The following is a 72089-nucleotide window of genomic DNA, read 5'->3' as shown; positions in this document are numbered from 1 at the left end:
GTCCGGGACTTGAACCCAGGACCTCTCGCATATCACTCAATGAAACTCCCTAAGCGAGAATCATACCCCTAGACCATCAAGCCGCTGTTGCTTTAGTTGTGCAGCCAGTGTAAATGTTGGTTGCGTCTCACAGCCGATCGGCCATCCTTTCAGACCACTTCGATCCATCCAATCTCGTTTTCTGTTCGGGTGCACAGCAATATCAAGTTGTGCACCAACTATTTCCATTCACCAATATTAGTCTCCCTTTACCAAATTGCTTTCGAGTGCACGACTTGAGTTATCAAGTAAGACGTTTCAGAATTAGTTGCTCTTAAAATACATTGCTTGTGAGGATACTGACAGTCGTGTCGATTTATGGCACGCTCTGTTCCCTTTGCATTGCAACCAACACATAGAATTGAATCATAGAAAGCTGACAGCACGGAAAGAGGCCATTCGCGTCATCGAGTCCGTGCGAGATCTCTGCAAGAGCAATCCAGCTAGAAACACTCCCCCACCGTTCCCCGAAGCCCTGCATTTTTTTTCCTTTCAAGTACTTATCCAGCTCCCCTTTGAAGGCCATGATTGAATCTGCCTCCATCACACCCTCGGGCGGTGCATTGAGATCCGAACCTCTCGCTGTGTAAAAAAGTTTTTCCTCATGTCACCTTTGGTTATTTTGCCAATCACTTTAAATCTATGTCCTCTGGTTCTTGACCCTTCCGCCAATGGGAACAGTTTCTCTCCATCTTCCATGCCAAGATCCTTCATGATTTTGAATACCTCTATCAAATCTCTACAAAACCGTCTCTGTTCCAAGGAGAACAACCTCAGATTCTCCGGTCTATCCACGTAAGTCAAGTCCCTTATCCCTGGAATTATGATAGTATTTTTTTTCTGCACCCCCTCGAAGGCCTTCACATCTTTCCTGAAGTGCGGTGTCCAGAACCCCACACAAAATTTCAGTTGTGTTCGAACCAGTGTGTTATAAAGTTTCATCCTGACTTCTATACTTTTGTACTTTTGTACTCTATACATCTATTTATAAAGCCCAGGATGCCGTATGCTTTTTAACCGCTTTCTCAACCTGCCCTGCCACATTCAACGATTTGTACACATAAACTCCTCTTTGTTCCTCTACCGCTTTTACATTTGTGCCCTGGAGTTTATTTTGCCTCTCCTCGTTTTTCCGACCGAAATGTATCACTTCGCATTTTTTTTGCGTTAAATTTCATCTGCCCCGTCTCCGCCCATGCCACCTGCCTGTCTATATCCTTTGAAGTCTATCACTATCCTTATCACTGTTTACTACCCTTCCAAGTTTTGTTTCATCTGCAAATTTTGAAATTGTGCTCTGTGCACTCAAGTCCAAGTCATTAATATATATCAAGAAAAGCAGTGGTCCCAGCACTGATCCCTGGGGAACACCACTGTACACCTCTGGCCAGTTCGAAAAACAACAGTTCACCAGTAATCTGATTCCTGCTGTTCGTCAATTCAGCATTTATGTTGTTTCTGCCCCGTTTATTCCATGGGCCGCAATCTTGATGATAAGCCTACCATGCGGCACTTTAGCAAACACCTTTTGAAAGTCCTTATACACCACATCAACTACATTGCCCTCATCTAACCTCTCTGTTACCTCATCAAAAAACTCTAACAGGTCAGTTAACCACGATTTGCCTTTAACAAATCCGTGCTGTCTTTCCCTAATCAATCCACCATCGTCCAAGTGGCTGTTAATTCTGTCCCGGGTTATGGTTTCTAAACGTTTCCCCACCACTGAGCTTAAACTGACTGGCCTATAGTTGCTGGGTTTAATCGGACACCCTTTTTTGGACAAGGGTGTAACCTTTGCAATTCTCCAGTCCTCTGGCACCACACACATATCTAAGGATGTTGGTAGATTATGGCCAATACCTCCGCACTTTCCACCCTTACTTCCCTCAACAACCTAGCATGCATCCCATCCGGACGTGGTGTTTTATCTACTTTAAGTACAGCCAGCCGTTCAAGTGCCTCTTCTTTATAAATTTTTCGACCATCCAGTATCTCAACGATAACTTCCTTTGCTGAGACTCTGTCTTCTTGGTAAAGATAGATGCAAAATACTCATTTGTTACCTCGGCCATCCCCTCTGCCTCCATGAGTAGATCTCCTTTATTGTGCCTAATCGGCCTCACCCCTCCCCTTACTACCCGTTTCCTGTTTACATGCCTGTCGAAGTCTTTTGGATTCCCTTTTATGTTGGCCGTCAGTCAATAGTCATATTTCTCTTTGCCTCTCATTTCCTTTTTCACTTCCCCTCTGAACTCCCTAAATTCTGCCTGGTGAATTAACGCATAAAAAGTTCGCATTTCTTTCAGCCGGAAACAGAAAGTTACTGGTTGATCAATGGCGATTTGAACAAGTATTCGTCTTTTTTACAGAGTTTAATGAGTTTTGCGAAATTAATACAGTGAACTAATACAGTAAAGTTGAATTCCTGATCGGGAACCGCCTCAGACGGCTCATTATTGCCCATCCCTGGGAAACAAGATACCAGCGAAACTTTGACAACACATCTCAGGTCCCCCTACAAAGTCACAGCTTGCCAGCTGTTCCGAAATTTGGAGCCTGGACAGGGAGTTAAACGCTGGACCTTCAGCTCACTGCCCACTTTAAAAGTCTGATACTCTACCGACTGAGCTACCCAGGCTCGATACTACATAAGCTCCCATCGTTCATATTCATGGGAGATCTCTGAATTATCATTGCAGCCGTCGAACGAGGGTGAGGTCCGTTTGATAAAATTCTCAGGAACATGTTGAAGAGAATCCTTGTTTCTGTTGAACATGATGTAAGAAACATGGACAGTGAACTCGTGAGTTTACAATTCTTCTTGTTTGTGCGAAATGTCTTGTCATTCGTTAGCAGCAATTAAAAATAACACTTTACCCAGAGGCTCAAAGGCTGAACTTGTCCCACACGGGAGTTGGAAAAGGCCTCCCGACCTTTCAGCGTATTAACATCTGTAAGCTGAATAATTTCACCCGTGACACAGTGAAACCAGGCAGAATATTTATCTTCCAAATTTTCCCAACACGAAACTTGCAACCGATGAATATCGGCTGAAAGAAAAGAATTGTTTTTTGGTTCTTTACATTTAAAGATCTCGTACCGGCCCCTTTGCCATATGAGCTGCCGCTAAAAGCCTCCTCTCCCGCTATGAACAAGTAAACTGACATTTGCTATTGAAAGACGGTAGGCCAGATGAACCCAAATGCCCACATGGGAAAACTAAGAAGTCGATTGTTGACCTCCATACGTTTGTCCCACAAGGGCGTATTGTAAAAACGACTGGTTGTTAACAAGATGCGTTATTGAAGATACCATTTGTACCTTGAACTCCGATCAAAATGTTCGGAGTAAAAGGTTTGATTGTTTTAGGAGACGCTCGAACTCACAACCTGGTCATTTCTGGAGCCCATGCTGCTATAAATAAGTAACGCACGCTTAACAATTGTGCAACACGAGAGCAGCGAACAACCGACAGCATCAGCGCTCCTGCCAAACAGCTTTATTTGCGGTCTCTCAATTATCACTTCGAGATCTTTCTCAAACAGAAGCCTCCAATCAAGATGCGCTTCGTTAAATAACAATTCCTAAATCAAGAGAGTTTTGATCGATCATGACTAAAGTATGTACAATTTCCTCACCTGTTCCATTTCATCCCCTGGGGTGGAAACCATCAGCTCCTGGAGATTTGTATATCTTTCGCCTCCTCTTTTTCTCCATTGCCATTATTTCACTTGTACTGAATCCCCTTGATTTATTAACAGTTTTCCTCGTGTCTCTGGTATGTTAGCGTCATCCATTTCTGTGACGACCGATGCAAAGTAAAAATTTAGCAACTCTGCCATTTCCTGATTTTCAATTACAATATCACCTCCATCTGTCTTTAAGCGGCCCACATTACTCTCAGCCTCCCTTCTTTCTCTGAATATACTCGTAAAAACCTTGAGAGTTGTCCTCATTTTCCCTCACAAGTTTTTCTCTTTTTCCCTTTTTGTTCCTCTTACGATTTTTTTAGTTTCAGCACCACAATAAACAACACTCCGCTGTAAAGTTCGGCTCAATAGTTCTCCAATGTCAGAGCGAGAATTGTCTGAAGCCCTGATTTATTTCATGTCACAAATACAATCACACATAATCATCCATGTATCAACTCACTGAAGGATACACAAAGATAAACTCAGCGAGAAATGCAGTCAGTGTCGGGATGCACAGGTGAACGGACAAGCGAAATGGACAGAGACAAAACGGCCTGAACCCCCAACAGTGAAGTGTCGCTGATCGATATTAGTGAGGAGGTGGGGGCACTATGTTATCAATTGGCGCTGTGGCTTAGTTGGTTAAAGCATCTGTCTAGTAAACAGAAGAACCTGGGTTCAACTCCCAATAGTGCCTTGTGCAGTTCATTATTTTACCTAATTTATGGAAGAAAGCGACAAAATAACATTGTGGTGTTCGTATTTGTTCAGGTTTCAGGACGAAACGGATAACAGAATGACTGTTCAAAAACGCCCTTTCATTCCACAGACAGACCTCTCAGAGAATGTGTCTGTAACACGTTAATTTAAGGACACGTTCTTGTTTCTGGGCTCGTTGGGATCGGGGTATAATTCACGATTTGAGGTTCAAAGCCGGAAGACATCCTAATTTGGACCAAGACTTGTGATCTTGACCTGCGGGACAAACGTTTGCAAAGAGGAAAAGGAAGTCCTCAAATTGCTCGACCTGAATCTCCAAGCCCAGATGAAATAGATCCCAGGTTGTTAACAGAAGCAAGGAAGGAAATAGCGGAGGCTCAAACCATCATTTTCCAATCCACCCTGGCAAAAGGTGTCGTGCAGGAGGATTTGAGGATTGCTAACGTTGTACCATTGCTGAAAAAGGGGTAAAGGGATAGATCGAGTAAATACAGGCCAGTCGGCCTAAACTCGATGGGAAGTATGAATCGTCATTTAGAAAGGCACGGATTAATCAAGGACAGTCAGCGTGGATTTGTTAAGGGATGGTCGTTTGAATTGAATTATTTGAGGAGGTATCAAGGAGGATCGATGAGGGTAGCGCGATTGATGGAGTCAACATGGATTTTAACGATGCTTTGACAAAGTCCTAAAGGGCAGATTTGTCAAAAATGTAAAAGCCCATTGGATCCAAGGGACATTGGCAAGTTGAATCCAAAATTGGCTGAGTAGCAGGAAGCAAGCGGTTGTGGTCGACGGGTGCTTTTGTGACTGGAAGGCTGTTTCGAGTGGGGTTCCATGCGGCTTCGTACTAGGTCCCTGCTTTTCGTGGTACAGATCATTGATTTAGATTTAAATGTAGGGGGCATGATGAAGCAATTTGCAGATGATACAAGAGTTGGTCCTGTGGTTGATAGTGAGGAGGAAAGCTGTCAACTGCAGGAAGATATCCACAGAGCGGACAGGTGGATAGAAAAGTGGCAAATGCAATTCAATCTGAAGAAGTGTGAGGTAATGCATTTAGTTGAGGGGGGGGGGGCAAAAGGCAAAGGAGTGTACAATAAACATTGTAATTAATTTGCCATTTACACTCCCATTCTGCAAATTTACTCATGTCTTCCTTTATTATTCGCATTTTTCCTTTGTATTAACTTCAGCTCGCAATTAGGTGTCGTCCCTAAATTTTGAAATTGTACTTCCGATTCCAGTGTACAAATCATAAATGTAAATTGTGAACAGCAGTGGTCCCAGCACCGATAAATTTTGAAAAACAGTCGTCCCAGCACCGATAAATTCTGAAAAACAGTGGTACCAGCAGCGATAGATTTTGAGCAACAGTGGTCCCAGCACCGATAAATTGTGAACAACAGTGGTCCCAGCACTGATAAATTGTGAACAGTGGTCCCAGCACCGATAAATTGTGAACAGCAGTGGTCCCAGCATGTATAAATTATGAACAACTGTGGTTCCAGGAATTTTGAAATTGAACTGCAGTTGAAACTTTTGCATAAAAGGAAATAACGTCCCCAAATCGCTCGACCTGAATCTCCAGGTCCAGATGAAATATATCCCAGGATGTTAACAGAAGCAAGGAAGGAAATAGCGGAGGCTCTGACCATCATTTTCCAATCCACCCTGGCAAAAGGCGTCGTGCAGGAGGATTTGAGGATTGCTAACGTTGTACCATTGTTTAAAAAGGGAGAAAGGGAAAGATCGAGTAAATATAGGCCAGTCAGCATAAACTCGATGGGGAGTATGAATCGTCATTTCGAAAGGCACGGATTAATCAAGGACAGTCAGCGTGGATTTGTTAAGGGATGGTCGTTTGAATTGAATTATTTTAGGAGGTATCAAGGAGGATCGATGAGGGTATCGCGATTGATGTAGTCAACATGGATTTTAACGAGGCTTTTGACAAAGTCCTACAGGGCATATTTGTCAAAAATGTAAAAGCCCATTGGATGCAAGGGACATTGGCAAGTTGAATCCAAAATTGGCTGAGTAGCAGGAAGCAAGCGGATGTGGTCGACGGGTGCTTTTGTGACTGGAAGGCTGTTTCGAGTGGGGTTCCATGCGGCTTCGTACTAGGTTCCTGCTTTTCGTGGTACAGATCATTGATTTAGACTTAAATGTAGGGGGCATGATGAAGAAATTTGCAGCTAATATAAAAATTGTTCCTGTGGTTGATAGTGAGGAGGAAAGCTGTCGACTGCAGGAAGATATCCATAGAGCAGACAGGTGGAAAGAAAAGTGGCAAATGCAATTCAATCTGAAGAAGTGTGAGGTAATGCATTTAGTGGGGGGGGGGCAAAAAGGCAAGGGAGTATATAACAAATATTGCAATTAATTTGCCATTTACACGCCCATTCTGCAAATTTACTAATGTCTTCCTTTATTATTCGCATTTTTCTTTGTATTAACTACAGCTCGCAATTAGGTGTCGTCCCTAAATTTTGAAATTGTACTTCCGATTCCCGTGTCCAAATCATGAATGTAAATTTTGAACAAAAGTGGTCACAGCACCAATAAATTGTGAACAACAGTGGTCCCACCACTGATGAAGTGTTCACAACAGTGGTCCCATCACTGATATATTGTGAACAACAGTTGTGCCAGCATCGATAAATTGTGAACAACCGTGGTCCCAGCACCGATAAATTGTGAACAGCAGTGGTCCCAGCACCGATAAATTGTGAACAACTGTCGTCCCAGGAATTTTGATCTTGAACTGCAGTTGAAACTGTTGCACAAAAGAAAATAACGTCCCCAAATCGTCCCACGTGAATCTCAAATGCTTTGGGAAGAAGTTCAATCGAAACAATCAGGACTTTAAAGGCACCTCAACGACCTGAACTTTCGTTGAATGAATTGTGTTAGCCATTGCATTCGACCGTGAAATCGCTCTTGACTTTCATTTCACTGAAGCAGAGTGTGGCCGCTTTGTATCTGTGATCATGTCGGTGGCGTGTTTAGCTTTGATATTGATCGCTTCCAATTTGTAAGATTTCATCAATCGTCAGGAAAAAGAAACCGAGAATCGAATTGTCCCTCTAAGTGATGAGCTGAAGGGATTGGTGATCCAAGCAGATCTGGAAAATGCGTGGTGCAATCGGTCAGGAGTTCCAAATCCACCCTCCAGGCACTCGGCAATTATATTGAATGAACTTTCCTCTGGCCCAGTGTCGCCGCACTGAAATCGAGTATTTCTCCGGCATGTTTTTCTTCATAGTTGCTGGTGTAAGAGTGAAGACTGGCTGGTTGGATTTTCACTCCTACAAGCTTTAATCATTCATTTTTCACTGACTGTAGACAGTTGTTATATTGGCCGCTGCAATCTCAAAGTTTAGCCCAGTGAATTATTGGTTTAGCAGGTGATCTCTTCACCTGTTCTCGGCGGTGTTATCCGTTAGTGTGAAAGTTTGATTGTTCGAGCCCTTATTTTATTTTTCCTCAGGATTCATCGCCTCAAAGTTCCAGGGTTTCAACGCATGTTTTGGAATCAAGAAAATGTACCGGAATCATTGCCAGCTGAGCAGGGCTGATATTCTACCATTTACCCTGCGGTCGGGAATCAGGCACATGAATCATATAAAGGAATGGAACATTGGCTTCACGGTAATTACAATTCTCCTTGACAGACAAGCCCGCGAAAGGCCCGAAGGGAGGCCGCATTCGCAGCAGGAGAGCTGGTTCGCTGTGACATGGAGATTTCTGTAGTGAGTGAGACCAGACTGTTCCTATGTTCAGAGAATAAATTTCACACCCTTTATTTTGGAAAAGCAAAACGGTGGGGATTTTTGTCATAGCCCGATGCCTCTCCTGTTGCATCAGATGTTCCTCGTTGCGTTACTTTCATCTTGATCGGAGAACCAGTTCGGGCGTCCCTGTGATAAATAGCGACAATTGCCAGTTAATGTTAAATTTAACAACGACTCCACTGCGTTTTTAATCCCACTCTTAAGATGCAGTCTATAAAATGAAAAAAATTCATCACATTCAAAGCATAAAAATCTTATTAAAGTTTTGACTGTCTCTCGGTAACCACGTCAACATCTCCTTCAGTCTGAAATAGAAAGTTATCGATTGATTCATGGTGATTAAAACAGGGATTCAACTACGAACAGGATTTAATTAGCTTCATATAATTAATTTAATAAGTTCATAACTCTTTTTAAAGTTAATTCCCTAACTGAGAATCGAACCTCGCGGCGGTGAGAGTACCGAATTCTCACCACCAGGCCATTGGGGAGCTCCCAAGATTGCGCACGAGACAAAGTGGAACTGATGACATTATTTTTTCTTTCGCTCTTTCATGATTCATTCAGCTCTGTGTTTATTCTCAGGCCTCTTATCTCTCCTTCTTTTCAGCTTCTGACCGCGGATATTCCTGTGGCTAAATATCAATAATATAGAACATCTCACAGCCCCGGTATATTTGCTGTTTCTCTGTGCAGTTCTGTGCAAAATCAAACTGCACGCAAATACCGATAGTGCCTCTCTCTCACTCCCCACAGAAGCAGCAGGAGATGCCACTTTAAACTGCCAGTTGCTTCAAACGATTCATGATGGACCTGCGTGGCCTTGCAGTTTTCCAAGGAACTGTATTCAGTGCGTGAATTTTGGAAATAGGACCATGTCCATCAGCAGCTTGTGGGAGTATTTTACCTCACTTTCCATTTCATGTAAATGCCTACTTGCACTTGGTGATGTCATTGCCTGAACATCACCTCTGTCGCGATATTATTTCGAACAGAAAATGCCATTTTGTGCGAGCAGTTTGTCTGGCAGGAAAATGACCTGAATTACAAAGGGCCAAGTAGGAAAGGCTGCGTTGCTCTGCTTGTTCGCAGCAAAGAATTTTCAGCGTTTCCTTGGGGTTTAGTGTTTAGGATTCGGCGCTTTCATCATCACGGCAATGGTTCGATTGTCGGTCTCAACATCCGCATATTATACACTCTATCATAAGTGTACTGTACTCAAATTGCTGTTTTTTCATTGTGAGGGGAAGAAACATAAATGTGTGGACATTAATTACGAATTCATCAGCTGGGTTGCACCTTTTCTTTTCCTACCGTCTCAGTCTTTCCATCTTTACCCTTCTCTGCTGGTGTTGCAGGTTCCATCATTCTTCGCTGTTCACGATGCCTGAGAAGTCCATCAGGAGAAAACAGGCAAAGTCAAGAGACAGAGACAGGGAGAGATTAAAACACAGAAATAAATTGTATAAATGTCAAGTTCTGCGAACGAGCAGAACTTAGAATGGAGCTTGGGAGAGATTCCTTCACGTGTCTTGCAATTTTGCAAGAGATCATTGGGCTCCGAGTTAAAAGCGTCGTTGGCGATGGAGCACCTCTCTGAGGGAGCGAACAAGGTCCGTTCGTTCAAGTTCATATTCATTTGAACACTGAACAAACATTAAAAAGTAGCGCTGCGAACAGGATTCGAACCTGTGCAGGGAAACCCCATTGGATTTCAAGTCCAACGCCTTAACCACTCGGCCATCGCAGCTGCAAACATCGCTGATGCACAGCTATAAATCAGAATGCGTAGGGTTATCACACGAGATCTGTGACACTTTGTTCTCTCAGACAGGTTTCCAATTGGAAACTTACAGCTTGTTCATGTGCTGACTTTGCTGTCTCGGTGATAGAATTCTCATTTATCACGTGAGAAACCGGGGTTCGATTTCCGGTTCGTTTCAGATTATTTTCATTCTCCATTCATAAGATCGCGTGAATTGTGCGACATTCGCCCTCAGCTTAAATCTGCGCACCATTTCGAGACATTTTCCATTCTCCACGTGTGTTGCGTCGAAGCTGGGTGGGAAAATCACATTGCAAGTCTAACGCCTTAATCATTGGGTCATCGCTGCTGCAAGCGACAAATCCGACACGGCTGCAGAAGAGAATGAAGAAGGTTATGACAGGAGAATTCTGAGACTGTATGTTCTTTTAGACAGGTTTCGAACTGAGCGCATACCACCGGCTGCTGTGCGGACTTTGTTATTTCAGTGATCAAATTCTTGCTTTCTGCGCGGGAGACCCGAGTTCGACCACCGCTCAATCGAGGAGCATTTTTCATTCTCCATTCATGTGGTCCTGTGAATTGGGATACGTTTACATTAAACTGCAATTTGAACACCATCTTGTGACATTTTCCTTTCTCCATGTGTGTTGTCATCGACAGAACCTCTGCATTCTGTCCTCCATGCACTGGAATTAAGACAATCCTGCCGACTGCACAGCTGACAAGACGTGAGAAGCCAATTAGTGATTTTGAACTAAAAATGTTAACACCGCAGGGCTCGTCCGGGATCTCTCACATAACAATCAGCAAATCCCCAAAGCGAGATATCATACCCGAAGACCAACGAGCCACTGATAACAGAGGTGTGAAACCAATGCAGAATTCTGTGCCACCCACAGCCGATCGGCCACCATTCTGTCCATCCTACCACTTTTTCTATTCCGATGTACGGCAATGTGAAGACGTACATTAACTATTTCATATCAACAATATTAGCCTCTCTTTACCACATTCGTTTCGAATGTGCGAGTTGTATTATCAAGTGAGACTGCAGAATTAATTGATCTAAAGCTACATTGTTGTCTGTCTCGGCATCCGCAGATTATCCACTCTCCCACAAGTATAACAGTGACCACACTTCAAAAATACTTAATTGGCTGTAAAGCGCTTTGGGAAGTCTTGAGGTCGTGAAAAGCGCTTTCTAAATACAAGACTTTGTTTTTATACTGGGCTAAAAGTACTGATGTTTTCACTATGAGGACGAAGAGACATCAATATGTGGACATTGGCTACGAATTCATCATCTGGGTTGGTCCTTTACTTTTCCGACCATCTCAGTCTTTCGATCTTTACCGTTCTCTGCTGGTGTCGCAGGTTCGATGAGCTTTGGCCGTTCAACGAAGCCTGAGAAGTCCATCAGGGGAAAACAGAGAGGGACAGAGACAGGGAGAGATAGAGAGATCTAAGTATAGAAAAAAAGCTTGATTATCAAGTTAGCAGAATTTGAAACGAAGCTTGAGCGAGATGGAATCATACATTCATAGAATCGTTACTGCACAGAAGGAGGCCATTCGGCCCATTGAGCCTTCCCCGGCTCCCTTTAAGAGCAATCCAGTTCGTCCCATTCCCCGTTCTTTCCCTGTAGACCCGCTAATATGTTTCCTTCAAATACTTATCCAATTCCTTTTAGAGAGTCACGATTAAATCTGCTTCCACCACCCTTTCAGGCGATGCATTCCAGATTATAACTACTCGCTGATTTAAAACGTTTTTCCTCATATCGCCTTTGGTTCTTTTGTCAACCACCGTAAATCTGTGCCCTCTAGTTCTCGACCATTCCGCCAACGGGAGCAGTTTCTCAATATTTACTTTATCTGAACCCGTCATGATTTTGAACACTTCTATCAAATCTCCTCTCAACCTTCCTGCCCAAAGGAGAATAAGCCCAGCTTCTCCAGTCTATCCACGTAACTGAAGTCCCTCATCCCTGAAACCATTCCAGTAAATCTTTTCTGCGCCACCTCTAAGGCCTTCACATCCTTCCTAAAGTGCGGTGCCCAGAATTGGACACAATTCTCCAGTTGTGGATTATTGTGAAGTTTCCTTCACGCACCTTGAAGTTTTGCAAGAGACCACTGGGCTCCCAATTAAAAGGTCTGCCGCGGTGGCGGATCTGTCTGAGAGAAGGAAATGCGGCCCGTTATCTCCAGTTCATATTTATTTGAGCATTGAACAAAACTGTAAAAAATGGCCCCGTGAGCAGGATTCCAATGATTCACCGAAAGACCCCGTCGAGTTTTAGATGTAACGGCTTAACCACTCGGCCATCACAAGCAGTGAGTGCTCGTCATGCACGGCTGTAAATCAGAATGCGCAAGGTACTCAGAGGAGATTTGTGAAATTATATGTTGTTTCAAACAGGTTTCCAACTGGACACAGAGAGCCCGATGCCATGAAAACGTTGCTGTTTCACTGGTAGAATTTGCACTTACCACGCGAGGGAACAGGGTTCGTATTCCCGACCAATTCAGGCGCATTTTTATTCTGCACCTCTGAGATCGCCTGAATTGGGATAAATTCACCTTCAATTTCAATCTGCACACCGCCGTGAGGCATTTTACTCTCTCCGTGTGTGTTGCGTCGACAAGCCGGCTGCATTTTGGCCACTGGACCTCAAACATGCTCGAGGATTAAATCAATCCTGCTTTCTGCAACGCTGAAAAGATGTGAGAAAGAAATGAGTGAATCTTCACTGGAAATAGTGAAACAGGAGGGTTCTGGGATTTGAACTGGGGACCTCTCGCATATCAAACATTGAAACGCCCAAAATGAAAACCATAATCCGAGAACAAGGAGCCGTCAGTAACACAACCGGACAACCAGTTAAAATATCCCTGCGACCCACAACCGATCGCCCATTCATTCAGACCGCTTCTGTCCATCGAATCATAGAATGGTTACAGCACAGAAGGAGGCTGTTCGGCTCATCGAGCCCGTGGCGGCTTCATACAAGAGCAATCCAATTAGTCCCCTTTCCCGGTGCTCTGTATTTTTCCCCTTCAAATTCCTTTTTTAAGTCACGATTGAATCTGATTCCACCACCCTTTCAAGCAGCGCATTCCAGATCAGAACTTCTCGCCGCGTAATTAAGTTTTTCCTCATATCGCCTTTGGTTCTTTTGCAATCACTTCAAATCTGTGTCCTCTGGTTCCCGACCATTCCGCCAATTAAAACAGCTTCTCTTTATTTACTTTGTCTAAACCCTTCATGACTTTGAACACTTCCAGCAAATCTCTTCTGAACCTTCTCTGCTCGAAGGGGAACAACCCCAGCACGAGGCAAATGCGGTCAATCAGCTTGAATTAATTTGTTTGATCATTAAACAGACCTTTAAAGACTGGCCCTGTTTTGTGGCAGTGTGAGCTGGTGGTTTAAATCGCTGGTTTCAATGTCTGGTGCGTTTCTCGATTCGAATTTTACCATTGACAGAATTTCTGCAAATATCCATTTTGACCTGTTCACAGAAAACCCGATTACAGTGCGATGGAGCAGAGGATGCGAAAGAAGCTGAACGTGGAAGTGCAGATATTATTTTCATCACGGGGACAGGTCACGTTTCCACAGGTAAGGACCTCTCAACTTAAGATTCTTTCCAGCAGAGTGGGACAGGTGATCAGAGTGACCGGGCTCTAGCGGCGCAATCGGTCCTTATATGAGATACAGGCTCGGGAAATGCCGAGGTTTTTTAATTCGAGTCTCACCGAGATCAAACAATCCTTTTACTTGTGAACATTTCGAACGGAGTTGAAGGCACAATTGGTGTGTTCCAAAATTCATTTAATTATCTGAATTGCCATGTGGTTCCTCCGGTCCATTGTTGCAATAGCAGATGAGATGTTTAGTATTACTTGTTTACAGGAGGGAGGCTGCAGTTTTGTAGAAACAAACTATGATTTTGATCCATCTTCAAATCGTGGGATTTAACTGGAGCTTTAAACCAGCGCCAGAGGCCGCTCAGCCACGATACTTTCCATCTTACACTTCAGGAGCTAGTTTTACAGGAATAGAATTACTGCAAGCAAGAATTCTACCCCTGAAGCACCAATGCTGCCACGGCAGCAGGATGAATGTGTCCAGTTAGAAACGTGTCTGAAGGAACATGCAGTCTGAGAGAGCCGGAAGTCCAGCAGATTGACTTTCGGTCTGAGCAGGTGTTGAGTCTCCTTCTTGAGAGAGTTTCGCCAATCCAGCTCAGAGTGGTTTAAGAATCATAAATTCGGATGTGACTGGAGCCACTTGTGTAAGATGAAGTGTAGGGGGCAGTTTCACATCCTTGACAGACATTAATGATCCTGTTGCGGTTTTGCTGCAAAATTTCACTTCCCAGCTCCCGAACTAAAATCCAACCCCGTTGCAACTCGAAGCCACAACCTTTGAATGGCTTATCAAACAAAACAAGTAGAAGTCCAACACACTCGCCATTGCGTCACAGGGTCAGTTACGAAAAAACCCGAATTTAAAGAAAGACGTGTTTCTCCGGTCCAGGGGCAAAGTGACAATGGATGTTATTCAAAAAACTGTCCCCGCGAATCTGTCTTTACTTATTTTTTTGTAAAGCTTCGATTTTTAAAGTTATCAAAAGCCGAAATAAATAAAGTAAATTATAAGAATCGAATCCGTGATTAAGGCGTTACAATACACGCTAAGCAATTGAGTTAACCGGCCGTACTGACGGTCCATTAGACATTTTAATTAATTTCTGTACCTGTATGCTAGTTGGCAGCGCTTTCTGCACTTTGGACCCCTAAATCTCTCTGCTCCTCCACAGTTCCCAGTTTCCCACCATTTAGAAAACATTCTGATTTACCTTTCTTAGATTTAAAGTGGATGACCTCGCTCTCCCCCACATTGAACTATATTTGCCGCAGTTTTGCCCACTCACTAAATTTATCAATTCCCACTTTTCAACTTCCTGCTTCAATCTTCATGAATTATTGCGTCACCAGAAGGCTGCGTGTTCAAATCACGGGGTAACCGTTACTTTTCGAGCTGATCAGATTCTGGATCGTTCCGGAAAGAATATTTTATCTGCTTTTTCTCAATAAACAGAACCTTGCTCTAAAATCTGCTTCCCTGGCTCTCAAATTTCAGGAAGGCGTCTCATTCCGCCCTCGACTTTTGATTTTGACCTGCGGTTGAAACTTTTGCAAAGAGGGAAAAGAAGTCCCCAAATCGCTCCACGTGAATCTCAAACGCTTTGGGAAGAAGTTCAGTGCAAACAATCAGGAATTTAAAGGCAGCTCAATGACCTGCACTTTCATTGAATGAGTTTTGTTCGCCATTGTATTCGACCGTGAAATCGCTCCCGGCTTTCATCTCACTGAAGTGAAGAGTGTGACCGCGTTACATCTGTCAGAGTGTCAGTGACGAGTTTGGGGTCGGTATGGGTCGTTTACAACTTTTGAAATCTCACCAAGCAGCAGAGAAAAAGAAACTTGGAATCAAATTGTCCCTGTCAGTGATGAATTGAAGTGAATATCGCTCCAAGCAGATCTGGACAACTCGCGGTGCAGCCGCACAGGAGTTCCAAATCCACCTTCTCGCCACTCGGCAATCGCATGAACTGAACTTTCCTCTGACCCAGTGTCACCGCGCTGAAATCGAGTATTTCTCGGCCACACTTTTTCTGAACATCATTGTTACTGGTTTAAGAGTGAAAACTGCCGTCCGCTTCACTGTCAGTGCAAGAGACAACTTTGTAAACACCGAGTCGTGTCACAGACCTGCTCGTCGGACCTGCTCATTTCATCTCATCTCATTTTCAGCAAACCTGAATATTACTGGAATAGAGAATGGCGAATCACAGCTCGAGAAATCAATCCTCTCGACCACGAGGGGACTGAGTCTTCCAACATCCAGGTGTTTAATGGCAAAGTGAGTTTAATGTTCAGGAATAATAGAGCACAGATTTTCGGTCGTGCAAACTTCACACACTTTATTTTGGAAAAGTAAACTGATAGCAGAGAGAATTTATTTTGATCGCTGCAACCTGAATTTTTAGTTCGTTGAATCAATAGTTCAACAGCAAACGTGTGTTGTCTCTGTGGCGCAATCGGTTAGCGCGTTCGGCTGTTAACCGAAAGGTTGGTGGTTCGATCCCACCCAGGGACGATAGGGAAACTTTTATCTTCATGGTCTCGCATTTCCTGGTTCTGATGTTTGTTTTGGCTGCAAAACAAATGCCCGGTTTCGATGGACAGCTGAGTGCGGCCGATCTTCCATCATTTCACCTGTGATTGGCTTCGCCGAAATCTGAATTCTTCTTGACAGACAAGGTCTGACATCGATATTTCTGCAGTGACCGACACCAGACTGTTTCCACAATGAATGTCACTCCCTTTTGTTTTGGAAACGCAAAATTGTATTCACATTCCGAACGGTTTCAGTTGATTTGTGAGAGATCATGAAAGGATCCTGCAGCGCTGCCTTGGATAATAACAACAGTTCTAAGCCGCATTTCAGTCGCGGCAACAAATCCTCACATCCGAGTATCTGCACCCTTAAATCGGAGTATCTGCACTTTTGAAGCAGAGTATCTGCACCCTCACACAGGAGTATCTGCACCGTTGCACCGGAGTATCTGCGCCCTTGCAACCATTAACTCATCAACTGTCCCCAATCATCTTTATCAGCGTCAGGAGCCCGAAACAAAACCCAACAGTGAAGAAATTGGCTTTATGATTCTTCACTAATGCACGGACACATTTTTATTAACGGAACTTTGAAGGAGATTTGGGGAAAGTGGCCGCTGATACTCAGAAACTACTGCTTGTTTTTTTTGCTCAGCGGGCTCGTTGGTCCAGGGGTATGATTCTCGCTTCGGGTTTGTTGTTTGAAATATGTGAGAAATCCCGGACAAGCCCTCATTTTTTCCACCCCGACTTTTGATCTTGAGCTGCTGTTCAAACTGGCAGGGTGTTTGGAGGTATCTCAATGATCTCACGTCCTCTGAACGCATTCTACTTGCAATTGCAATTGACCTTGAAACCGCTCTCGGATTTCATCTCACTGAAGCAGAATGTGGCCGCTTTTTGTTTCAGCGTGGAGGTGACGAGGTTGTGGTTGATAACCGCGGGCACACCTGTCCGGACATTGGTATTCAGAATGTACAAAATGCTGTCTCAAATATTCTGTTGTCATCCAGGGAGCTCTAGTTTTGCATGCCCAACCTTTCCCCGAGTAAGAATGTGTCCAGTCTGCACCCGAACTATCTCCTCACTCAAAGCCTCCCATTGCTCATTTAATGTTTTGCCTGCCAATCTTTGATTCCAATGCACCTGGACCCGATCACTTTTCAACTCGCTGAAATTCGCTCTTCCCAGTTCAGTATTTTCATGCTTGATATTTCCTTGCATTTTCCATAACTATACTAAACCTGCTGCAAATGCTCCCCCACTGAATCATGCTCCACTTGCCCCACTTCTTTCCCCTAAATAAATCCAGCACTGCTTCCTTCCTCGTTGGGCTGAAAACATACAGATTAAGAAAGTTCTCTTGGACACATTTCAGGAATTGCTCGCCCTCTTTGAATTTTGCACTGCTCTTTCCCAGTCTATACTCGGATAAATGAAGTTCCCTTTTATCAATGCTCTAAAATTATTGCATCTTTCTGCAATTTGCTGCCAATTTGCTCCTCCATCTCCTTCCCACAAGTTGGCCCCCTATAGTCTGCAAACAGCAGCGTAATAGCTCCTCAATTGTTCCTTAATTCTAAACAAATAGATTCTGCCTTTGAACCTTTAAGCATGGCGACCCTTTCTACCGCTGTAACAGTATTTTTGATCAATAGTGCCTGGCCCACAACACCCCCCCCCCCCAACTTTTTTCCCCTGCCTTTCCTGAATACGTTGTAGCCAGGAATATGTAAGTGGCCACTCCTCCGCTTGTTTGAGCCAGGTCTCCATTGTTGACACTATAACATAATCCCATGTTACCACTTGTGTCTGCAGCTCACCAACCTTATTTACCAAGTATGTTAAACACAACATCAGGGCATAAGTGTAGGACAAGTTCTAATGCCCAATTAAATCTTCTATACACTAATGTCCGTAGCATAAGAAATAAAACAAGGGAATTAGAAGCGTAAATTGAGCTTATAGTGCATGACTTAGTGCTCATCACTGAGACCTGGCTGCAAACTGGGCATGACTGGGAGATAAATATTTCAAGTTATAAGCCGTTTAGAAAGGATAGTGACATTGGAAAAGGCGGTGGGGTAGCGATATTGAGGATGGATACTATTACTGCATGAGAAAGAAGACATATCAGTAAAGGTGAGCACGCAGTAGAAAGGCTTTGCGTGGAAATGAGTAACAGAATAGAATGCAAGACTTTTGTGGGAGTTGTTCATAGACTTCTGGACAGCAGTGAAAAAGTAACAGGATACACAGAAGCGGACAGGATGTTAGGGGTCTGGAACTCACTGTCTGAAAGGGTGGTCGAGGCGGAAAACCTCAACTCATTTAAAAAGTACTTAGATGTGCATTTGAAGTGCCGTAACCTACAGGGCTATGACCAAGTGTTGGAAAGTGCGATTAAGTTGGATAGCTCTTTTTCGGCCGTCATAGACACGATAGGCCGAATGGCTTCCTTCTGTTCTGTAACTTTCTATGATTCTATGTGTGTGAAGGGACTCGTTCAGTCATCACACGTGCTGAGACACCAGCGAGTTCACAAGTGACTGCAGGGGTTGGATTCTGCTGTTAATCCCATCCAGGACTGAACCATATTCATTCTGACATTTGGGGTTTGTTTCTGCTGATGTTAATAACCGCTATAACTGGGCTGGAGTTTAAGATTCTGGATATGTTAAATAAATCAGCTATGTTTTAAACACCTTGTTGTAGATTTTGGTCTTTCCCACCTGAGTGTTTAGCATCACCTGACTGGAGCTCAGAAAGCACAATCTGCGGGGAGGATCGTCCGGTGGGAACAGAACTTCAGCCTGGACACAGTCCTTCACGGCCACACTGAGAGGGGCAAACGGCACTTTGGTCTTTCCCGTCGCTCTTCACTGACAGCAAAGTCACCGTGCGGCGTCCAGTCTAAAAATGACTGTGGTAATTATTCTATGTTTGTTTGACAGTCCTGAGTCTACCATTTAAAGCAGGCGTTAACTGATTTAAAGTAAACCCGCTTAAAAGAAATGGGTTATCAGTTGTGATATCCGTGAAGCCAGTGTTCCATTCCTTTATATGATTGATGTGCCTGATTTCCGACCGCAGTTTCAGTGGTGGAATATCAGCACTGCTCAGCCGGCTATGATCACGGTACATTTTCTTGCAAACCAAACACAGATTGAAACCCTGGAACTTTGAGGCGATGAATCCTTAGAGAAAAAATAAATAAGGGTTCGAACCATCAAACTTTCTCGCTAAATGAGAGCACCACCGAAACATACAAAGAGGTCACCTGCTAAACCAGCAATTCACTGAGCGAAACTATGAGATTGCAGCCACCAATATAACAGTTGTCTACTGTCAGTTTACTTCTCCAAAATGACTGGATTTTTACTCCTGCAAGCTTCAACCAACGAGCTGGTCTTCACTCCGGAAACAGCAACTGTGAAGTTCAGAGAAACGTGTTCGATTTCAGCGCGGTGACACAAGATCAGTGTGAAGCTCAGTTAATGAGATCGCCGAGTGGCGAGAGGGTGGATTTGGAATGCCTGAGCGCCTGCACTGCGCACTTTTCAGATCTGCTTGGAGCACCAATCCCTTCAATTCATCACTTACAGGGACAGGTCGATTCTCTGTTTCTTTTCCTTGAGGCTTGGTGAAATTTTAAAAATTGATAGAGACCAATGTTAAAGCTAACCTCGTAAGTGACATGCTCACAGATACAAAGCGGCCAGACTCTGCTTCAGTGAGATGAAAGCCCAGAGCGGTTTCAAGGTCGAATGCAATTGCAAGCAAAGCTCGTTCCATGAAAGTGGAAGTCATTGAGGTGCCTTTAAGGTCCTGATTGTTTGAAATGAACTTCTTCTGAAAGCGTTTGAGATTGAGGTGGAGTGATTTGGGGATTTCTTTTCCCTCTTTGCAAAAGTCTGAACCGCCACTAAAGATAAAAAGTCAAGGGCTAAATTGGGGATTCTACGGGATATGGACCTCGAATCGAGAATTATACCCCGACCTCAACGAGCCCAGAAACAAGAACGTGTCCTTACATTAACGTGTTACGCTCACATTCTCTGAGGGGTCTGTCTGCAAAATAAAATGGCATTTTGAAGAGATATTCTGAGCAGTTCCGTATTGGACCCCGAACAAAGTACAAACACCGCACAATGTTTTTGCTGGTCAAATTCACTAAACATCATAAATTCCACAAAAGCACCACGGGGAGTTGAATCTGTGACCGGAGTTCTTTAAGCAACTAAGCCACGGAGCCAATTCACGGGCACGCTTCTCACTTCCTCATTAATATCTGTGCTACACATTCTGTTGGGGGTTCAGACTGTTTTATCTTTGTCAATTTCATAGAAAATAAAAGCAAGAGTCGATCATTCTGCTCTGCCATTCAAAATGATCATGGCTGATCGTCTAATTCAGTACCCTGTTCCCGCTTTTTCCCCATATCCCTTGAGCATTAAGAAATATATCTATCTGCTTATTGAATAAGTCTAATGACTTGACCTCCACTGCCTTCTGTGGTAGTGAATTCCACAGGTTCACCACCCACTGAGTGAATAAATTTCTCCTCATCTCGGTTCTAAATGACATACCCCGTATCCTGAGACTGTGACCCCTGGTTCTGGACTCCCCAGCCACCGAGAACATCCTCCCTGCATCTAGTCTGTCTCGTCCTGTTAGAATTTTATATGTTTCGATGAGATCACCCCTCATTCTTCTAAACTCGAGCGAATATCGGCCTGGTCGACCCAATCTCTCCTCATACGTCAGTCCTGCCATCCTCGGAATAAGTCTGCAAAACCTTCGTTGCACTCCCTCCATGGCAATGACATCTTTCCTCAGATAAGGAGACCAAAACTGCACACAATACTCCAGATGGTGTCTCACCAAGGCCCCGTACAACTGCAGTAAGACATTCCCTGTTCCTGTACTCAAATCCTCTTGCATTGAACGCCAACATACCATTCGCCTTCCTAACTGCTTGCTGCATCTGAATGCTCGCTTTCAGCGACTGGTGTACAAGGACACCCAGGTCTCGTTGCACCTCCCCATTTTCCCAATCTATCACCATTCAGATAATAAACTGCCTTTCTGTTTTGACAAAAAAAGTAGATAACCTCACATTTATCCACGTTATACTGCATCTGCCATGTTCTTGCCCACTCACCCAACTTGTCGAAATCACATTGGACCCTCTTTGCATCCTCCTCACAGCTCGCATTCCACCCCAGCTTTGTGTCGTCTGCAAACTTGGAAATGTTACATTCCGTTCCCTCATCCAAATCATTGACATATATTGTGAATAGCTGGGGTCCCCAGCACTGATCCCTGCCGTGCCCCACTAGTCACTGCCTGCCACCCGGGAAAAGACCAGTTTATTCCCACTCTTTCCAGTCTGTCAACCAATTCTCAATCCAGGCCAGTCTATTCCCCGAATCCCATGTGCTTTAATTTTGCACACGGTCCTCTTCTGTGGGACCATATCAAAGGCCTTCTGAAAATCCATGTATACCACATCCACTGGTTCTCACCTATCTAATCTACTATTTACATCCTCAAAAAAGTCCATTAGATTTGTGAAGCATGATTTCCCTTTCATAAACCTATGCTGACTTGATCAAATCCCATTAATGCCTTCTAATTGTTCTGTTATCACATCTTTTAAAATAGACTCGAGCATTTTCACCACTACTGATGTGAGGCTAACTGGTCTTTAGTTCCCTGTTTTTTCTCCCCCTCCTTTTTAAAAACAAAAAGTGCGGTTACATTTGCAACCCTCCAATCTGTAGGAATTGTGCCAGAGTATAGAATTTTGGAAGATGATCACCAGTGCATGCACTCTTTCCAGGGCCACTTCGTTTGGTACTCTGGGATGTAGATTATCAGGCCCTGGGGATTTGTCAGCCTTTAACTCCATTAATTTCCCAAGCATTTTTTCTTTAAAAGTAATACTGGTTTCCTTCAGTAGAAACTTGGTTCCTCACATTTCTGGAAGGTTGTTTGTGTCCTACTTTGAGAACAGAACCAAAATATGTTTTTAATTGTCTTCACTAATCTTTTTCTCTTGACATTTAGAGACACTTTTACAGTCAGTTTTTATGTTCCTGCTTGTTTACTCTCATACTCTAATTTTTCCCTCTTAGTCAATCTCTGTCCTCCTTTGCTGAATTTTAAACTGCTTCCAATCCTCAGGCTTGTTGCTTTTTCGAGCAAGTTTATATGTCTCCTCTTTGGATAAATACTTTCCCTAATTTCTTTTGTAAGCCACCATTCCTGTTTTATTTTTGTGCCAGACAGGATTCAATAATTGTTGTAATTCCTGCATATGTTCTTTAAATATTAGCCATTGCGTATCCACCGTCATCCCTTTGTGAAGTTCCCCAATCCATCCGAGCCAACTCACACTTTCATAGTTTCGGATTCAACTACTTCACTCGCCATCTGAAATAAGGAATTCTATCATGTTATGGTCGCTCTTCTCTAAGGGAGCCCGCAAAAGATTGTGAATCAATCCTTTCTCATCGCACAATACCCAATCTAGGATCGCCTGTTCTCTAGTTGGTTCCTCAAAGTATTGGTCTAGAAATCAATCATGTGCACTCCAGGAATTCCTCCCCCACAGTATTATTGCTAATTTGGTTTGACCAAACTACATGTTAAATTAAGTCAGCGTGATTACAGTTGTACCCTACTTGCATGCGTCTCCTATTTCCTGTTTAATGCCCTCTCCTACATCACTACTGTTTGGGGGGCAATAGACAACCCCCACCGTTTTCTGCCCCTTGGTATTTTAGCTCCACCCATACAGATTCCACATCGTGATGTTCTGAGCCAATATCCTTCCTCACTATTGCGTTGATTTCCTCCTTTACTAACAACGCTACCTCACATCATTTCCCTTTTTACCTGTCCTTCCTAAATATTGACTACCCCTGGATGTTCAGTTCCTATCCTTGGTCACCCTGCAGCCATGTCTCCATAATCGTAACTTTTTCATACCCATTAATCTGTGCTGTTAATTCATCGACCTTATTGCAAATGCTCCACACATTAAGACAATGCCTTCAGACTGGTCTTGAAGATTGCTAGTTATCTAGTATTTTTTTCGCACTATGGCCCTATTTGTTTTTTGCTCTTGTTTTCTCCGCCTGCCACTATTGCTTCCTCCCTTTGTCTTGTTTCTAACCTTGTTTTCCCCTCCTCTCTCCCTGCTCAGGTTCCCATCCCCCTGCCATTCCAGTTTAAACCTTCCCCAACAGCACGAACAAACTCCCCTGCGAGGACATCAGTCCTGGTCCGGCTCCGGTGTAACCCGTCCCACTTGTACAGGTCCCACCTTCTGCAGAACGGTCCCAATGTCCAATGAATTTAAATCCCTCCCTCCGACACCATCCCTGCAGCCACACATTCATCTGGTCTCTTCTCCTGTTCCGATAGCCGGAGAGACCAGCAGCCAGTGCTCATGCGAGGAGAGCCCAACACTCGCCAGGCTTGGCAAATTGGTCAATCGATGCAGTCAGGGAAGAGCCAATTCCGGCGACATGTGCCCAGGACCAGTGTTAGAGGCAAGTGAACCAGTCATTCCTGCCCGACACCATTTTGCTACAAACCCACCACAGCTTTGCCCTGGATCTCAATGCGAATCGTTGGGGGGCGGGGGGGGGGGGGGGGAATTGTTTGCTGCAGCCGTGGGATGCTGCAAAAACAATTCTCAAACCAGATACCAAATTAACTCACTGCAAACAGTACAATCCAGCGAGCATTTGAAAGATAACGAGACCAGCAATGGTCTATAACAGGAGTTTATTATCCAACAGACACATCTACAGTTCCATGGAGCTGCACTCGGAGCCCACCCTGCGGCCCTGCTCCATTTTCCACATAGCAACAGTCCCGACCAACAGGGCCACGGAGAGCAGCGCTACCCCAACCGCCAATCCAGGAACACGGGAGGGGGAATCAACAGCAGTATCTGTGGGGAAAAGCCAGGGTTAGATGGGCACCAGTTACTCCATCACGAGAGACAGGTGGAGCATCCTGCTTTACCTTTCTCATCCTGGTGGATCAGAGCAGCCAATCTCTCCTCACCTTCCAGGAAAAGGATGGGTCCATCAGCGGTCACCAAGGCCCCAGACCGGTTATCGGCGCTTCTTCGCCTCTCTGGGGGCGAAGGAGAACAAGAGACAAGAGTTGATGGTGAATAATTAAATCTTCAGTTGTCTGCAAATCCTGAATCAGATGGCCTCATGCAAAAAACCATCAGGGCCCTGGGTACCGGACAGAGTTTAGAATTCCGGCTATAATCGCATCTGGTTCTCACCAAACCGAATCTCAGAAGGACGCACCAACTGAGCAGAGTTTGCAATTGCTGCCGCTACAATGGCCAGTCTGGTCTCCTGGTGAAGGAGACACTGTTTGATGCATTACTTTGACCCGCAATTGGCCAGGTGTCCGGCCCCGGGACATCCTTTCAGTTGCACCCTGAATTCCCAGTGTCAGAAAGAGGACAATTAGATGCTCGTTAAACGTTCTCCAATGCCAAGGGTGGACTGTTCCGAACCGGATGCGGAACACACCCGTGCCAACAATGGGAGGATTCTGCTCTTCAGCGGTCGGCAAGTAGGGCAGCTCAGCATCCGGGCAAGTAGCAAGAGCCAAAAATACTTCATTCACCCCAGCTCAAGGATCAGAGCATCCTTCACAATTCCTGACCTGGTGCAAGATGCGCTCAGACCCGCTGCCCTATATTGACATTCTAAATGGAAACCTGCACCGAATGCAACTGGGCAAGTTCCCAGAACCGCCAGATTCAGGACACTCCTCCTTTTCCCAGTGTTCGGCCTCTTGCTGAGGGAGCTCCGTGTCCAGATGTCCCACACCCACCCCTCCCCATCAGGAATTAATTTCTGGTCAGATCACAGGTACTTACTGGAGCGGCAGGGAGCAGTGCAGTTCTCTCCTCTCGGGTGGAAGGGTAGCAAACCTCAGCACTGCAATGGAAATAAACCTGCAAAGGGACAGTGCGGTACGGTCAGTCACACAGTTCCCAGTCAGGAGATTAATGCTTCTAGTCAACCGACCAACAGGGGGCCTACTCACTTATTAAGAGCCAGGGAACAAGTGATACCAAGTGACCGGGAAAGAAGCACTGAAGGAAACTCACCTCCCCGGTCAGAGCCCGGCCCAAAACTCGGTCCCAGAAAGAGAACGTGCTGACCACACAACGATTATGGTGAGTTGGGAACAGCAAATGGGAAGCAGCGTTTACCGGAAGGAGGCGGGTTTTGTAGTTATCACCAGCAAAGGGGCACCTGGAACAGAGACAGAGGGGGAGTCACACGGTTACAGGTTTACATCAAACCAATTATACCAGCGTGTGGAACACAATATCAACTTCGAAGGACTATTTCCCCCCGTCATTAACTCGGACTCCAGTAACGATTTCTGTATTAATCCCCGCCGATGTCGCACCCTCCCCAATCCCCACACTGCCTCAAGCTCCCTCACTCCCTTACCTGTCCACCAGGAGGTCCCATCGGAGCCCCGAATACGGCTCGGCGGTGGGGGTCGCCCAGCAGTCATTGAGCACCAGCACAAGGGACGGATCGTTCCGGTTCAGAACACGAACCTCCACAAACACGGGCTCCCGGAGCACACTCAGGATAGGGTAGTCACTGGCCACATACCAGTTCCGGTAGCCACCATCTGGAAAGAGAAAGATGAAGGGCGGGCACTATGTGGAGAGAGCCTCAAGTTGAACACCAGCCATCAGCGAGCACTCGTTACCTCTCGCTATTCTCAGCTCCAGAAGCAGGATCCCGGCCTCAGTGGCAGGCAGTGGTGGAGAAAGGGTGTAAACTCTGGGCTTCACCTGCAGATCAGACTCCTGGCTTCCCTTGTAACTGCACTGGACATGGAGCCTGCAAGAGAACGGACACGGCTGAAGAATTCAGCTCCTCATCGTCTCTACCCGCTGAATGTGCTCCTATTCTCACCTGAAAGGGCTGTCCCGGGTCACCGATCCCAAAGCTCCATCCAAGATCTCAAACTCACCCAACACATCCGTTTCATACAGAATGTTCACCCCGTCCAGCTACAAGAGAAAAGACCATCAGTCCCGAACTGAGCAATTGATGGGACTCCCAGCCCGCAATACCTACCCGCTGAGTAGCACCACATTCAGTGACTGCGAACTGAAAGAGCACAGTGTCTGCAGAGGCCACGGTCGGATTGCACTCAGCTCCGTCTCCATCCTTCAGATGGAGGGTTGTTAGGTTCACAGGAGGCAGCGTCAAATCCTTGGAGATGGCGATCAGGACCCGCCCATCCTTGGTGCAGACTGCAAGAGAGGCAATGAAAGGCGGTTAGTTGCCCCACGGGGAGGGTCAAGGGAACTGTTACCGGGAGGGGGACAAACCCCATCCATATTTCAGTTTCTATCCCGTCCCATTATCTGTCAAATGACGACCAGTGGACCAACCAGAGCTCATCACCACGATGGTTGGATTTAAATTGCTTGTATCTCCGATAGAAATTAAATATCAAATCCAAATAGTCAGTGGCAGCAGGGGCCGGGGCTCATTCACTCTGCCCTTCCACAGTGTGATTCCCAAGTCACCGAACAGTAGAATGATTCGAACTGCAGATGCTGGGTGAAAAGGGCGATTAACTATTGCCCTTTCTGTATCTGATTAACAGCACCCCCAATCCCACCATCAAATCTACTCTGCGGGATTGGAAGCTCAATCCCACCAGCGGTTCCACTCTCCGGACTGGAAAAGTTTGAATCTCCAACTGGCGTTGTAGGACAGGAAGGAAAGAGATGAAACTGTCCAGGGAAACCGCGTGCAGCTTGATGGCGGGTGACCCTGGAAAGTCCTAGCGCAGAATATAGACAGACCAAGAATACACCCACCTGGCAGATTGTCCAGTGAATAGAAACACGGCGGCGCATCCAGATTCCCCGCATCGAAGCAGCAGCCTCTCTGCACACACTCACTAGCTTCAATTCCCGGAAATCCGCAGTCTTTGCGGTTTTTAGGAGACAACCAACATTTATCGGCGGGGAAAAGAAGAGAGGGCAGCTGAGCTGAACAGATCACAACAAATAACAAAACAAGAACCCCAACTCCTCCATTCTAACAAGCGAACTCTCCTAAGTAAGTGATAATGGAAAGCCGACTTCCCCTTTTTATAGCAGCGCTGTTTAACCCGCAGTAACGGATTGTCCCAATCAGCCTGAGGCAGAGTCCGTGGCCCACGGGCTCCCGAACATCAACCCGCATTCGCACGGCTCACACGGATGGGCCTGTTTTTCATGGCAGAATAAAGGTGAGACAGAATTACTTGGTACACACGTGACATTAACTCTTCCATTGTTGGTGCTGAATTTGATTGACAACTTGTACCATGTAAATATCTAACACCTGCTGAAATTAATCACAGTAAAATTATGATGTGAACTATATAAAAAAAATAAAGGTGAGACTGGGTCCAACGACACGTTTATTTCTTCATCACAACCAAACTGGAACCAAATCGCATTATATGTTTTTTTTTTGCTTTTTTAGTCACCTTTATTCTTCAGACCAAACGTCACCTTTAATAGTTTATTAAAAATAGGCCCCATCTCCGTGTGACCGGTGGGAATGCGGGTTTTTCAATACTAATTAATAAACAGAGTGAAATCAATATGTTGTTGTCCAGATACGGTACGGTAGCAGAGTGGTTATGTTACTGAAATAGTAATCTCACAATCCTGGCTGAATAATCTCCAAGTCATAAATTCAAATCCCGCCACGGCAGCTGAGGAATTTAATTTCAATTAATTAAATAAAATCTGGAATTAAAATACTGGTATCAGTAATGGGTTGCCATGAAACTACCGGATTGTCGTGAAAACACATCTGATTCACGAATATCCTTCAAAGAAGGAAACCTGCCGTCCTTACCCGGTCTGGCCTAAATGTGACTCCAGACCCACAGCAATGTGATTGATTCTTAATTGCCCTCTGAAATGGCCGAGCAAGCAACTCAGCTGAAAAATCTCGCTTAAAAAAAAGTCATAATAAGAATAAAACCGGACGGGCCACTCGGCACGGGACACGACAAAGGTCAGAACAAGCCCAGTTGACCCCGCAAAGTCCTCCTCACGAACATCTGGAGACTTGGGCCAAAATTGGGGGAGCTGTCCCACAGACGAGTCAAGCAACAGCCTGACATAGCCATGCTCACAGAATCATGCTTTTCAGCCAACGTCCCAGACTCTTCTATCACCATCCCTGGGGATGTCCTGTCCCACCGGCAGGACAGATCCGACCAGAGGTGGCGGTACAGTGATATACAGTCAGGAGGGAGTGGCCCTGGGTGGTCATCAACATTGAATCTGGACCCCATGAAAACTCATGGCATAAGGTCAAACATGGGCAAGGAAACCTCCTGCTGATTACCAACTACCGTCCTCCCTCAGCTGATGATATCAGTCTTCCTCCATGTTGAGCACCACTTGGAGGAAGCACTGAGGATAGCAAGGGCACAGAATGTACTCTGGGTGGGAGACTTCAATGTCCACTACTGACCGAGCTGGTCGAGTCCTGAAGAATATAGCTGCGAGACTGGGCCTGCATGAGGTGTTGAGCGAACCAACACGAGGGATAAACTGACTTGACCTCGTCCTCACCAATCGACCTGTCGCAAATGCATCTGTTCCATGACACCACTGCACAGTCCTCATGGAGACGAAGTCCCGTCTTCGCACTGAGGATACCATCCAACGTGTTGTGTGACACTACCATTGTGCTAAATGGGGAAGATGCAGAACAGATCGAGCAGCTCAAAACTGGGCATCCATGAGTTGCTGTGGGCCATCAGCAGCAGCACAATCTGTTATCTCATGGATCAGCATATCCCTCACTCTACCATTACCAACAAGCCAGTGGATCAACCCTGGTTCAATGAGGAGTGTGGAAGAGCATGCCAGGAGCAACACCAGGCGTCCAAATAATGAGGTGTGAACCTGGTGAAGCTACAACTCAGGACTACATGCATGCTAAACAGCGGAAGCAACATGCTATAGACAGAGCTAAGCGATTCCACAACCAACGGATCAGATCAAAGCTCTGCAATCCTGCCACATCCAGTCGTGAATGGTGGTGGATAATTAAACAAGTCATGGGAGGAGGAGGCCCTGTAAACCTCCCGATCCTCAATGATGGCAGAGCCCAGCACGTGAGTGCAAAAGACAAGGCTGAAGCGGTTGCAACCATCTTCGGCCAGAAGTGCCGTGTTGATGATACATCTGGGCCTCCTTCCGATATCCCCAAAATCATAGAAGCCAATCTTCAGCCAACTCGATTCACTCCACGTGATATCAAGGAACGGCTGGAGTGCACTGGATACAGCAAAGGCGATGGGCCCGGACAACATCCCGGCTGTCGTGCTGAAGTCTTGTGCTCCATAACGAGCCGCCCCTCTCGCCAAGCTGTTCCAGTACAGCTACAAGACTGGCATCTACCCGACAATGTGGAAAATTGCCCAGGTATGTCCTGTCCAAAAAAGCAGGACAAATCCAATCCGGCCGATTACCGCCCCATTAGTCTACTCTCGATCATCAGCAAAGTGTTGGAAGGTGTCGTCGACAATGCTATCAAGCGGCACTTACTCACCAATAAACTGCTCACCGATGCTCGTTTGGGTTCCGCCAGGACCACTCAGCTCCAGAACTCATTACAGCCTTGTTCCAAACATGGACAAAAGAGCTGAATTCCAGAGGTGAGGTGAGAGTTACAGACCCTTGATATCAAGGCAGCATTTGACCGAGTGTGGCACCAAGGAACCCTAGTAAAATTGAAGTAAATGGGAATCAGGGGAAAACTCTCCAATGGCTGGATTTATACCTAGCACAAAGGAAGATGGTAGTGGTTGTTGGAGGCCAATCAGCTCAACCCCAAGACATTGTTGCAGGAGTTCTTCAGGGCAGTGCATTAGGCCCAACCACCTTCAGCTGCTTCATCAATGACCTTCCCTCCATCATAAGGTCAGAAATGGTGACGTTCGCTGATGATTGCACAGTGTTCAGTTCCATTCGCAATCCCTCAAAGAATGAAGCAGTCCGAGCTCGCATTCAGCAAGACCTGGACAACATCCAGGCTTAGGCTGATAAGTGCCACGTAACATTGGCGCCAAACAAGTGCCAGGCAATGACCATCTCCAACAAGCGAGAATCGAACCACCTCCCCTTGACATTAAACGGCATTACCATCGCGAATCCCCCATCATCAACATCCTGGGTTCACCATTGATCAGAAACTTAACTGGACCATCCATATAAATAGTGCGGCGACAAGAGCAGATCAGAGGCTGAGTATTCTGCGGCGAGCGACTCACCTCCTGCCTCCCAAAGCCTTTCCCCATATACAAGGCACAAGTCAGGAGTGTGATGGAATACTGTCCACTGGCCTGCATGAGTGGAGCTCCAACAACACTCAAGAAGCTCGACACGATCCAGGACAAAGCCGCCCGCTTGATTGGCACCCATCCACCACCCTAAACATTCACTCCCTTCACCACCGACCCACAGTGGCTGCAGTGTGTACAACCTTTGGGATGCACTGCAGCAATTCGCCAAGGCTTCTTCGACAGCACCTCCCAAACGTACGACCTTTTCCACCAAGAATGACAATGGCAGCAGGCACATGGGAACAATACCACCTGCACGTTCCTCTCCAAGTCACACACCATCCCGACTTCGAAATATATCGCCGTTCCTTCATCACTGCTGGGTGAAAATACTGGAACTCCCTACCTAACAGCAGTGTGGGAGAACCTTCACCACACGGACTGCAGCGGTTCAAGAAAGCGGCTCACCACCACCTTCTCAAGGGTGATTAGGGATGGGCAACAAATGCTGGCCTCGCCAGCGACGCCCACATCCCATGAACGAATATATATTAAAAAACTTAAATACTGTGGCTACAATAGCAGGTCAGAGGCTGGGCATTCTACGGCGAGTGACTCAGCTCATGACTCTCCAAAACCTTTCTACCATCTACAAGGCACAAGTCAGGAGTGTGATGGAATACCCTCCACATGCCTGGACGAATGCATCTTCAACAACAATCAAGAAGCTAGGCACCATCCAGGACAAAGCAGCCCGATTAATTGGCACCCCATCCACCATCTTTAACATTCACTCCCTCCAGCGCACCGTGGCTGCAGTGTGTACCATCTACAAGATGCACTGCAGCAATGCAATTCGCCAATGCTTCTTCGACAGCACCACCCAAACCCGCCACCTCTACCAGCTAGAAGGACAAGAGCAGCAGGCGCATGGGAACAACACCACCTGCACGTTCCCCTCCAAGTCACACACCATGCTCACGTGACGCTGGGTCAAAATCCTAGAACTCCCTGCCTAACAGCACTGTGTGAGAACCTTCAGCACACGGACTTCAGCGGTTCATGAAGGCGGCTCACCGCCACCTTCTCAAGGCCAATTAGGGATACACAATAAATGCTGGCATTGCCAGCGACGGTCACATCCCATGAAATCATAGATTTCGGAGAAAGGTTGCAGCACGGAAGGAGGCCATTCGGCTCTAATATAACAGCAATCCGGCTCGTCCCACTCCCCCACCGTTTCCCCGTAGCCGTGCAATTCTTTTCCTTTCAAGTTATTATCCAGTTCCCTTTTGAAGGCCATGATTGAATCTGCCTCCACCACCCCCTCGGGCAGTGCATTCCAGGTCCTAACCATTCGCTGTGTAAAGAAGTTTTTCCTCATGTCACCTTTGGTTCTTTTGCCAGTCACCTGAAATCTATGTCCTCTGGTTCTCGACCCTTCTGCCAATGAGAACAGTTTCTCTCCATCTACTCTGTCTCGACCCATCATCATTTTGAATAACTTGATTAATTCTCCTCGCAACTCTCTCTGTTCCAAGGAGAACAACGCAACTTCTCCAGTCTATCCAAGTAACTGAAGTCCCTCATCCCTGCAATCATTCCAGTAAATCTCTTCTGCCCCCTCTCGAAGGCCTTCACATTTTTCCTAAAGTGCGGTGCACAGAACTGGACACAATACTCCAGTTGTGGCCGAATCAGTGTTTGATAAAGGTTCATCATAACGTCCATGCTTTTTTACTCTATGCCTCTATTTATAAAGCCCAGGATCCCGTATGATTTTTAACGGCTTTCTCAACCTGCTCTGCCACCTTCAAAGATTTGTGCACATAAACCCACAGAACTCTCTGAACCTGTGCCCCTTTTAGATTTGTGCCCTCTAGTTTATATTGCCTCTCCTCGTTCTCCCTACCGAAATGTATCATTATGCATGTTTCTGCGTTAAATTTCATCTGCCATGTGTCCGCCATGCAGCCAGTCTGTCCATCGCCTCTTGAGGTGTATCACTATCCTTCACAGTGTTTACCGCCATTCCAAATTTTGTGTCATCTGCAAATTTTGAAGTTGTGCCCAGTACACCCAAGTCCAAGTCATTAATATATATCAAGAAAATCAGTGGTCCCATCACTAACCCCTGGGGAACAACACTGTACACCTCCCTCCAGTCCACAAAACAACCGCTCACCACTACTTTCTGTTTCCTGTCCCTTAGCCAATTCTGTATCCATGTTTCTGTTGCCCCCTTTATCCATGGGCCGCAATCTTACTGATAAGCCTACAGTGGGGCAATTTATTAAATGCCTTTTCAAAGTCCATATACACCGTATCAACTGCATTGCCTTCATCTACCCTCTCTGTTATCTCATCAAAATATTCCATCAGGTTAGTTAAACTCGTTTTGCCTTTAACTAATCAATCCACACTCGTCCAAGTGATTGTGAATTCTGTCCCGGATTATCGTTTCTAAAAGTTTCCCCAACACTGATGTTACCTGACTGGCCTCTTGTTGCTGGGATCACCCTTGCACTCTTTCTTGAACAAGGGTGTAACATTTGCAATTCTCCGCTCCTCTGCACCACTGCCGTATATTTGGATATTTGGATGATTATGGCCAGTACCTCTGCAATTTCCCCTCTTACTTATATCAGCAACCTAAGATGCATCCCATCCGGATCGGGTGCCTTATCTACTTTAAGTGCAGATAGCCTTTCAAGTACCTCTTTTTTATCAATGTTTCGCCCATCTGGTATCTCAACTATATCTTCCTATACTGTAACTCTGGCAGCATCTTCATCTTCGGTAAAGACAAATGCAAAGTATTCATTTCGTCCCTGAGCCACCCACTCTGCCTCCATGAGTAGATCTCCTTTATGGTCACTAATCAGAGTAGGGCTCTTACGACCCGTTTAATGTTTACATGCCTGTGGAAGACTTTTGGATTCCCTTTTATGTTGGCCTCCAGTCTATTCTTATACTCTCTCTTTGACCCTCTTATTTCCTCTTTCACATCCCCTCTGAACTTTCGATATTCTGCCTGGTGAATGAACACATAAAAAGAAGTTAGGATTTCCGTCAGCCTGAAACAAAAAGTTATTAGTTGATTAATGGCGATTTGAACAACTATTCGTCTTTTTTCAGAGTTTAATGAGTATTGCGAAATTAATACAGTAAACTATTTTGTAGAAGTTAATCCCCTGAACGGGATAGGGACCCGTCTCCCACACTGAGAGCATTTGCAGACAGCAGCTATCATCTGAGGGTTTCTGTAGTGTAGTGGTTATCACATTCGCCTAACACGCGAAAGGTCCCCGGTTCGAAACCAGGCAGAAACATTTTGAAAACGTTACCCACTAAAATTCAATAAGTGTGAAAAAGCAAGAATTCAGTCTGTGGTTCAATGTGAATAAAATACCACACCTCACAGAACAGGTCCCATTCTCTGTGTGGTTCAACACAAACTCAAACACGACACATGTGCAGACAGTGTTTAACACTCACTCACGTTTCCTGCACTGACGGTGCAGAAAGCCCCTCTCAAAGCTGCACATTGCGAATAATTTCAGCTGATTTGTGAGAGATCATTGAAGGCTCCTGAAGTGCAGCTTCGGTTAATAACCACAGCATTGCGGCCGCGGCAACAAACATCAGTTTTTCGATGTTTGATATTCCCCAGCTCCCGGATTGATTGAGGCCACGACAGAAACAACATTAAGCCCCTCTTTCGGCCCCGCTCTCTCCAATCACACATTGCTGGCGGGAAGCTGCAAATCCCGCTGCAGACAACGCATTAGTGCCCATCCCTGGGAAACAAGACACCTCCGAAGCTTTGACAACACATCACAGGCATCGTCTGTCCCGGAGCTGTTGCTCCGCAACAAACTCAGAATTTACCAGCTGTTTCAAAATTTATACCTTGAACACTGGACCCTGATATCACTACCCGCTTTAAATGTTTGATGCTTTAACGAACGAGCTACCCTGGCTCGCTAATCGTTTAGTTCCCATCTTAAATATTCATAAGAGGACTCTGAATTATCCCTCGAAGACGTCGAACAGGGGTGATGGTCACTGTTCTAAAATTCTCAGTCACGTGTTGAGGGGTATCCTTGATTTTATTCAACATGATCCAAGAAACATGGACAGCGAACTCGTGAGCTCAAATTCTTCTTGTTTGTGCCAAATGTCTTGTCATTCGTTAGCTCCAATTAAAATAACACTTTACCCATTGGCCCAAAAGCTGAACTTGTCCCACACGGGAGTTGGAAAAGGCCTCTCGACCTTTCAGCGTATTAACATCTGTAAGCTGAATAATTTCACCCGTTACACAGTGACACCAGGCAGCAGATTTCCCTTCCAAATTTTCCCCACACGAAACTTCCAACCGATGAATATCCGCTCAACGAAAATAATTATCGTATGTTTGGTTCCTTCCATTTAAAGATCTCATCCCGGCCCCTTTGCCATATCAGCTGACGCTGAGATCCCCCTCTCCCTCGAAAACAACGAAACTCGCATCTGCTCAAGCAAGACGGAAGGCCAGAGGAACCCAAGTGCCCACATGGGAACACTAAGAAGTAGATGCATCATGGAACATACCAGTTGTACTTTGAACAAAATGCCCGGAGTGAAATGTTGGATTGTTGAAGGTGAGACTGAAACTCACAACCTGAGCACTTCCAGAGCCCATACTGCTTTCATCAGTACCGAAATAACAGTGTTTCTGACAAACAGCTTGATTTTCGGCCTCTCAATGGTCGCTTCGGAATCTTAATCAAAGAGAAGCCGTCAATCAAGAGGCGCTTCGTCAAATATCCGCAATGATCTTTAAAAGCCGTGGAATCTGAACAAAACTCCAAAAGATAAGAACTTTCATTTATATTATTATTAACTGAAGGACATTTTTGCATGGTACTTCATGGAGGATTGAGGCAAAGTGGGACCTGAGACTCAGAAACTCTCTCTGGGCTGTCCGTGACTGAAGAGATGGAAGTTATTTCATTTGAAAACTGAGGCACGGAACTTTCTCGTGGAGAAGTGAGACAGAAGATTGCAGTTGGTTAGTGGCAGTTGCCGGGGAGATCTGAAGGAGAGGGAGAAAAGTCAAAGTCACAGCTGCGACTGCTCAAGTGCTCTGCTTAGCTGTAATATTAAAAAGTAATGTACAGTACAGGGCAGTGTCCTAGGCCCAACCATCTTCAGCTGCTTCATCAATGACCTTCCCTCCATCATAAAGTCAGAAATGGGGATGTTCGCTGATGATTGCACGGTGTTCAGTTCCATTCGCAACCATTCAGATAAAGAAGCAGTCCGTGCCCGCATGCAGCAAGACCTGGACAACATCCAGGCTTGGGCTGATGAGTGCCAAGTAACATTCGCGCCAGAAAAGTGCCAGGCAATGACTGTCTCCAACAAGAAAGAGTCTCACCATGTCCACTTGACATTCAACGGCATTACCATCGCCGAATCCCCAACCATCAACATCCTTGGGGTCACATTGACCAGAAACGTAACTGGACCAGCCACATAAATACAGTGGCTGCAAGAGCAGGTCAGACGCTGGATATTCTCCTGACTCCCCAAAACATTTCCACCATCTACAAGGCACTAGTGAGGAGTGTGATGGAATACTCTCTACTTGCCTGGATGAGTGCAGCTCCAACAACACTCAATAAGCTCGACAGCACCCAGAACAAAGCAGCCCGCTTGATTGGCACCCCATCCACCACCCTAAACATTCACTCCCTTCACCACCGGCGCACAGTGGCTGCAGTGTGTACCATCCATAGGATGCACTGCAGCAACTCGCCAAGGCTTCTTCGACAGCACCTCCCAAACCCACGATCTCTACCAGCTAGCAGGACAAGGACAGCAGGCAGATGGGAACAATACCACCTGCATGTTCCCCTCCAAGTCGTTGGTTCAAAATCCTGGAACTCACGACCGAACAGCAGTGTGGGAGAACCTTCACCACACGGACTGCATCTGTTCAAGAAGGCGGCTCACCACCATCTTTTCAAGGGCAATTAGTGATAGGCAATAAATGCCGGCCTCGCCAGCGACGCCCACATCCCATGGACGAATAAAAAAACCCTCAACCAAACAAACAGACCTTTTGGATGGGTTCACTAATTGGGAATCGGATTTAACTGCTGTGTTTGGGCACACGGTTCCACACTGCTGAACTCCCAGCCCCTTCCATCAGCACTCGCTTTCTTTCACACACCGACTGGATTTCAACATGTTGCTGTTCCATCTGAAATTCATCAAAGGTCTCTCTGCCAAAATATCGAGTGAATCCTAATGCTTGGTATCCTGGCAATTCCCCACGCTCACCATTAGTCTTTGGTCCTTCCAGCATGCTGCATGCAGTGACAAAATCTGTTCTTCCACCGAAGTTTTCTGCTGACTGGATATTTTCAACATTCTCGATTTGGGTGCATGGGCAGGTCATATTGTATGGTCAGACATTCTTGTCCTCAGAATCCAGGGCTTTGCATTCAAAAAATGAAAATAAAAGCGCTTTTATTCTGACTCAGCTCAGACGAAAGGTTATCGACCTGAAACATTAACTCTACTTCTATATCTAAAGATTCTGTCTGAAATGCTGACGATTTCCAGCATCGACTGTTATTATTTCAGATTGGCAACATAGCCAGTATTTTCATTTTGAATAAAAGGGCTTTCCAGTTTCTGCTTATGTGACGCGGTGGTCGAGCGGTTAAATCAATCGATTGTTAATGTATTTTGCTCTGCACGCGTGGGTTCGAATCCCATCCTCGTCGGTATTGTGTTGAAGTCTTGTTTCTCTCATTCACTCCATCCAGAAGTTGTGGCTGTAAGTCCCATGCTTCTCGAAACGGCAGACGGAGGTTTTTGCGTTGTTTGCTGCAATCAGCAACATTTCCTTCCACGAAGGTGCAGAGATTGTGAGATCGCGACGGAACAAACGGACAGCGGTGTCCTGGTAAAAAGAGTCGATCTTATGGTCAACGTCAGAGAAACTAATCGACCATAATTGTGGTTTATATCCTGGATCATTCCGTGTCTGTGTCTGTTCAAAAGGGATGGGTTGTAAGTCCCGGATCATTCCGTGTCTGTGTCTGTTCAAAAGGGATGGGTTGTAAGTCCCGGATCATTCCGTGTCTGTGTCTGTTCAAAAGGGATGGGTTGTAAGTCCGGGATCATTCCGTGTCTGTGTCTATTTAAAAGCGATGTACTGTAAGTCCCGGATCATTCCGTGTCTGTGTCTGTTCAAAAGGGATGGGTTGTAAGTCCCGGATCATTCTGTGTCTGTGTCTATTTAAAAGGGATGTGCTGTATGTCCCGGATCATTCTGTGTCTCTGCCTGTTTAAAAGGGATGTGCAGTTAGTCCCGGATCATTCCGTGTCTCTGCCTGCTTAAAAGGGATGTGCTGTAAGTCCCGGATCATTCCGTGTCTCTGTCTGTTTAAAAGGGATGTGCTGTATGTCCCGGATCATTCTGTGTCTCTGCCTGTTTAAAAGGGATGTGCTGTAAGTCTCGGATCATTCCGTCTCTGCCTGCTTAAACGGGATGTGCTGTAAGTCCCGGATCATTCCGTGTCTCTGTCTGTTTAAAAGGGATGTGCTGTATGTCCCGGATCATTCCGTGTCTCTGTCTGTTTAAAAGGGATGTGCTGTATGTCCCGGATCATTCTGTGTCTCTGCCTGCTTAAACGGGATGTGCTGTAAGTCCCAGATCATTCCGTGTCTCTGTCTGTTTAAAAGGGAAGCGCTGTAAGTCCCGGATCATTCCGTGTCTCTGTCTGTTTAAAAGGATTTGCGGTAAGTCCTGGATCATTCCGTGTCTGTGTCTGTTTAAAAGGGTGTGCTGTAAGTCCCGGATCATTCCGTGTCTGTGTCTGTTTAAAAGGGATGTGCTGTCAGTCCCGGATCATTCCGTGTCTGTGTCCGTTTAAAAGGGATGTGCTGTCAGTCCCGGATCATTCTGTGTCTCTGCCTGTTTAAAAGGGATGTGCTGTAAGTCCCGGATCATTCCGTGTCTGTGTCTGTTTAAAAGGATTTGCGGTAAGTCCTGTATCATTCAGTGTCTGTGTCTGTTTAAAACTGATGTGCCGTAAATTCCAGATTATTCCGTGTCTCTGTCTGTTGAAAAGGGATGTGCCGTAAGGCCCAGATTATTCCTTTTCTGTGTCTGTTTAAAAAGCTGTGCTGTAAGTCCCGGATCATCCCCTGTCTGTGTCACCCGATTTTCTTGATACCTTTTTTCCTTCCGAACTGAAATGACGATCCTCTCTCGAGGAGAAGGTTCACCGCCTGCATCGGGCAACTGGTAGGAAAAATAACAAAAACTGATGAGACCAAGTTCAATCTGCTGGGCTTCCATTCCAACCTCCGCACTCTATCCCCCATTCATCCCCCCTCCCCCAGATATTATAATCTGCGATATTCATAAGGGAATGGCGAAGCCGAATATCACGATTATAATTTTCTTGTTTCGTCAACACTGAATAGCATCAATTGTAATGATTCAGAAGGTAATCATGGAATCCTACAGCACAGAAGGAGGCCATTCGGCCATCGTACCTGTGCTGGCTCTTTCGAAGACCTTTCCATTTCGACCCACACCCCAGATTTTTCCCCATAATCCTGCAAATTAGTCCTCTTCAATATGTCCAATTGCCGTTTGAATAATCCTGTGGAATCTGCTTCCACCATCCTATCAGGAAGTGCGTTCCTGATCTTAACAAACCCTCAGTGTGAAACAATTCTCCTCAATTCCCCTCTAGTTCTTTTCCCAATTATTTTAAATCTATGACCTCTGGTTACCGACCCACTTCCCAGAGGAAACAGTTTCTCCCTACTTGCTCTTTCAAAACCCCTCATTATTTTGAATATCTCTATTAGATCTCCCGTTAACCATCTCTGCTGTAAGGAGAATAATCCCAGCTTCTCCAATCTCTCCATGTAACTGAAGTCCCTCATCACTGGTATCATCCAGGTCAACCTGCTCTGAATCCCCTTCAATGCCTTTTCATCCTTAAGTGTGGTGTCCAGAACTGTACATATAGTCCAGCTGAGGCCTAACCACTGATTTGTAAGGATTAGTATGACTTCCTTTTTTTGTATTCAATGCCCCTATTTACAAAGCAAAGTATCCCTTATGCTTTCTAAACCGCCTTAACAACTTGCCGTGTTTTGTGAATATGCACCTCCAGGTTCCTCTGCTCTTGCATAAATTGTTCCATTTAGATTATACTAACTCTCCATGTTCTTCTTCCAAAAGTGCATCACTTCACACTGATCTGCATTAAATCTGTCACGTGACTGCCCATTTCACCATTCTGTCCATGTCCTCCTGAAATCTGCTACTATCTTCCTCACTATTTACAACTTTTTCAACTTTTGCAATATCCGCAAACTTCGAAATTGTACTCCCTATTCCCACATCCAAGTCATTTATATATAACAAGAAAAGCAATAGTCCTGGTACCGACCCCTGGGGGATCCCACTGCATGTTTCCCTCCAGTCAGAAAAACATCCGTTCACCACTCCTCTCTGCCTCCTATCCCTTAGCCAATTACGTGCCCGCATTACCACTGGTCCTTTAACCCCACGTGCTTCTAGTTTTCGAATAAATCTGTTACGTATTAATTTCTAAAATGTGACCTGAGAATAGCTGTAACCCCGTTATCTTATTCTTAACCAATGAGAATACAGATATTAAGGCCGAGTGATAGATCAGGTGCATTCCCATTACCCGGAGGTGACGGGACCTGAGGAGGGGAAGGCCCATCTGGGCCTTCAGATGTTCCGTCTCCGTTTTCCGAAAACGGAGACGGAACATCGCAAAGATCATCCCGTCGAAATACAACATTTGACTGAAGATCCGACAGCCATGTTCCATCCGGACCTAGCCGTTCAAGGAAGCCTGATAAGTCCATCAGGGGAAAACACAGAGAGAGAGAAGAAATGCAGACAGAGGTAGAGAGAAGCACGCAAAGAAAATAATAGCATAAATCTCCACATTCGGTGATTAAGCTGAATTTAAGGTGCAGCTTAAATTAAACCCCATATCTTACAGGTAAACATTTGGCTGGATTATCTCTTTATCTCTGAGAGAAGTACTGCCTGGTAATTACAGCTCATATTTATTTGAGCATTTCGCACTATGAGTGTGAGTTGGTTTTGAACGCCCAGGTGAATTTCAAAGTCCATGCCTTGCATAATTCGCTCGTTAACCCACAGGTACCGCGCGGCTGTGAAACAGGCTGCCCAGGAGCTTTGCAGACTGTATATTCAAGACATATGTCCAACGCTACACGTGCAACCTGCAGCGGTGTGTACATTAGCGGTTCAGTGGTGGAACCCTCGTCTGCCGGTGGGAAACCAGGGGTTTGGTTCCAGGCCAATGCAGCATCCTTTACCTTTTCATTCTGAACACATGAGATCGCCTGAATTGTGATAAATTCACGTGCCGGCTTCAATCTGTAAAACTTCCTGAAAGATTATCTTCATTTCGTCTACGTGTGTTACGTGGACAAACCCTCTGCATTCTGTCCTCTGGTGCTCAAACATGCTCTGCTGGAGATAAGTCAAACCTGCCTTCTGCACCGCTGAAAAGATGTGAGAAACCAATTGGTGACTTTGGATTAAAAATGGGGACACAACGGGGCTCATCCGGTTTGAACCAATGAAACTCCCTGAGCAAAAATCAGACCCAAATGCAACGGAGACGTTCAGCGAGGGTAAAATTCCACTCCCATATACCCGATCCGCCATCCTTTCAGAACGCTCTGTCCATCCAATCTCGCTTCTTGTACCATGTACGATGCAGAGCAATATCAGGTTCTGCACCAATTATTTCAAATCAAGAATATTAGTCTCTCTTTATCAAATTTGTTTTGAATGTACGACTTGTAATATCAAGTAACACTTTACAGAATGAACTGCGCTGAAACGACATTGTCGTCTGTCTCGGTGTCGTCACAAGATGCACTCGAACACAAGTAAACTTTACTCAAATTGCTGCTTTCATTCACTATGAGAGCGAAGAGACGTAAGTGGACATTTGCAGTTAGCATATGTGCCAGCATTGGTGGTTCAGTGGTAGAATTCTCGCCTCCCACGCGAGGGACTCGGGTTCGATTCCCGGCCAATGCAGGATCGTTTAGCATTCTGCACCAATGAGCAACTTGGGAACTGGAGTCGGCCATTTTGCCCCTCGAGAGTGTTCTGCAATTGAATGAGATTATGGCTGATCTGTGACCAACATCCATATCACCGACTGAGCATCAGAAACCTTAATTCCTCTGGTTCACAAAAACCTATCAATCTCAGGTTAAAAATTAACAATTAAGCTTGCATCAACTGCTGTTTGCGAAAGAGAGTTCCAAACTTCTACCTCCCTTTGCTTGTGGAAGTGTTTCCCAACTTCACTCCTGAAATTGCTGACTCGAATGTTTATGCGATGTCTCCTCGTCCCAGGCACCCAACGAGCAGAAATAGTTTCTCTCCATCTACCCCAACAATTCCCCTTAATATCTTGAAAACTTCGATGAAATCAGCCCTTAACCTACCAAATTCCAGGGGAAACAAACCTCGTTTGTGTAATCTCTCGTCGGAATTTAACCCTTGGAGTCCAGTTATCATTGTAGTAAATCTACACTGCACTCCCTCCACAGCCAATTTATCCTTCCGCAGGTGCGGTGCCCAGAACTGAACACAGTACTACAAGTGTGGTCTAACCAGATATTTGAATAGCTGTAGCATAATGTCTATTCTCTAGTATTCTATTCCTCTAAATATAAAGGCCAGCATTACATTAAACTTTTTGATTATTTTCTGCACCTGTCCATGACATTCTAATGACGATGTAGCTGGACCGCTAAGTCCCTTTGGACCTCCACAGCGTCGAGCATTTCATCATTTAGAAAGTATTCTGAAATATCCTATTTAGGTCCAAAGTGGATGATCTCACACTGGACTAAATTGAAATCCATTTGTCACAGTTTTGCCCATTCATTTATTATATTAATGTCTCTCTGTAATATTGTTCTTCCATCTGCACTGCGTACAATGTTGCCCATCTTGGTGTTATCGGCTGACTTGGATATGTGGCGTTCTATCCTGTCATCTAATATCAATGAGGCCGCCTGAAGGTAAATTCACATCGAGCTACAATCTCCTCATCAGTTTGAGACATTTATTTACTTCACATGTGTTTCGCCTTGGAAAGTTCAGCACTCTCTCCTCTTGATCTTAAAAATGCTTTATATATAATTCAATTCGACCAACAGCAACACTGAAAAGGTATCAGAAGCCAATTGGTGACTTTTCACAAAAAGCCTTCTCGTTGTCAGGGTCGTCGTGGATTCGAACCCGGGACCATTCGTATCATTAATCAATAAAATCCCCCAAGTGAGAATCATACCTCGAGAAAAACAAACCACTGGCTGGAGTGCAGCCAGTATAAATGTACGCTGCCTCCCACAGTCGATCAGCCATCTTTCAGACCGTTTCTGTCCATCCCATCTCGTTTTCTATTCTGGTGTACAGCAATATCAACTTGTGCACTAACTATTTTCAGTCACTAATATTAGTCTCCCTTTACCAAATGGTTTTGACTGTACGACCTGTATTATCAAGTAAGACGTTTCAGATTTAGTTGCTCTGAAACTACCTTGCTTGGGAGGATACTGAGAGGTGTAGATCAACACAGGGACGTTTGAAGTGCATGTCCACAGATCGCTGAAGGTAGATGGACAGGTAGATAAGGTGGTTAAAAGGCATACCGGATACTTTCCTTAATTAGCCGAGGCATAGACTGTAATAGCAGTGAGGTTATGCTTGAACTGTATAAAACATTAGTTAGGCCACAACTTGAGTACTGCGTGCAGTTGTGGTCATCACATTACAGGAAACGTGTGATTGCACTGGAGACTCGTGACTCCCCAAAACCTTTCTAACATCTACAAGGCATAAGCCAGGAGTGTGATGGAATACTCTCCACTTGCCTGGATGTGTGCAGCTCCAACAACACTCAAGAGGCTCGACACAACCCAGGAAAAAGCAGCCCACTTGATTGGCACATCATCCACCACCTTAAACATTCACTCCCTCCACCACCAGCGCACCGTGGCTGCAGTGTGTACCATCCACAAGATGCACCTCCCAAACCCGCGACCTCTACCACCTGGAAGGACAAGGGCAGAAGGCACATATGAACACCGCAACCTGCACGCCCCCTCCAAGTCACACACCATCGTTACTTGGAAATATATCGCCGTTCCTTCATCGTCGCTGGGTCAAAATCCTGGAACTCCCTTCCTAACAGCACCGTGGGAGAACCTTCACCACACGGACTGCAGCGGTTCAAGAAGACGGATCACCTCCATCTTCTCAAGGGCAATTAGGATTGGGCAATAAGTGCTGGCCTTTCCACCGACGCCGACATCCCATGAATGATTAAAAAAATGTTAGGATTTCCTTCAGTCTGAAACAGAATGTTGCTGGTTGATTAATGGCGATTAGAACGAGTATTCGTCTTTTTTACAGAGTTTAATGAGTTTTGCGAAATTAATACAATAAACTATTTTGTAAAACTTAATTCCCTGAACGGGAATCTGACCCGGCTCTCGCACTGAGAGCATTTGTAGACGGCAGCTATCATCTGAGTTATGCCAATATGCATTTACACAGTGAACTTTTCGTCGTGCAGTAATTATCACGCACGCCGAACACACTAAATAACTCCGGATCGAAACCGAGCGGAAACATTTTGAAAACGTTATCCACCAACAATTAGTGAATATAAATGAAGCAAGAATTCACTCTGTAGTTAAATATGAAAAAAACACAACACCTCATCGAAGCTCTGTACAGTTCTGCACAAACTCAAGCATTACAGAGTTACCGACAGTGTCTCTCCCTCACTCCCGTTTCCTGCCCTAACGGTGCAGAAAGCCCCTCTCAAAGCTGCACATTGCGACTGTTTTCAGTTGATTTGTGAGAGATCATTCAAGAATCCTGCAGCGCTGCCTCGGTTAATAACTGCAGTTCTAAACAGCACTGCATCCATCAGTTTTTCGATTTCGATGTTCCCCAGCTCCCGGATTGAGTGAAGCCTGTCCGGCCCCGCTCTCTCCAATCACACGTTGCTGGCGGAAAGAAGCGAATGCCGCCGAAGAAAGCGCATTTCTGTCCATCGCTGGGAAACAGGATACCACCGAAGCTTTGACAGCACATCGCAGGCATCGTCTGTCCCGCAGTTGTTGCTCCGCTGCAAAGACAGAACTTGCCAGCTGTTTCAAAATTTACAGCCTGAACCAGACTTTGAACCTTCAGATCATTATCGGTTTTTAAAGTCCGATGTTCTTCCGATTGAGCTACCCGGACTCGCGATTAGAAAAGTTTCCATTATGCAGATTCCTGTGCTCGGAATTATCTCTCGTTGACGTCGAACCATGATGAGGATCCCTTTTTGAAAATTCTCAGTGACGTGTTGAGGAGAATCCTTGTTTCTGTTGAACATGATGTGAGAAACATGGACAGTGAACTCGTGAGTTTACAATTCTGTTTGTTTGTGCCAAATGTCTTGTCAATCGTTAGCACCAATAAAAATAACACTTTATATAATGGCTCAAAAGCTAAACTTGTCCCACACGGGAGCTGGAAAAGGCCTCTCGACCTTTCAGCGTATTAACATCTGTAAACTGAATAGTTTCACCCGTTACACAGTGACACCAGGCAGCAGATTTCCCTTCCAAATTTTCCTCACACGAAACTTCCAATCGACGAATATCCACTCAACGAAAAGAAGAATTGTGTGTTTGGTTCTTTAGATTTAAGGACTTCGTGTCGGCCGCTTTGCTTTATCAGCTGTCGCTAATCGCCCCCTCTTCCCTTATAAACAAGTAAACTCGCACCTGCTATTGCAAGACGGTCGGCCAGAGGAACTCAAGTCCCCACAAGTGCCGACATAGGAACACTAAGAAGTAGATGCCTTATGGAACATGCCAGTTGCACCTTGAACTCCGGTCAAAATGCTCGGATTGGAAGGTTTGTCTATCCAAGGTGCGACTCGAATTCATAACCTGGGTATTTCTAGAGTCCTCTAATTACCGCAGGCTGACCGATTGCACCACAACCTTATACACCCAGAAACGCTACTCACTGTGATATCTAATTTGATGTTAGCGACAAACGTGGCGATACGGCTTCCTATTCCTTCACCTACGTCATTTATACATATAGTCAAAAGCTAATGCCCCAGCACTGATCACATCCTGCCAATTTGAGTACATACCTTATTATTCTGGCTCTCTGTCTCCCACCTTCTAACCAACTCCGAACCCATTTCATTAGGTTGCCTTAAATTCTACGCACTCTCATTGTTGTTCACAGCTTCTTATGTGGTACCTTATCGAATGCATCTGGATGTGAATATTATATAACACCCAAGGAAACTCCATTATCTACCACGTTAGATACACCTTCAAAAAGTTCAACTAGTTTTGTTAGACTTGACTTACCCTTTACAAATCCATGCTGGCTCTCGTTGATGACTTCATATTTATCCAAGTGTTCAATCATTATTTCCCTAATAACAGATACTGGTAACTCCCCCACAACAGACTTCAGACTAATGGGTCTTTAATTTCTAACTTTATCTCTCCTACGCATCCTAAATAATGGAGTGAGAGTGAAAATGTTTCAATCAAAGGAACAATTCCCGAATCAAGAGACTTTTGAACGATCATGACTAAAACATATACAATTTCCTCGCCTATTCCTCTTAGTCCCCTGGGATGGTAACCATCAGGTCCTGGAGATTTGTCTATCTTTCATCTCATTATTTTCTCCATTACCATTATTTTACTTATTCGAATCCCCTTGATTTATTTTCAGTTTTCCTCGTGTCTCTGGTATGTTAGCTCCATCCATTTCTGTGAAGACCGATGAAAAGTAAATATTTAGCAACTCTGGCATTTCCTGATTTTCAATTACAATATCACCTCCATCTGTCTTTAAGGGGCCCACGTTACTCTTAGTCACCCTTCTTTCTCTTAATATACGTGTAAAAACCTTGATTGTTGTCAATATTTTCCCTCACAAGTTTATCTCCTTTTCCCTTTTTGGACCTCTTACGATTTTTTAGTTTCGGCACCATAATAAACAACACTTCGCTGTAAAGTTTGGGTCAATAGTTGTCCAATGTCAGAGCGAGAATTGTCTGAACCCCTAATTTATTTAATGTAACAAACACAAGCACACATAATCATCCGTGTATCAACGCACTGAGGGATACACAAAGTTGAACAGAGAGAAATGCAGGCGAAATTGGGATGCACAGGTAAACGGACAAGCGAAATAGACAAAGATAAAACGGTCTGAACCCCAAACAGACAGTAACGTGTCACTGATAGATATTAGTGAGAGGAGGTGGGCGAGCAATGGTATCAAGTGGCGCTGTGGCTTAGTTGTTTAAAGCAACTGTCTTGTAAACAGGAGATCCTGGGTTCAACTCCCAGCAGTGCCTTCCGTAATTTATTATTTTCACCTAATTTGTGGAATTAAACGACAAAATAAGAGTGTGGAATTTATATTTGTTCAAGTTTCAGGAGGAAACGGATATCAGAATGACTGATCAAAAACGCCCTTTCATTGTACAGACAGACCTCTCATAGAATGTGTCCGTAACACGTTAATTTATTTGTTTTTGGGCTCGTTGGGGTTGTGGCATAATTCACGATTTGAGGTTTAAACCCGGAAGTGGTCCTAATTTTGACCGAGACTTCTGATCTTGACCTGCGGTGCAAACTTTTGCAAGCAGAAAATAGAAAATCCCCAAATCATTCCACCTGAATCCCCAGGCCCGGTTGAAATATATCCCAGGTTGTTAATAGAAGCAAGAAAGGAAATAACGGATACTCTGACCATCATTTTCCAATCATCTCTGGTTACAGATGTGATGCCGGAGGATTCGAGGACTGCTAAAGATGTACCGTTGTTTAAAAAGGGAGAAAGGTGTAGATCGAATAATTACTGGCCAGTCAGCCGAACCTCGGTCAGGCTGAAGGTCTTCCATTAAATCTACACAGTACTTCCTCCACAGCCAATACTGGGAGGAGGGTACTCTTGACTGACAAGCCTCAGCTCCATCAGGAGAGGGAAACTGACCCTCGCTCTCTCTTATTCCTGGGATGTGCTACTTTTGAACAAAAAGGTGAGTGTCTCTATACGTTTAAACTCGCTGTCTCACTGCACATGTATTGAAAGTGTATCGTAGGACGGTGTGTCAATGTCTTTGTACCTTTAAACTCTTTGTCGCTCTGCACAGGTATTGAAAGTGTATCGTAGGACGGTGTGTGAGTGTCTCTACACCTTTAAACTCGCTGTCTCACTGCACAGGTATTGAAAGTGTATCGTAGGACTGTGTGTGAGTGTCTCTATACCTTGAAACTCGCTGTCTCACTGCACATGTATTGAAAGTGTATCGTAGGACGGTGTGTGAGTTTCTCTATACCTTGAAACTCACTGTCTCACTGCACAGGTATTGAAAGTGTATCGTAGGACGGTGTGTGAGTGTCTCTATACCTTGAAACTCGCTGTCTCACTGCACAGGTATTGAAAGTGTGTCGTAGGACGGTGTGAGTGTCTTTATACCTTGAAACTCTCTGTTTCACTGCACAGCATTGACAGTATATTGTAGGATGTTGTGAATGGGACGAGGGTCAGTGGGGCGAAGTGCAGCCGATTGGGAGCAGCGCCCGTTTGCCGGGTGAGTATTGCACGGTTGTCTTTCTCTCTCCCCTCTTTCTTTCTTTCTTTCTTTCTTTCTTTCATCGCCTTCTATCCCATCCTTTCTTTCACTCTCTTTTCATTCCTCTTAATTCGTTCTTTTTCTTTCTGCCTCCAGCACCTTTGTCTGTATCCTGTTTTTATTCTCTCATGTGTCTCTGCTGAAAGATCCAAAATTCAGACCCGCCGCTTCTTCCAGACTTTTTTCCTTCCACAATCATGGTCCATTTCATTGAGACTTTACTGCGGCCTTGCCTACTCTAACACTCACTTTCACATTCTTATGTCTTTAAGTTTGCTCCACATCGACCGCTGTTACTCGGGGGCACATGTCCCGTTCGCACCAATGTTCATTTGTGCCTTGAAACATTCCCACCTGCGAGACTGCTCCAGAGACAAGAACGAAGAAAGCAGGGCTGGCAATCGGAAGGACAGCGGCATACTTCTCCGTGAAATTTCCATGGGGTATCTTGTGACACGGGGGATGTGAACTGAAGAACTGGGTATTGTTTCCATGGTCGTTGGAGCTTTTCCCCGAGCAGGTGATGTGCGGGAGAGACGGGCGGCGCTGCATCGCTGCGAATGACGGCTGAAATGTGCACTTTTGGCAATCTGGGCGGTGCAGGAAGATCGGAAATGTTCCACTTGATTTTAACAGGTCTGTGGAAATGTCCGATTGAAAAGGAATGAGGAGAAATGCAAAGAGCGGCAGTGGCGAAAAAGTGTCGATTGCAGGAGGTTGGCCGTGAGTGAAAGATCCTTTGAATGTCCGGCGCGGAGGGGATTTTGTTCAGAAACGGCAGACTTTAAAGCGCGTGGGGAAAGTGAAGTGCGAGCTTTGTCCTTGGGTCAAATTGGGTGTTTTCAGGAAAACAGCCATTCTGAAATCATAAAAATGAAACCAGAAAATGCTGAAAACACTCAGCAGGTCAGGCAGAACCTGTGGAGAAAGAGCCAGAGGTAACGTTTCAGCTCTATGACATCTTTCAGCCGCAACGAATCGATTGCCATGTGGGACAGTGGCTTAGTTTTCGAAAATGTTAGATTTGGTTTCTGAATTACAAGGTTCGAATTCCACCGCTGTAAGAATTTGCTGGTGCTGTTCAGTTTGGTCTCTTCACCAAAAATCCTTCTTTTCTAAGAAGTGCCTTTCCGCATTGCTGGCGAACATCTGTTTGCTCAAATCAGCAAAGTCAAATTAGCACCTAAACTGTTTCTTGCACGGAGGTGTTGGGACTGTAAAGTGTGATCTCGGTGAATTATCAATCAAAGTGCACAATGGTCCCCTGGTAAACCGAGTATCTCTAGTGGTCAGCATAAGATAAAAAATAAGTACAATAATTATGAATTTCTTCTTTCCCTCACACTAGGATTTATTATCAGGGAATGTACATGAGCAGGTCGATTGACGTCACGCTCCGGTCGTTTTGCATCGCCTCCTACAAATAGAATAGAAGCATAGAAATGTTACAGCACGGAAAGAGGCCATTCGGCACATTGAGTCCGTGCCGGCTCTCTGCAAGAGCAATTCAGCAAGACCCACTCCCCCACCCTTTCCCTGTAGCCCTGTATTTTTTTCCTTTCAAATACTTATCCAGTTCCCTTTTGAAGGCCATGATTGAATCTGCCACCAACAACCCCTCGGACGGTGCATTCCACATCATAACCACTCGCTGTGTAAAAAAAAGTTTTTCCTTCAACTTTGGTTCTTTTGCCAAAGACCTGAGATCTATGTGCTCTGGTCCTTGACCCTTCCGCCAACGGGATCAGTTTCTCTCTATCTACTCTCTTCATGATTTTGAATACTTCTATCAAATCTCCTCGCAACCTTCTCTGTTCGAAGGAGAACAACCTCAGCTTCTCCAATCTATCCATGTAACTAAAGACCCTCATCCCTGGAATCTTTCCAGTAAATCTCTTCTGTGGGAGATTACCATTACTATGGCATTACCATCGCCGAATCCCCCCGAGTAACATCCTGAGGATCACCATTGACCAGAAACTTAACTGGGCCAGCCACAGAGATACTGTGGCTGTTAGAGCAGGTCAGAGGCTGGATGTTCTGCGGTGAGTGACTCACCTCGTGACTCTCCAAAGCTGTTCTCCGATCTGCAAGGCGCAAGTCAGGAGTGTGATGTAATACTCATGTGATGGTCATCGACCTGAAACGTTAACTCTGTTTCTATATATAAAGATTCTGCCTGACCTGCTGAGGATATCCACATTCACTGTTTTTATTTCAGATTGGCAACATAACCAGTATTTTCATTTTGAGTAAAAGGGATTTCGCAAGCTTCCTCATGTGACGAGGTGGCCGAGAGGTTAAGGCGATGGACTGCTAATCCATTGTGCTCTGCACGCGTGGGTTCGAATCCCACCCTCGTCGTTATTGTGTTTAAGTCTTCTTTCCCGAATTCAGGATGTCCAGCAGGTCTGGTTAAAGTCCCATCCTTCTCGAAACGGCGGGCAGAGGTTTTTGCGTTGTTTGCTGAAATCAGCAAGTTCCTTCCACGAACGTGTTGAAATGAGAATGGTCGCGAAGCATCAAAGAGAAAAGCGGAGTCATTGAAAAAGGAGCAAATCTTATGGTCAACGTCAGAAAAACATATGTACCATAATGATGATTTATGTCCGGATCATTCCGTGCCTGTGTCTGTTTAAAAGGGATGTGCTGTAAGTCCCGGATCATTCCGTGTCTGTGTCAGTTTCAATGGGAATTGCTGTCAGTCTCGGATCATTCCGTGTCTGTGTCACCCGATTTTCTTGATACCTTTTTCCTTCTGAACTGAAATGACGATCCTCTCTCGAGAAGAAGGTTCACCGCCTGCTTGGGGCAACTGGTAGGAAAAATAACAAAAACTGATGAGACCAAGTTCATTCTGATGAGCTTCCATTCCAATCTCCGCACTCTATCCCCCATTCAGTCCCACCCCGCCTGGATATTATAATCTGCGATATTCATAAGGGAATAGAAAAGCCGAATTTCACGGTTAAAATTCTCCTCAACTCCCCTCTAGTTCTTTTGCCAATTATTTTAAATCTATGACCTCTGGTTACTGACCCACTTGCCAGAGGAAGCAATTCCTACCTACTTGATCTTTCAAAACCCCTCATTACTTTGAATACATCCATTAGATTCACTCCTTAACCTTCTCTGCTGTAACTGGAATAATTCCAGCTTCTCCAATCTCTCCACATAACTGAAGTTCCTCAACCCTGGTATTATCCAGGTCAACCTGCTCTGAATCCTCTTCAATGCCTTTTCATTCTAAAGTGTGGTACCCAGAACCGTACAATATATTCCAGCTGAGCCGAACCAATGATTTGTAATGGTTTAGTATGACTTCCTTGTTTCTATATTCAATGTCCTATTTACAAAGCGAAGTACCCCATTCGCTTGCTTAACCGCCTTATCAACTTGCCCTGTTTTGTGAATATGCACCCCAGGTCCCTCTGCTCTTGCAACCAGCCATAAATTGTTCTTCTTCCAAAAGTGCATCACTTCAAACTGATCTGCGTTAAATCTGTCACGTGACTTCCCGTTTCACTAGTCTGTCTATGTCCTCCTGAAATCTGCTACTATCTTCCTCACTATTTGCTACGTTGCCAAGTTTTGTATCATCCGCAAACTTCGAAATCGTACTCCCTATTCCCACATCCAAGTCATTTATAAAAACAAGAAAAGCAATAGTCCTAATACCGACCCCCGGGGGATCACACTGCATATTTCTCTCCAGTCAGAAAAACATCCGTTCACCACTACTCTCTGCCTCCTTCCCTTTAGCCAATTATGTGCCCAGGTTATCACCTGCCCTTTAATCCCACGTTTCCGAATAAGTCTGTTATGTGTTAATTTCTAAAATGTGTCCTGAGACTAGCTGTAGCCCCATAATTTTATTCTTAAGCAATGAGAATACAGATATTAAGACCGAGTGATAGATCGGGTTCATTTCCATTACCGGGAGGTGACGGGACCCGAGGAGGGGAATTTCCATCTGGGTTTATATTTTCCGAAAGCGGAGACGAAAAACAGCAAAGCTCATCCCGTCGAAATAAAGCAACTGGACTGAAGATCCGACAGCCTTGTCCCATCCCGGGTTTCCAGACCTGGCCGTTCAAGGAAGCCTGATAAGTCCATCAGGGGAAATAGAGAGAAAGAAGAAACACAGACAGAGATAGAGAGATGCATGCAAAGAAAAATAGTATAAATCTCCAAATTCTGTGATTGAGCAGAATTTAAAGTACAGGTTAAAATAAATTCAGTCTCATGTCGTGAAATCTTTTAGGTGAACAATGGGCTGGATTATCCTTTATGCTCTGAGGGAGTAAACACTGCCTGGTAACTAGAGCTCTTATTTATTTGAGCATTTCACAGTGGCGATGTGAGGTGGTTTCAAGCCCCCATTGAATTACACGGCTATGTTTGACCCACTCCTTACGTAACCCACAGGAACTGCACGGCAGTGGAGCAGACTGCGTAGGGTTATCACGGGAACTCTGCCAGACTGCATGTTCTGGACATGTACCCAACGCTACACGTGCAGTTTGCAGTTGTGTGTGCATTAGTATTTCAGTGTTAGTATCTTCGCCTGCCGGTGGGAAATCAGGGATTTGGTTCCAGTCCAATTCAGAATCCTTTACCTTTTGTATTCTGTACCCATGAGATCGCCTGAGTTGGGATAAATTAATTTGCCGGCTTCAGTCAGTCCAACTTCTAGAAAACTTGTCTTCATTTCGTCTCAGTGTGTTGCGTGGACAAACCCTCTGCATTCTGTCCTCTGGCGCTCAAACATTCTCTGCTGGAGATAAGTCAAAACCGCTGAAAAGCTGTGAGAAGCCAATTGGTGATTTTTGACCAAAAATGGGGACACAACGGGGCTGATCCGGCACTTGAACCAGTGAAACTCCCTGAGCGAGAATCAGACCCAAAGACCAACTGGCAACAGAGCCGTGCAGCCAGTGTAAAATTTCGCTGCCTTGAAGCCGATCCACCATCCTTTCAGAACGCTCTGTCCCTCCAATCTCGCTTTCTTGTACGATGTACGATGTAGAGCAACATCAGGTTCTACACGAATTATTTCACATCGACAATATTACCCTCTCTTAAACAAATCAGTTTTGAATGTACGACTTGTATTATCAAGTAACACTTTACAGAACGAATTGCTCCGAAACGACATTGTCGTCTGTCTCGGCATCGTCATAGTTTACACTCTACCATAAGTATATTTCACTCAAATTGCTGCTTCCATTCACTATGAGGGCGAAGAGACATAAATGTGGGTACATTAGCTCCGAATTTATCAGCTGGGTTCCAACTTTACTTGTCCAACCGCCTCAATCTTTTTATTCTTTACCCTTCTCTGCTGGTTTTGCAGTTCAGATCGGCCTTCGCTGTTCAAGGAAGCCTCAGAATTACATCGGGGACAACACAGAGAGACAAGAGTCAGAGACAGGGGGAGATAGAGAGATGCACGAAAAGAAAATAAAGAGTAAAAATGTCAGGTCTTGTAAACTAGCAGAATTTAAGTTACAGATTGGGAGAGATTCCTTCTCGGGTCTTGAAATCTTTCAAGAGAAGTTTGGGCACCCAATCAAAAGCACCGGCCACGCTGAAATATCTGTCATGCTGAGCGAGAAATAAATGCGGTCAACTAACTCCAATTTTTCTATTTCAGCATTGAAGAGATCTTTAAACAGTGACGCTGCGAGCAGAATTCAAATCGAGGGAGAAAAACACCATTGGAATTTTGAGACCAACGCTTCAATCACTCGGCCATCCCAACAGCAGACGGCATGTTCGTTCAGAGATCATTTCAAATGGAAACAAGCAAGGCATCCTTTATGAGCATTGGTGGTTCAGGGGTAGAATTCTCGCCTGCCACGCGGGAGACCCGGGTTCGATTCCCGGCCAATGCAGGAAGTTTTTGCATTCTGGACCATGCGGAACTTGGGAACAGGAGTGGGCCATTTGGGCACCTCGAGCCTGTTCCACAATTCAATGAGATCACGGCTGATCTGTGACGTAACTCCATATCTGGCCCTGAGCCGCATATCTCTTAATACCTTTGGTGAACAAAAATATTTCAATCTCAGCTTTAAAATCAACAATTGAGCTCGCATCAACTGCCGTTTGCGAAAAAGATTTTCAAACTTCCACCTCCTTTTGCTGATAGAAGTATTTCCTAACTTCAGTCCTGAAAGTCCTGACTCCAATGTTTCGGCCGTGTCCCCCCATCCTGGACTCCCCAACCAGCGGAAATGGTTTCTCACCATCAACCCCATCAGTTCTCATTAATATCTTGAAAACTTCGATCAAATCAGCCCTTAATCTACTAAATTTCGGGGAATATAGCCCTAGTTTGTGTAATCTCTCCTCGTAATTTAACCCTTGGAGTCCAGGTATCATTCTAGTAAATCTACGCTGCACTCCATTCACGGCCAATATATCCTTCCTAAGATGCGGTGCTCAGAACTGAACACAGTACTCCAGGTGTGGTCTAACAAGAGGTTTGTATCGCTGTAGCATAATGTCTATCCCCTTGTCGTCTAGTCCTCTAGATATAAAGGCCAGCATTCCATTAGCCTTTTCGATTATTTTCTGTACCTGTCTATGATATTTAATGATCTATGTACATGGACCCTATGTCCCTTTGGAACTCCACAGTTTCAAGTTTTTCTCTATGTAGAACGTATTCTGATCTATCCTTTTTAGGTCCAAAGTGGATGACCTCACACTTGCGTCAATTCAAATCCATTTGCCACAGTTTTGCCCATTCATTTATTATATTACTGTCTCTCTGTAATTTTATGCCTCTATCTACTCTGCTTACAATGCTGCCCATCTTGGTGTCATCAGCAAACTTGGATATGTGGCTCTCTATCCCATCATCCAATATCAATGAGACCGTCTGAATTGAGATAAATTCACAATCAGCTTCAATCTCCTCATCATCTTGAGACATTTTATTTACTTCACTTGTGTTGTGACATGGAAACTTCCGAACTCTGTCCTCTGGAGCTCAAACATGCTCTGGATGTAATTCAATTCTACCAACAGCAACACTGGAAAGATGTCAGAATCCAATTGGAGACTTTTCACTAAAAGCAGCGAGACAGCAGGGCTCGTCCGCGATTTGAACCCAGGATCTCTCGCATATCAATCAATAAAACCCCCGAAGCGAGAATCATATCCCGAGACCAACGAGCCGCTCTCACTGTGCAGCCAGTGTAAACGTTCACTGCCTCCGACAACCGCTTGGCCATCCTGTCAGACTTCTTCTGTCCATCCAATCTCGTTTTCTATTCCGGTGTGCAGCAATATCAAGTTGTACACTAACTATTTCCAGTCACCAATATTAGTCTCCCTTCACCAAATTGGTTTCGATTTATGACTTGTATTATCAAGTGAGACGTTCCAGAATTAGTTGCTCTGAAACCACATTGCTTGGGAGGATACTGAGAGGTGGAGACAAACAGCGGGAACTTGGAGTGCATGTCCACAGATCACTGAAGGTAGCAGGACAGGTAGATAAGGTGGTTAAGAAGACATTCGGAATACTTTCCTTTATTAGCCTAGGCGTAGGATATAATAGCAGGGAGGTTATCTGACAACTACATAAAACACTAGTAAGGCCACAGCTCGAGTACTGCGTACAGTTCTGGTCACCACATTAGGGGAAAGATGTGATTGCTCTAGAGAGGGCCATGATGTGGAGATGCCGGTGATGGACTGGGGTGGACAAATGTAAGGAATCTTACAACACCAGGTTATAGTCCAACAATTTTATTTTAAAATCACAAGCTTTCGGAGATTATCCCCTTCGTCAGGTGAATGAGTGAAAGGTTCTCAAATTGCATATCTTATATTAGGCTGGGACAGCATCACACCAATCAAAAGGTGTCGTTGTTGTTCAAACAGGCCAGTCACGGAGAACAGTACGTCCCAGTACACTGAATAAACATTGTGTCAATTACACAGACAGAGAGAAAGAGACCCAAATGGCAGAGAGAGAGAGAGAGAGAGAGAATATTAAAGGGTACAGAGGAGATTTACGACGACGTTGCCAGGAGTTGAGAATTTTAGCTATGATGAAAGATTGGATAGGCTGGGATTGTTTTCTTTGGAACCAAGGACATTTAGACTCTTATTGTCCAAGTAGCATGCGGCCTCCTTGTTCTTTCTACCAAAATGCTCCACTTCACCCGCATCTGCATTTAGATTCATTTGCTAATTATACACCCATTTTGCCAGTTTATTAATGTTTTCTTGTATTTGGTCGCAATCTTCATCAATATTATCTATACCCCACCCCACCCACCCACAGCCCCCCGCCCCGCTAATCTGGTGTCATCCGTAAATTTTGAAATTGTACTTCCGATTCCCGAGTCCAAATCGTTTATGTAAATTGTGAACAGTGTCCCAGAACCGATCCTTGTGGAACACCTCATTCCACCTTATACAGTCTGAGTAGCGACCCTTAACCCCTGCTATCTGTTATAGAGCAGTGATCAAGAGCAACTTCTTTACGTAGGGAGTTGTGAGACTGTGAAATTCACTTCCACGGTTAGTGTTTGGGGCACAACCTACTGTAATGACAAGTGGTCCTCATGTTTTTATCCAAGACAGGCCTCAGCCCAGTCATTTACTCCAAATGTTGATGCAATGGTTCAAGCTAAGAGGTGCCAGGTATCGGGAGCCGCAGTAGCAGTAAATGAAACCCAAATGCAAGTAAGCACCAATATAGTCCATCTTCATCTATTTCTAGTTTACAACTTTTGTTGAATGTGGCCCAGGCCAAGTGCCAGGATATCGGATCAGGCGCACCATAGAAAATGAGTTTCGCACCCCTGAGATAGACAATGTGAACCGGATTACCCTCATCCACTAATCCGGTAACTTCTTCAAAAAACTCAAGCAAGTTTGTGAGACACGACCTTCTTTCCCGGAAGCCGTGTTGAGTATCTCTAATGGCTCCTTCTTTTTCCCCGTGATAATAAACAGCATCTCTAAGGATCCCTTCAAGCATCTTCCCTCTGATCAATGTCACACTGATGGGCCTGTCATTCCCCGGCTCTGATTTGTCCCCGTTAATGAAAATGGGAACTACGTGAGCTACCTTCCAATCTTAGGGAACAATCCCTGACTCTATTGAGCAGTTGAAGATACAGGCAAGGGGCTCACAGAGCACCCGTTCCATCTCTTTAAACACCCGGGGGTGGATATCATCTGGACCTGGAGCACAAAGTATTTTGAGATTTCATATATTATCCAAGATCACATCCCTTTCTATTTTAATATTTATGATGCTATTGTCGACAGCACATCCCACAGCTGGAATCTGAGCATCATCCACAGGAGTGTAGACTGATGAGAAATAGTCATTTAACAGCTCTGCCATAGCCCGGGAATCTGTCCTGAACTTTCTTTCAGTGGCCCTTATCCATCTTTCATGGTCTTCTGACTCCTGACGCAGCTGGAAAAGCTTTGACTATTATTAAAATTGTGCACCATCTTCTTTTCCAAAGATCTCTGAGCTTCTCTAATGGCTGCTTTTGTCTCCCTTGATTGTGGGTGATATTTGTCCCAATTCTCCTGTGAACTGAATTCATCCTGGCCTGACCTGAGTTAAATGTAAGACAGTTCGGGGACTCAGGAATCATTCACCCAGAGACCCACACTGACAGGTAAAACCCCAGACGGTTCCTTAGTGAGGATTCCTCTGGTTCCTCGGCATATATTTGTCAGGATACTGAAACCCAGCTTTCTTACAGTCCACTCCTGGAGGCCCGACTCCCTGAGCCTGCAACCTTCAGCAGGGTCAGTGGTGGATTTCCGCAGCGGGGGTGATCCCAGAGTAACTGTCGGGATCGCCCCCACCCCGTGAATGGTCAGGGTCGTGTATCTTTCATTATCCTGGTGTCGAACACAAAGACATCAATAAAACAGGGAATTCTGGAAACACACCGCAGATCCTTCTTTACCTACAGATCAAATGCCTGTTGTATAATTGTACCAGCAGTTAACAGGCTCATGTGAATGACCTCTTCTGCTATTTTATTGCACGCTTTAACCCACTGATTTTAAATGGGTTTATTTTCGCCTTCCTGAATTGGTGGACTCAGGACTGTCACACAAACAATTTAAATCTTCATAGAATAATTACCAGTTATTTTTAGACTGGAGACTTAAACCTGCCGTTTCACTTCCAGTCAGGAATCGATCACAGTTTTACACCAATCTCTGATTTGACAGCACTTTTCCAGCATTCACCATTGTCCTTCTTGACTCCATTGGAAAGGACCCTTCTGTTCCGTGCCGAGGAGATCTGAACCATGAAAGAGAGCAGCTGGGACACATTTCTTACACACAAGATAAACCCGCACGGCGACTTTACTGTCAGTGAAGAGAGACGAGAAAGACCAAAGTGCCATTTGCCCCTCTCAGTGTGGCCCTGAAGGACTGTGTCCAGGTTGAAGTTCTGTTCCCACCGGACGATCCTCCCCCCAAATTGTCCTTTCTGAGATCCAGCCAGGTGATGCTAAACACTCAGGTGGGAAAGACCAAAATCAACAATAAAGAGTTTAAAACAAAGCTAATTGATTTAACAGATATCCAGAATATTAAACTCCAGCCCAGTTATAGGGGTTATTGACATCAGCAGAAACAAACCCCAACTGTCAGAATGAACATGGTTCAGTCCTGGATGGGATTAACAGCAGAATCCAACCCCTGCAGTCATATGTGAACTCGCTGGTGTCTCAGCACGTGTGATGACTGAGTGAATCCCTTCCCACACATGGAACAGGTGAACAGTCTCTCCCCAATAGGTGTCAGTTGATGTGTCAGCAGTTCATTTCTGCTTTTGAAGCTCTTCTCACAGTCACTGAGTTTAAAGGTCACTCAATAGTGTGAACAAGTTGATGTCTCAGAAGATGAGATGAATTAGTGAATCCCTTCCCACACACGGAGCAGGTGAACAGTCTCTCCCCAGTGTGAGTGTGTTGGTGTTTCAGCAGATCATTTGTGCTTTTAAAGCCCTTCTCACATTCAGAACATTTAAAAAGTCTCTCCCCAGTGTGAGTACGTTGGTGTGTCAGCAGATTCCTTTTGATTTTTTATCTCTTCCCACAGTCAGAGCATTTAAAAGGTCTCTCATCAGAGTGAACTCGCTGGTGTCTCAGCAGGTTGGATGACTGAGTGAATCTCTTCTTACACACAGAGCAGGAGAATGGCCTCTCCCCAGTGTGAACTCGCTGGTGTTTCAGCAGGTTGGATGACTGAGTGAATCTCTTCTTACACACGGAGCAGGAGAATGGCCTCTCCCCAGTGTGAATTCGCTGGTGTCTCAGCAGGGTGGATGACTGAGTGAATCTCTTCTTACACACTGAGCAGGAGAATGGCCTCTCCCCAGTGTGAATTCGCTGGTGTTTCAGCAGGGTGGACGAACGAGTAAATCTCTTCTTACACACAGAGCAGATGAACGGCCTCTCCCCAGTGTCACTGTGCTGATGTCTCAGAAGTTTGTTTCTGCTTTTAAAGCTCTTCCCACAGTCAGAGCATGTAAAAGGTATCTCATCAGAGTGAACTCGTTGGTGTGTCAGCAGGTGGGATGACTCAGTGAATCCCTTCCCACACACGGAGCAGGTGAACGGCCTCTCCCCGGTGTGAATGCGTCGATGAATTTCCAGCTGTGACGGGTAATTGAATCCATTCCCACAGTCCCCACATTTCCACGGTTTCTCCATGGTCCGGGTGTCCTTGTGTCTCTCCAGGTTGGACGATCAGTTGAAGCCTCCTGTACGGTGTCTCCCTGCTTTGAATGGTGCAATGTTTTTTCAGGCTGTGTAACTGGTTAAAGCTCTTTCCACAGTCAGTGCACTGGAACACTCTCACTCGGGTGTGTGTGTCTCGGTGCTTTTCCACTCACACTGATGTTTGAAATCTTTTCCCAAAGACAGAACAGACAAATATTTCTCCTTCCACATTCAAAGGCCGATGATATTCAGGTCCTGATGAATCGAGTGACTCTGTCAGATCTTGACATGGTCTTTGGTTTGAGTTTCCTGTCTGCAAATCCACCCCTTCAAATACCCTGTAAAAGGAGTTTATAAAAGTTATCACTGTAAGTACAGGAAACAAATTTAGAACAGACAATTCTAGTTTCTATGGAACATTCTTTCCTCTCTTGTTCCTCAAAGCTATAAATCCCCATCCCACACACTCTCCCTCCTCCTTGAGCTGAAATCCAAACCCATCGCATCATCTTTCAGTGGTGCTAAACCATGAGTGAAAGGGTGAGAGAGGAATGTGAGAGTGAGTGTGAGAGAGTGAATGTGAGAGAGTGAATGTGAGAGAGTGTGAAAGAGTGAATGTGAGAGTGAGCGTGAGAGAGTGAATGTGAGAGTGAATGTGAGAGAGTGAATGTGAGAGATTGTGAAAGAGTGAATGTGAGAGTGAGCGTGAGAGAGTGAATGTGAGAGTGAATGTGAGAGAGTGAATGTGAGAACAGCAGTGCGCTCGGTGTGGAGAATGAAGTGGGGCATGTGGATCATGTTTCAGTGGGGCAGCAGTGATCATAATCTCATTGAGTTTAGAACAGTTATGCAAAAGGACAAGGGACAGTCAAATGTGAAAGTTCCTAACTGGAGGAGGGCGAATTTGAGTGAGTTAAAAAGGGATCTTGTCCAGGTGGATTGGAATCAAAAATTGGCAACAAAACAGTAATTGAACAATGGGAGGCCTTCAAGGAGGAGTTGGTTTGAGTACAGAGTGGACAGATTCCCACGAGGAGGAAAGGAACGGCCTCCAAAGCTAGAGATCCCTGGATGACTCAAGGTGCAGAGATCGTTATTTCTCCTTCATTTACAGACACTCCCTGACCGATCACTATTTCTCCTTCATTTACAGACGCTCCTTGACCGATCACCATTTCTCCTTCATTTACAGACGCTCCCTGACCCACCATCACTTCTCCTTCATTTATAGACATTCCCTGACGGATCAGCATTTTTAACTTCATTTACAGACTCTCCCTGACCGATCACCATTCCACCGTCATTTCCAGACGCTCCCTGACCGATCACCATTTCTCCTTCATTTACAGACGCTCCCTGACTGATCATCATTTCTCCTTCATTTACAGACGCTCCCTGTCTCCCTGAGAATTCCCAGTTTACACCGCGCATGCGCGGGCCCGCGGCCTTTAGTTCAGAGTTGGTCCGGAGCGAAACGGGAGAAACCGGAAACCGGCGGGTAGTGAGGGGGGATAATGTTCACTGTTTTATATTCGGGTCTGGGGCCGCACTCGGGGTTTGTGAAGCCTGAGCCTTGGCCTGAGCCCGGACCCGGGCCCCGGGGTTTATTGATCCTCTTGCTCCGATCCTCTCACCTGCACCGAACGCGCTCCTCCCGCAGTCTCGACTGACCGCGCATGCTCAGGACTCACTGCCTTATCATGAGTCACTAATGCGCCTGCGCACTGTGCTCCACTGATTCAGCTAGGGCACAATCTGTACTGCGCTGCATGCTGGGTGGTACTGCCGCCATTGCTTATCTTAATCACTGGTCGAAAAGCGAAAATATTTGAAGCAGGGAGAGCCCGTTTGGATCAAGGATAATGAAATAAACTGAAAGCCCAGCCCTTCGTGCCATTTAAACCGGCACAAACACACGGCATAGAAGCCCCCCCCCCCCCCCCCACACACACTTTGGTGAACTCCAGAAAATATTTTATTCGGTAACTTGTATTAATTTCGTTTCATTAATTGTTGCAACTGACGGGTTCAATTAATGTTTATTTTCCAACTGCACCTCAGAACCGTCAGTTTCTCCATTAATCCCGCCATGGTGATTAACGAGATATCCGGACCAAAAGGAGCAGCAGGAATTTATCGGAATTTCCTGTAACGAGTGGGGTGCCACAGCGATCAGTGCTGGGGCCTCAACTTTTTACAGTATATAATAATGGCTTGGATGAAGGAACAGAGTGTCTTGTGGGCAAATTTGTTGATGATACAAAGATAGGTGGAAAAGCAAGTTGCGATAAGGACACAAAGTGACTGTAAAGAGATATTGACAGGTTAAGCGGATGGGCAAAAATTTGGTAGATGGAATATAACGTGGGAAAATATGAAGTGATGCACATTGGGAGGAAAAATAAAAAAGCAAAATATTATTTGAATGGAGAAATATTACAAAATGCTGCGGTACAGAAGGATCTGGGTGTCCTCGTACATGAAACATAAAAAGTCAACATACAAGTGCAGCAGGTAATCCGGAAGGCAAACGGAACATTGGCCTTTATTTTGAGGAGGATGGAGTATAAAAGCAGGGAAGTCATGCTACAACTGTACAGGGTGCTGGTGAGACCACATCTGGTGTACTGCGTACAGTTCTGGTGACCTTTTTTAAGGAAGGGCAGACGTGCATTGGAGGCAGTTCAGAGAAGGTTCACTCGGTTGATTCTGGGTATGGAAGGGCTGTCTTATGAGGAAAGATTGAAGAGGTTGAGTCTATAATCATTGGAGTTGAGAAGAATGAGAGGAGATCTTATTGAAACATACAAGATTCTGAGGGGACTCGACAGGGTAGATACTGAGAGGTTGTTACCCCTCATGGGGGAATCTAAAACTAGGAGGCATAGTCTCAGAATAAGTGGTCGCCCGTTTAAGACGGAAATAAGGAGGAATTTCTTCTCCCAGAGGGTTGTGAATCTTTGGAATTCTATACCCCAAAAAGCTGTGGAGGCTGAGTCATTGAATACATTCAAGGCTGAGTTCGACAAATTTTTGATTCGCAAGGGAGTCAAAGGATATGGGGAAAGGGCGGGTAAGTGGAGTTGAGGTAAAAATCAGATCAGCCGTGATCTCATTAAATGGCGGAGCAGGCTCGTGGGGCCGAATGGCCTACTCTCAACTCTTATGATCTTATGGGCTTGTGGTAAATTGACTGGAGGGATGAGAGAACAGTTGTTCCTCCAACCAATCGGAGTGTGTGAGGGGCGTGAGTTGCGGCACCGAATGGGCGGGTCTAAGCCCAGATGTCCTCATTGGCTGAAGCATCATTTAAAAAAAATAATTTATCTTAAGCTCCAGGAGCAAACTCGACCTTTCTGCTGTGGCTTGAAACAGATGAAACCAGATGAGGTGGAGCAAACATTTCAACATTTGTCAGATAAACACATTAATTAAGAATAGCCAACATGGTTTATTTGAGATAACTCGAGTCTACCGTTAAAGGGAATGTAGCGGAGGTTGTGTGGATGGATTGTGAAGAGGCATTTGATAAGATGCCGGACAGGAGGCTTGTTGATAAAATTAACACTCACGGTATTAAAATGAATGGGGCAGTGTGGATAGGAAGTTGTGTAAAGGGCAGAAAACAGATAGTAGTGTTTAATGGATGTTCTTCAGACAGGACAGAGGTAAACAGTGGTGTCCCCCAGGGTCAGTGTTGGGACCATTGCTCTTCTCAATACAGAGAATGATCTGAGCTTGGGTATGTGGGACACAAGGTGAAAATCTCGAGATGACGCCAAAATTTGCAGCGTGGCGAACTGTGGAGAGGAGTCAGTGACGTCATTGTGACGTCCACAGGTTCGGAAACAGGCAGGTGAAGTTTAATGGAGAGAAATGTGACGTCATACATTTTGAGAGGAAGAAAAATGAGATGAAATGTACACTAAATGGTCACAGTTTAAAGTAGAGGAGCAGAGAGACTTCGGGGTGAAAGATTCTAACTGATGCATTGTCTTATTAATTGACAATTCTGAGAGTCAGCAACTTTAATTCCTTATTAAGAAATATATGAGCAAATTCTCTTTCCTCTACCGCACCAGAGTAAAGATGCAAGTCCCCCGTGTACACGAGATGATCCCGCTGGATAGAACCTCAGGCATCCTGAGCTTGATCTCCGGTGTCTCCACTCCCGACTGCCCCTTACATCAGTATCCTTTCACTGTTATACCCTGTAGTGATCCATCTCTGGCACTGGAGCTGGAACTTCCCTAATCTGTGGTTTACAAGGACACATTGCTTGGTTCCCAGCAGTTACTTTTCTTAGTAACGTTCTCATGACCCCTAAACTACCATGTTTACTGTTAATTAGAATCAGCGACGCCCACATCCCGTGAACGAATAAAAAAAAAATTACGGCACAGAAAGAGGCCATTCGGCCCGTCGTGTCTGTTCCTGCCGAAAAAGAGCTATCCAGCTTAATCCCACTTTCCAGCTCTTGGTCTGTAACCTTGTATGTTATGGCAATTTGAATATATACCCACGTACTCTTTAAATGCGATGAAGGTGTCCGCCTCCACCACCCTTTCAGGCAGTGTGTTCCAGACACCACAACCCTTGGGTGAAAGAATTTCTCCTCAGCTCCCCACTAATCCTTCTACCAATCACTTTAAATCTATACCACTGTTTATTAACCTCTCTGATCAGGCCCCTCATAATTTTGTACACGTTAATTAAATCTGCCTTTCGCCTCCTCAGTTCCAAAGAAAACAATTCCAGCCTATTCAATCTTTCCTCTTAGCTAAAATTCGACAGTCCAGGCAACATCCTTGTAAATATTTCTTGCTTCGTATAAAATGTCTGCTATTTGAAAGTTGTGACATTGATCAAAGTCTGCGTTAAGTTTTCTTGCCATTTGTGTCAAGATTTGGAAAAGTTCTGCTCCCTAACACTTTAAATGTTGCTGACCTTTAACTGAAGCTCACAGTGTCCGAACAGTCACTGTAATCATTGGCCTCCATCTCCTTAACAACACTTGCTGATCACAGCATAGTTTCCTTCAAATTGAATCCCAGTGTGAAAAAATGCACAATTTCAAACACGTGCAAGATTGGAAGGAGAGTGCGACTGGGGATAATTGGCTTGGATCAGTGATCTCTTCAGCATTAAGACATTCATTATCTGAAAAAAGCACGGAGATGAGATTTTTGTCCATATTTATCAGTACAGAAAAGAAGCAGGGAGTTGAGATCCTTTTCACCTATACGTCACATTCTGTTGGGGGTTCAGACTGTTTTATCTTTGTCTATTTCGCTTGCCCGTTTACTTGTGAATCCAGATACTGACTGCGTTTCAGGCTGTGTTTATCTTTGTGTATCCATCAGTGCGTTGATGCACGGATGAATATTTGTGCTTGTGTTTATTTGTTACATTAAATAAACTAAAGGATCAGACAATTCTCGCTCTGACACTGAAGAACTAATTAAGCAAATTTCACAGCGAAGTGTTGTTTATTGTGATGCTGAAACTAAAAAAATCATAAGAGGTGAAAAAAGGGAAAACGAGAAAAACTTGTGAGGGAAATTAAGGACAAGTCTCAAGGTTTTTACACGTGTATTAAGAGAAAGAAGGGTGACTAAGAGTAATGTGGGACCCTTAAAGACAAATGGCGATGATATTGTAATTGAAAATCAGGAAATGGCAGACCAGCTAAATACTCGAAAAGGATGAGGATAATATACCAGAGACACGAGGAAAACTGGAAATAAATCAAAGCGATTCAGTGTAAGTAAAATAATGGTAATGAAGAAACTAATGAGACTGATGATAGACAAATCTCCAGGATCTGATGGTTACCACCACAGGGGATTAAAAGGAGTAAGTGAGGAAATTTTACAAGCTTTGGTCATGATCTTTCATAGTGTCATGATTCAGGATTTGTTCCATGGATTGAAAAAATGCCAATGTCATTCCATTATTTAGGAAGGGGAGGAGAGATAAAGTAGGAAATTATAAACCTATTAGTCTGATGCCTGTTGTGGGGAAGTTCCCCGTATCTGTTATTAGGGAAAGAATGACTGAGCACTTGGATAAATATGAATTGATCAGAGTGAGCCAGCATGGATTTGTAAAGGGTAAGTCAAGTGTAACAAAACTAGCTGAACATTTTGAAGATGTAAATAACGTGGTAGATAATGCAGTGTCTATGGGTGTTATATGTACATTGACTTCAAGAGGCATTCGATAAGGTACCACATAAGAGAGTGTTAACAACAATGAGAGCGCATGGAAATTAAAGTAACCTATTGACATGGGTAGGGAGTTGGTTAGGAGGTAGGAGACAGAGAGTAGGGATAATGGATCTGCGCTCAAATTGACAGGATGTGATTTGTGGTGTTCCCCAGGGATTGGTACCGGGGCATCAGCTTTTTACCATATGTATAAATGAGGCAAATGAAGAAATAGAGAGACATATATCCAAGTTTGTCGACGACAACAAGTTAGGTGGCACAGTGAGTAATGTCGATGGCAGCATGAAGTTACAAAGCGAAATTGATAGATTGAGTGAGTTGGTAAAACTGTGGCAGATGGAGATTACATAGAATTACATAGAATGTACATCACAGAAACAGACAATTCGGCCCAACTAGACTATGCCGGTGTTTATGCTGCAGACGAGCCTCCTCCAACTCCTCTTCATCTAACCCTATGAGCAAACCCGAATAGTTCTTTCTCCTCCATGTGTTTACTTAGCTTCCCCGTAAATGCATCCATGCTTTTTGCCTTAGCTACAACTTGTGGTAGCGAGTTGCACATTCTAACGACTCTCTGCGTAAATATGGCTCTCTTCAATGTTATATTGCATTTATTAAACACTATCTTATATTATTAGCCCCAGGTTTTGGAGTCCCTACCCCCAAAGTACATACACCTTATCTACATCTGACCTATCAAAATCTTGCATAATCTTAAAGTACTATATCAGGTCACCCTCAACCTTCTCGTTTCTATAGATAAGACCCCCAGCGTGTTCAAACTTTCAATATGGGAAAGTGTGAGGTCATTCACTTTGGACCTAAGCAAGATCATTAAGAGCATTTTCTAAATGGAGAGAAGCAAGCAACTGTGGGGAAGCAGAGATATTTCGGGGTCCAAGTACAGCAATCACTAAAAATCAGTGGACAGGTACAAAAGTAATTAAAAAGGCTAATGGAATGTGGGCCTTTATCTCAAGGGAGCTGGAATACAAAGGGTGGAAGTTATATGCATGCTGAACAGCAGAAGCAACATGATATAGACAGAGTTAAACGATTCCACAAACAATGGAACAGATCCAAGTTGTGCAGTCCTGCCACATCCAGTCGTGAATGGTGGTGGACAATTAAACAACTAACGGGAGGAGGAGGCTCTGTAAACAATCCCATCCTCAATGATGGTGGAGTTCAGCACGGGAGTGCAAAAGACAAGGCTGAAGCGTTTGCAACCATCTTCAGCCAGAAGTGCCGAGTGGATGATCCATCTCCGCCTCCTCCGGATATCCCCACCATCACAGAAGCCAGTTTTCAGCCAATTCGATTCACTCCACGTGATATCAAGAAACGGCTGAGTGCACTGGATACAGCAAAGGCTGTGGGCCCCGACAACATCCCGGCTGTAGTGCTGAAGACTTGTGCTCCAGAACTAGCCGCGCCTCTAGCCCAACTGTTCCAGTACAGCTACAACACTGGCATCTACCCGACAAATTGGAAAATTGCCCAGGTATGTCCTGTCCACAAAAAGCAGGACAAATCCAATCCGGCCAATTACCGCCCCATCAGTCTACTCTCAATCATCAGCAAAGTGATGGAAGATGTCATCGACAGCGCTATCAAGTGGCACTTACTCACCAATAACCTGCTCACTGATGCTCAGTTTGGGTTCCGCCAGGACCACTCGGCTCCAGAGCACATTACAGCCTTGGTCCAAACATGGACAAAAGAGCTGAATTCCAGAGGTGAGGTGAGAGTGACTGTCTTTGACATCAAGCTAGCATTTGACCGAGTGTGGCATCAAGGAGCCCAAGTAAAATTGAAATAAATGGGAATTAGGGGGAAAGCTCTCCAGTGGCTGGAGTCATACTTAGCAAAAAGGAAGATGGTGGCGGTTGTTGGAGGCCAATAATCTCAGCCAAAGGACATTGCTGCAGGAGTTCCTCAGGGCAGTGTCCTGGGCCCAACCATCTTCAGCTGCTTCATCAATGACCTTCCCTCAATCATAAGGTCAGAAATGGGGATGTTCGCTGATGTTTGCACAGTGTTCAGTTCCATTCGCAACCCCTCAGATAATGAAGCAGTCCGTGCCTGCATGCAGCAAGACTTGAACAATATGCAGGCTTGGGCTGATAATGGCAAGTAACATTCGCGCCAGACAAGTGCCAGGCAATGACCATATCCAACAAGAGAGAGTCTAACGACCTCCCCTTGACATTCAACGGCATTACCATCGCCGAATCCAACACAATCAACATTCTGGGGATCACCATTGACCAGAAACTTAACTGGACCATCCACATAAATACTGTGGCTACAAGAGCAGGTCAGAGGCTGGGTATTCTGCGGCGAGTGAATGACCTCCTCACTCACCAAAGCCATCTACAAGGCACAAGTCAGTTGTGTGATGGAATACTCTCCACTTGCCTGGATGAGTGCAGCTCCAACAACACTCAAGAAGCTCGACACAATCCAGGACAAAGCAGGCCGCTTGAGTGGCACCCCATCCACCACCCTAAACATTCACTCCCTTCACCACCGACGCACTGTGGCTGCAGTGTGTACCATCCACAGGATGCACTGCAGCAACTCGCCAAGGCTTCTTCGACAGCACCTCCCAAACCCGCGACCTCTACAACCTAAAAGGACAAGGGCAGCAGGCACATGGGAACAACACCACCTGCACGTCCCCCTCCAAGTCACACACCATCCCGACTTGGAAATATATCGCCATTCCTTCATCGTCTCCAGGTCAAAATCCTGGAACTCCCTTCCTAACAGCACTGTGGGAGAACCGTCACCACACGGACTGCAGCGATTCATGAACGCGGCTCACCACCACCTTCTCAAGGGCAATTAGGGATGGGCAATAAATGCCGGCCTTGCCAGCGACGCCCACATCCCATGAACGAATAAAAAAAATGTTACAGTTACATAAACTCTGCTGAGACCACATTTAGAGTACTGCATTCAGTTCTGGACACCACGCCTGAGGGAGGATATATTGGCTTTGGCGGGGGTGCAGTGCAGATTCACCAGAATTGACCAGAATGATACCTGGGCTAAAATATTTAAATTATGCGAACAGGTTGCATGGACAAGGTTTGGATTTCCTTGTGTATAGAAGATTAAGTGATGATGTAATCGAGTTGTTGAAGGTGATTAAATGAGCCAATGGTGTGTGTGTGAGCTGTGAGACAGCTTGAAATCCCAATCCTCTCCACCACTGGGGACTGAGACTTTCAACATACAGGGATTTTCACTCGTGCAAGTTTCATCCACATTTTCTGCTCTTCATTTCTCCGACCTGCTTGTTGCGCCTTTCCCTTCAATTCAGGACTTACAGGAAAAACTCGATTCTGCCATCAATCTTCGGGTCAGATGGTGAGATTTCAAATAATTGAAATCGACCCTGATCAACCCCAATATCGTCACCTACACGTTTGACGAATGCAAAGCGGCTTCAATCGCGGTTTTGCTGCACAACTGGTTCAAAGATACTGTCGGTAATTGGAGGGTCTTTCAAGTCATGACACGAACATCACAGTTCGCACTGCCGTTTTCCCCAAGACGCTTCAGATTCATGGGGAATGATTTCGGTCTGGCGGTTAAATCCGTTCCCTCTTCACAAATCCGCCTTTGACCCCATGTCTTTTAGTATTTTTGATAACCGACACTAAATCGGTTTGCCCTGTACTGTACATTACTTTTTAAATATTACACATAAGCGGAGCACTTGAGCTGTCACAGCTGTGACTTTGACTTTTCTCCCTCTCCTCGAGATCTCCCCGGCAACGGCCACTAACCACAATCTTCTGTCACTCTTCTCCATCAGAAAGTTCCGAGTCTCGGTTTCCAAATGAAATAACGCCCATCTCTTCAATCAACGACAGCCCAGAGAGAGTTTCTTAGTTTCTGCTCCCAATTTCCCCAAATCCTCAAAGTAGCATGAAAATAATTGTCCTTAAGTTAATAATAATAATATAATTAAAAGTTCTTATCGTCTGGGGTTTTGTTTCAGATGCCACGGCTTTTAAATGTCGCTGCGGATGTTAAACGAATCGCCTCTTGGTTGGAGGCTTCTGTGTGGGAAAGATCACGAAGCGATAATTGAGAGACCGAGGATGAAGCTGTTTGATGGGAGCACTGGTGACACAGACCGTGCGCGGCTCCAGTGGCGCAATCGGTCAGCGCGCGTCATTTCTACAATAATTCTACCCTCGAGAAATGCCGAGGTTGTGAGCTCCAGCGCCATGTCAATAGTTGAACCTTCCAAACATTTTGACCAGAGTTCAAGGTACAACCGGTTCCATAACGCATCGACTTCTTCATGTCCCCATGTGGGCACTGAGGCTCCTCTGGCCTCCCGTCTTGCAATAGCAGGTGAGAGTTTATTTGTTTATGGGAGGGAGAGGGGGCAATTGGCGACAGCTGAAATGGGAAAGCGGCCGGCACGACATCTTTAAATCTAAAGAACCAAAAACACGATTCTTCTTTCCGTGAAGCAGGCATTGATCGGTTTGAAGTGTCGTGTAGGGAAAATTCGGGAGGCAAATCTGCTGCCCGGTGTCACGGTGTAACGGGTGAAATTATTCAGCTTTCAATTGTTGATCGGCTGAAATGTCGAGAGGCATTTTCCAGCTCCCATGTGGAAAAAGTTTGGCTTTTGAGCCATTGGGTAAGGTGGTTTTTTTTAAAATTGCTGCTAACGAATGACAAGACATTTTGTACAAACAAGAAGAATTGCAAAATCACGAGTTCACTGCCCATGTTTCTGACATCATGTTCAACAGAAACAAGGATTCTCCTCAACACGTTGCTGAAAATCGGAGAAAAGGGATCCTCACCCGAATTGGACATCGACAGGGATAATTCTGAGTCCGACCATGAATCTGTATGATGGAAACTAATTCAGCAACAAGCCTGGATAGCTCAGTCGGTAGAGCATCAGACTTTTAAAGACGGTAGTGATCTGAGGGTCCAGGGTTCAAGTCCCTGTTCAGGCTAAAAGTTTTAAAACAGCTGGCAAGATCTGCTTTTCCAGCGGACCGAAAGGAGCAAGAGTTGGCCACACAGTCCCTCGAGCCTGATTCGCCAATTTGATAAGGTAATCGCTGATCTTCGACCTCAACTCCACTTTCCCGACCCATCCCCATATCCCTTGAGTTCCTTCGTGTCCAACATTCTCTCCATCTCAGTTTTGAATCTATTCAATGGCTCAGCATCCACAGCCCTCTGGGGTAGAGAATTCCAACAGTTCACAACCTTCTCAGTGAATAAATTATTCCTCATCTCTGTACTGAATGGCCGGCCCCTTATCTTGAGATTATCACCATGAGCTCTAGACTCTCCAGCAAGGGGAAACAGCATCCCAGCATCTACCCTGTCAAGCCCTCTAAGAATTTTATATGTTTCAATGAGATCACCTGATTATTGAAAACTGCAGAGAATATAGCCCACTCTACTCAATCTCTCCTCACAAGACAACCCTCTCATCCCAGGAATCAATCGAGTGAACCTTTGTTACACCCACTCGAAGGCAAGTGTATCGTTCCGCAGGTAAGGAGATCAAAACTGTACACAGTACTCCAGATGCGGTCTCACCAAACCCTATATAATTACAGCAAGGCTTCCTTATCTTTGCAATCCAACCACCTCGCAATAAAGGGCAACATACCATTTGCTTTTCTAATTGCTTGCTGCACCTGCATGTTAACTT

The 72089-nt window shown here is 45.0% G+C and overlaps 2 long non-coding RNA genes and 9 other non-coding genes across 11 annotated transcripts; 8 read left to right on the top strand and 3 right to left on the bottom strand.

Annotated features, from left to right (window-relative positions):
• Window positions 1–4357: 4357 nt before the first annotated feature.
• On the top strand, window positions 4358–4431 carry trnat-agu (transfer RNA threonine (anticodon AGU)). Its single transcript has one exon. It is a non-coding gene; the product is annotated as a tRNA-Thr (tRNA).
• Window positions 4432–9919: 5488 nt separating this feature from the next.
• Window positions 9920–10001, bottom strand: trnas-uga (transfer RNA serine (anticodon UGA)). Its single transcript has one exon. It is a non-coding gene; the product is annotated as a tRNA-Ser (tRNA).
• Window positions 10002–16116: 6115 nt separating this feature from the next.
• On the top strand, window positions 16117–16190 carry trnan-guu (transfer RNA asparagine (anticodon GUU)). The gene has a single exon. It is a non-coding gene; the product is annotated as a tRNA-Asn (tRNA).
• A 7846-nt stretch (window positions 16191–24036) lies between these two features.
• On the bottom strand, window positions 24037–25216 carry LOC137336074 (uncharacterized). The gene is made up of 3 exons (XR_010966560.1): window positions 25137–25216; window positions 24254–24367; window positions 24037–24179 (listed from the first exon to the last, which is right to left on the bottom strand). It is a non-coding gene; the product is annotated as an uncharacterized lncRNA (long non-coding RNA).
• Window positions 25217–26037: 821 nt separating this feature from the next.
• Window positions 26038–27278, bottom strand: LOC137336073 (uncharacterized). Its single transcript, XR_010966558.1, has 4 exons — window positions 27123–27278; window positions 26368–26546; window positions 26203–26300; window positions 26038–26127 (listed from the first exon to the last, which is right to left on the bottom strand). It is a non-coding gene; the product is annotated as an uncharacterized lncRNA (long non-coding RNA).
• A 6585-nt stretch (window positions 27279–33863) lies between these two features.
• trnav-aac (transfer RNA valine (anticodon AAC)) lies at window positions 33864–33936 on the top strand. Its single transcript has one exon. It is a non-coding gene; the product is annotated as a tRNA-Val (tRNA).
• A 7740-nt stretch (window positions 33937–41676) lies between these two features.
• On the top strand, window positions 41677–41747 carry trnag-ccc (transfer RNA glycine (anticodon CCC)). Its single transcript has one exon. It is a non-coding gene; the product is annotated as a tRNA-Gly (tRNA).
• Window positions 41748–47050: 5303 nt separating this feature from the next.
• Window positions 47051–47124, top strand: trnat-ugu (transfer RNA threonine (anticodon UGU)). Its single transcript has one exon. It is a non-coding gene; the product is annotated as a tRNA-Thr (tRNA).
• Window positions 47125–50690: 3566 nt separating this feature from the next.
• Window positions 50691–50772, top strand: trnas-gcu (transfer RNA serine (anticodon GCU)). The gene has a single exon. It is a non-coding gene; the product is annotated as a tRNA-Ser (tRNA).
• A 3462-nt stretch (window positions 50773–54234) lies between these two features.
• On the top strand, window positions 54235–54305 carry trnag-gcc (transfer RNA glycine (anticodon GCC)). Its single transcript has one exon. It is a non-coding gene; the product is annotated as a tRNA-Gly (tRNA).
• A 16986-nt stretch (window positions 54306–71291) lies between these two features.
• On the top strand, window positions 71292–71376 carry trnak-uuu (transfer RNA lysine (anticodon UUU)). The gene is given in 2 exon segments: window positions 71292–71328; window positions 71341–71376. It is a non-coding gene; the product is annotated as a tRNA-Lys (tRNA).
• The last annotated feature ends 713 nt before the right edge of the window (window positions 71377–72089 follow it).

The sequence above is a fragment of the Heptranchias perlo genome, chromosome 20, assembly GCF_035084215.1.
Source record: "Heptranchias perlo isolate sHepPer1 chromosome 20, sHepPer1.hap1, whole genome shotgun sequence".
Lineage (NCBI taxonomy): Eukaryota > Metazoa > Chordata > Chondrichthyes > Hexanchiformes > Hexanchidae > Heptranchias > Heptranchias perlo.
This window is presented reverse-complemented; position numbering and strand designations above follow the sequence as displayed.